The sequence below is a fragment of the Dermacentor variabilis genome, chromosome 7 (genome assembly GCF_050947875.1).
Source record: "Dermacentor variabilis isolate Ectoservices chromosome 7, ASM5094787v1, whole genome shotgun sequence".
Lineage (NCBI taxonomy): Eukaryota > Metazoa > Arthropoda > Arachnida > Ixodida > Ixodidae > Dermacentor > Dermacentor variabilis.
The window spans coordinates 25463571-25535659 of NC_134574.1; the positions used below are offsets into that span (position 1 = coordinate 25463571).

At 48.2% G+C, this 72089-nt stretch overlaps 1 protein-coding gene across 1 annotated transcript; it reads left to right on the forward strand.

Annotated features, from left to right (window-relative positions):
- The first annotated feature begins 5578 nt into the window (after nt 1-5578).
- LOC142588986 (uncharacterized) lies at nt 5579-59456 on the forward strand. The gene is made up of 3 exons (XM_075700779.1): nt 5579-5745; nt 42629-42827; nt 59067-59456. Exons 1-3 carry the CDS (start codon nt 5595-5597, stop codon nt 59230-59232), a joined length of 516 nt encoding a protein of 171 aa, XP_075556894.1. The 5' UTR covers nt 5579-5594; the 3' UTR covers nt 59233-59456.
- Nucleotides 59457-72089: the final 12633 nt, after the last annotated feature.

Sequence of the window (72089 nt, forward strand, 5' to 3'; positions counted from 1 at the left end):
AAGTATAGACCAAGACGTCACGACACCAGAGTCAAATCCAAGCAACTGCTATAACTGGAGCCACGCAAATATGTTGCACTGCCATCGTTCATGATGCTCAGTTCCTGGTCGGAAGCAAATTCCACAAGTTTTTGGTGCTTCTCCAAATTACGGAGCTTCCCCAAAGCAAATGTCGAGCATTGAAGTCATAAGTTATAATCCAGGGTCCAAGAGTCGCCGCCAAGATGTCTCGCTGTCGGTCGCCGTCGAGCTGAATCGATAGAGCGATGTAGCCACCGATAAGGGTTAAGACCAATATCTTAACGTGGAGGCACACGTATTGGTTTCTATCATGAATTTACACCGAATGGGGCCGGTAATTCTGTGCGGCTGTAAACATTTACTTTGCTGTACTCCCCGCACGCCGATGACCTAAAGTCTTTGTACCCTGGGAGCCTCATTGGTTCTGACACTTTTGGTTCACATGTACGAAATCGGTTGGTAAAAACATATTGACGAAAACACGAGAACCGTGATTCAAGCCATCTGGTATTTCCATTGGAAGATTGTTGCACTTCGCATTTCATCACTGAGTTAAGACAGCGGACGTGTTATTCTGCCTACGGAAGATTCATTTGAGGCTTCTATACCGCATATTGCCTAGTGGCGCAACAATTGTGTGGGATTTGGAAAGTATAGATACACACACGCAATGACACGTACCCAGTGGCCCAAGTTGTTTACGTGGCAAGAAGCACCTCGCAAAGCGAAGTGCCAAGGAAAGTTTTCGTTAAAGGAAGGTGCTGGGAGGTAATATCTGAGCTAAGCGAAAATCTATTCAAACTATCCACGGCAGTCCGTAAAATAATGCAATGGCTTTTATCGGTTGTTCCAGAACTCAAAAACTATAGTAAACAAGTTTATGAGCTGGGTTCCATCGAACTTCATATAAGCACCAATGAGAAAAACGCACGTGCTGAATAGACTACTTTTCTTGTAAAGATACCCCTCGAAACGGTGCCTCTGTCATAAACTGAGACTACCTCCTATGATCGAGGATGTACAGGTAAAAGAAACTGCATGCAATGAAATGTTAAAGATGGTGCACCAGGCATGGTACCCTCATGCTCGTCGAACTCCTAGCAAAGCACAAGCTGGCCACGAAGCGCAAATCACTTGCATAACGAAGTAAAAGCAGCGCATAGGAACGACCGTTGCAACCATCGATGTGAAATACATTATTGGAAATTTATTGAAATAGAAAAAGATTTCCTACACGTAGGAGATATTTAAGCAGTTAAATCACTACTAACGGGGCGTGAAAAATGTTGCAGTGATGCGTGGTGGCAGCACAATCGAACCAGACCCCATATCCATGTGTATGAGTTACCTCCCGTTGTACTTTTTGCATAACCTAAGTACTGTCTTGAAACGTACTAATGCACATAGCTCGTTCTATCACTTTTACACTCTCTGTCAAGTGCTACCCGTAAAACCACTGTGAACTTTTGGAGGCCTTATGTCCTACATAGTATCTTTTTGCGCAATACAAAGAGCGACACACACACACACACACACACAATCTTTAATTAAATGACGAGGTTCTACGCGCCAAAACCGCTGATTATGAGGAACGCCGTATTGGCGGACTCCAGAAATTTCGACTACCTGGGGTTTCTTAGCGTGAACCTAAATCTAAGTACACTGGTGTTTTCGCACTTAGCCCTCATCGAAATTCGGCCGCCGTGACCGTGATTCGATCCCGCGACCTCATGCTCAGCAGCCCAACACCATAGCCACTGAGCAACCACGGCGGGTGCACACACAATGTTTACTAATATGTTAGAGAAGTTAGCGTAGCAGATCGCCTGACATATTAAATGACGCCTCTATGTTCAACCAGTTGTAAACTTATACGGGCTAGAATGTGCAGCGCTTCTGCGACAATGAACTGTTAATCGCAGCTCGTTTGCGAATAGCGCTTTCACAAATCGCCACTGCGTGATAATCTTTCCTTGGGGGTATTCGCGCTCCCCGTGCTGCTTGCAGCATCACACAAGGTGCCCGCCCGTGGTCTTCTGTGCTCAACGCTGGACGGAGCAGAGACGAGCGCTGAACCATGCACTGGGCCGTGTCCTCCTTTCTGCTGTGCGCCACGCTCACGTCACCGGCGCTCCTGGCAACCGCTGCTGCGGCCAAGGACGCTGCCCCTTCGGCCCAGCTTACGGTTCAGGACACGCTGAACGAGGTACGTCCTCACAAGCATCCCGTTAGCGGCGCATTCTTGCCACAAAAGAAAGTGTATTCGTCGTACAAATTGCCACCCAAATCTACGTATTCATCTTCGTCAGCCCCCTGCAGGACAAAGGCCACTTCCAACGATTTCTAATTACTCTATTTTTCCGTGAGAGAACCTCCACATTACCACTTAGTCGATCAATTGATCAATCTTCATTTTTCATCTATACAGAAATACAGACAGAGGAGTGCGCGAAAAAATAAAAAGAAATGAAAAAGACTGCAATGACAGCTTGGCAAGTTCGCAGCCCTTTAAATATTTCGAAACGGTTAAGAAGAAAATATTTGCAAGTAAATCGCTGTACAAAATTTCAGGCCACCTTCTCAGAGGAATTGAACAAATAATTATTGATTATATATTAAATAATAGCTCTATATTACCTAATCCAATAACATCACCCATCCTGCCGTCCTCAAATCCGTTTTACTTCCCTTTTCTATTACCTATTACCTATTCTATTACCTTATTAGACAACCACTTGTTTACTTCTTGTGCAGAGGGCCCCCAAGCCTAGCGAAAGGGTAAAAAAAGTATTAAAACAGGGCGAGTAAGCTATCAGCATGCACAAAGTTCAGAAAGCTTCGGACACAAGCGTTCACGTTTACCCATGTGCGGCCTGACTTCCGGGTCCGCTGACCGTATCCCCGCCTGTTATCAGTTAGGTCACCGGAGAGCCAGTTGTGTGCTGTACGCGTTTCCCGATAGGCCCAACCGTGCTTCTTGCACTTAATCTTAGCCGTTCAGTAACGCCATGAAGGAGCACACTTTCACATTTTTCTGGGTAACCGCCACTCCTTACATTAAATCATTGACACAACCACTCCAGACAATGTGTATAGAATGGGCGTTTTAATGCAGTGGCATGATAGGCGGATTTCACCACCTTGCAGGTATCCGTTCCTCTCACCAAAAATAGGGACTAACCTCGAAAGCCGTGCAGCCTGAGATCCTTGTTAGACGTGTGCCCTTAACGGTGGGTAAACTTACGGGAGGTTACTCACTGAAACAAAGTTAGCCCCAACCGCATTCCGAAGGACTTAAACGGGCATTCATATTCATGATTCACGGTGGCGATGAACAAGTCGTTAGTTTGAATTTCCACTAGAATTCCAACACAGTGAAGTGGAAAATGGTAAACCAAGCTCCAAAATTAACGTTACGTTTCACACCAGATCGGTACAGCCTGAACAGCAAGGCAATACGGCCCGCAGACACGCCACGTCTGGCAACTTGTCAGGTGTCTCGCCGTGTTTGCTTTCGAAGCGATCGATGCAGCTGGCGCTTCTGCGCAGAACTCCGACGGAGACGCATCGGCACATAATGACGGCCGATTTTCATGCACATAATTCGCCATGCATGTTCGTTAAACCGCGTCACGCGCATAATTCAATTGGTATAGGCAGTTACCGGTATCACTCGCTCATATTGTCGTGATTCAGCTGCGCTTCTTTCTTTTTGTACCGTCCTTCGTATGCGGGGAGAGTGCTGTGTGCGTTGCATCATCCTCGGATGCAGAGACGCACATTCCTAGTATTTCGCCGCAGGGCGGCCAGACAATCCTCCCAAATTATCATAGCCGCCGTAGTCGCGTCAAATCAGTTCACACGTTTTTAGGAGAACTAGGAAGGACTAGCACTGCGAGCTGTTGACGTACCGTCCGCCACCTTGACCATATGGGAAAAGTCGGTCACTCTAAACGAAGGTTACCAAGCTCAGTATGCAGTCAACTGCGGTTAGCGGCCTAACCACCATTTCGCCGCCTGTGCAACTCCGTTAACCGTGTTTAGTATAACCTCCGTTACATTACCTACGCCTAAGGCCGCCCGTGTAGCAAGGCTATAACATAGCGTCTCAAAGCGCCAGCTGCCACGAGAGAAGAATGCGAGAAACTGGCACGTGACACACGCGTCAGACATATCGAAGAGTGACTATCGCTATAGAAATTAAGCGTGCGTCCGATCGTGGTCTAAGAGTTAGAGCATCGGGCTGCTGTGCTGCGAGGGAGAGGTTCGATCCCTCCGAAGGTAATGCATGGCTCATTAGGCTGTTCCAGAATAGCGTTTGCAACCAAAGGTAAACGCATTACGTTAATAAACTCCAGGCAAGAGACTGGCGCCGCCTGCAAACTAACACATACCCACACTTGTCTCGTCTACACGCAATCTACCCAGACAGTTATACGTCCCGAACATGTCCCTGGTGTAGCAACCACACAGCGACACTCGCGCACATAACACACGAATGCACCGACCGTCCGGGCGGCGCAAGTCAAAACACACACACTCACTACGTGGTCTTGGGAGGCGAGACTCTCCGAACTGGACCTGGGAAGCCAACTGGCGACCCTCGACCAGGCCCGGCGAGCCGCGATCGCCAGTGGAGCCCTGTCAGAGGGAACTACCCAGGAATAAACAGCCGCTACGGTTTCTGCAATAATAAAGTTTCTCCTCCTCCTCCTCGTACGTACGTAATGAATTGGTGCGGTCCACACTACACATCCTCCGGACGTTATTGGGCTCCTGTGGTTTGCATGCGCTATGATAATGTACGTTATTTCGCGAATTTAACGTTCGCAATGTTAGCGGACGGTAAGAAATAGCGTTGTCGAACATGGGGGCGGTGGGGCGGGCACTCATGAGTCCCGCCTCAGCGTGAATTCTCGTGATGGCTGCGCTTTGACTCGAGTTGATCACCAATAACTGTTGAAATCAGCTTTCCCTTTCTCTAAACTCACCTGAAACGTTCGTTATTAGCCCACAGCACGTCCAATTTTTCAGCTCAGCAGGCCTGATTCTTGGGCTAGTTGGTACGGTTTTCCGGCGGCCGTAGGCCTAACGAGACGCGTCGGCATAGCAACAACAGGATGGTTGCTAATGCATTATCTTGGCTTGGATACGTTTGGCACGAGGCACCCGCGTCCGATGCCGATAGCGACGTCCGAATCTGTACGCTGACGCCGGATTTTCTGCGACAAGGCACCCTTAACACTCCCGCGTTAATAAGAAAAGCGAAGCACTGCAGAAATGAAAACACGTTCAAAAGCCAGGCAAGCAGGTGCAAGCGTACAATAAAGGCATCCAGACCGGCACTGTTTTTTGTGCAACAGTACGAAATTACAACAAATTCCCGAAAAAGCGACCGATTGCATCCGCCTTTAAACTTTTTCACGAAGGTACCTCGTTTTTCGGAGAACCTCAAACAAAATTCGTAAAATTGAGTAGTAAGCCCAATATTGTAAACTTTACGGAGGATTCGTGAGAGTTTAAGGCAGCGCCTTGCACTGCAGGTCCGCCAGGTGCTGCCGGTGTTCGCGCGCATGCTTCGGCCGGCGTTCCAGTCTGCGCTGGACCTGCTGAGCCAGCATGTCAGCTACAACGTGTTGGGAGCCCTGGCCGTGCTGCTCACCAGCGCGGCTACGTTCGTCTTCTGGTTCCCGGGTACGCTCGGCTACGTCGGATTCACGCCGGGTAAGTCACCGCCGCTTTTGTAGCCTCTGGGCTTCGAGTTCAACGGCAGTGTTTTTGTGGGCTATCTGTTGCGCCAACACGAGGCAGCATCTCTTGAATGCCGAATTTCTGCAACATCCGGTACATCTATACAGTTGAGACGTGCACGGAGTCCACGTTTCATAATGCGCTTATTTTTAATGAGTGCACGTTTCCTAACGACGTTGTCTCGTACCTCACTGGTAGTGACCAACGTACGGAAAGTGGCACTGGCTACTCGCTTCGTAAGATCTCCGGAGCTTATCATTTCTCGATGAAACGCCTACTGGCGACTACACACTTTCTATGTGAAAGCAAGTACAGTGAGGAGTGCATTCGGTTAGACAATGGAATGACATTGCGGATTGATATTGTCAGGGATTGCGCTTACACTATGGTGCCACAGTTTATCAGTGTGCTACTCCGAGTGCCTTGAAGATACTGGATGTTGTTGACCATATATGGATTCGCCTGGCCACAGGGGCCTTCAGATCAAGTGCTATGCAAAGTATCTACGTGGAATAAAATGAGAGGTCACTGCACCTGCAAAGAACATACTCCAGCTTTACATATTTAGTGAATATACGCTATAACTGTGAACTTCCTTGTTATACAACCGTAAACTATTTGAGGAAAGTTGCACTTTTCTTTATATTCGACCAACACAGAGAGTCTTTCCCCTTGCATGTGAGGAATCTCAGTGAAGACATGAGTGTTCCACAAATAATACGTGGCCTAATGACTCCAACGAAGCTGTCACCGCCAGAGATGCACATTAGGGTGCACTTCCTTAACTTTTGTCCGGTAGTCCTGCTCGCAATTTCACGCCGACGCATAAAAGTCGCATGTCGGAGTATCTTACGCAGCAGTCGTTTCATTTTTGTCAGAATCTCATGTTCTACTTATGCAAACTAGTATACCTTTGTGACAGAGGCGTTTACAATATTGCCAGCAGTGGAACTGATCAAGGAATTCACTGCCTCTTTAGGCGTCGTAAAAGCTTGAGCGTCTATAAAATAGAAAAATAAACTCTAATTTTTTCACTTTGTTCATTCCTGTACGCCATTTATACATCTCATCGACATGTAATAATGTGCCGAGTGCCTGGCTACAACGGTATCGACCTTAATGTGCTCGCCGATGAAATCACCACTTCGATGGCAACCAAACGTAGCAATTCTCGTATAGCTGTACCTGCTACAGATTTGCAGCGTTTCTTGTGCAAGAAATTGGAGCGCTATTGACAACGTATGCGGGACAGTGAAACCTTTAATAGGCTGCATATTATCAACCCCAACATAGGAAAAATACATAAGCGCGACAAGCGGACGTCATCTTCTGGTGACTCAGAAGACGTCACATGTAACAGCACACACATTTACTCATTGGCTGGTGGTAGACCGCCAGCCTGCGATATATGGCAGGAGGTGCTGACCATCGTCTACGCGTGGCTAGAATGCCGTGAAGCAGGGCCCTAAATAATAACGTATTTTTATGCTAAATGACAACATATTCCTCTCCATCCGGCAATATTCTTTGGCACAGGCTTGTTGTTGACAGGGAAAAAGTTTAAGCTTCTTACATGATGTTGGCTCATTTCGTGTTATCAGCCCAAAACATTTCCAGCACATCCTTTCACCAGAGGCTGTTGCTTTGACACTATCGTTCTTACAGGGCGTGGTTCCGTGCCCTGGCGTTCAAGGGCTCTGTTAAAAAGTCGTGCTTCACGCGAACTGTTGCCATTGACACGTTTTAGTACACTACCCCTTTGTAACCTAAATCCGATCTTTATAGCACACCTCACGCGTCACTGACATAGTTTTAATACATATATAATACACACACTTTACAGCGACCGTTACGCGCCCCCGTTGATAAATGGCGATGCCGTTGTGCTACTGAGCTCAAGGTCGCAGGTTCGATGCCAGCTGCGCCGGCCGCATCCCAGTAGAGTCGGAATCCAGAAACGGTCGTGCACCGTTGCAACGCGTGCACGTTAAATAAACGCAGCTGGTCAGAATTAAGCACGGCGTGCGTCATAATCAAATCGTGAAATTTTGAAACGTAAAACCACAGAATTTTATTTTTAGCGACGCCTGCAGCTAGACCATTTTACAGCTATGTTACATCCACCCTACGTAATTCATTGGTTCATCGATATTTCATCACCACTCGCCTGGTGTTCCTTGGCCACATCTGACCCTTGGGCCGCAAAACGCCGCATCACCGCGAAGATAACGTGAATTCACGTAAAGATGCAGAAATGTATTACATGCTAGTACTCATGCATTGTATAAATAGCAAAACTACAGTGCGGCCAAAAAGCAAAAATTAATAAGAAAGCAAGTAAATATTTAAGTTAAACTCATTTTCATTTCAAAGTTAGGTACTGAAAATATGTGTAGGCCACACTATGCACTATAATCGTAATGCACATCCTAGTATACGGCTGTTATCTGCCATATTTCAGAAATATTTGAACTTGATCATGGTGAAGACGTCTTGTAAGCTTACCGAAATTTTCCCACAACGTCAAGTCGGTGGTAGACATGTTTTGTGCAATTATAAGCCTATTTTCTAATATGGTATTCACGTAAACTGTTCGAGCACATCATTGATAAGCACATCGTCATTCATTCACATCATTCACATGTTATTTTTGCTTTTAAGGGGTACCGAAGGAATTGGTCTTGGATTACTGACTGTCCTTTTAATTATATGAACGATCTCCCGCATACTATCACGTTTAATATCCACCTAGATGCACGTGATTGTGCTCTCATTTAGCATAATTACTTGTACAACAGATCATTATTGTCTCAATTGCCTTCACTCACATTCTGTACATATTGTGACAAAGGTGAATAGAAATTTTTTCGGAGGACAGTTTTAGTGTCATTCAGCACCAAACTAACCCCATTATGTTTTGATTATTTCTATAATGACGTTCATATAAGAGTATCATCATGATCAGCAGCAGCAGCAGCGTGGCTACGCCTACTGCAGTGCAAAGAATGTATCAGAATTCAAATACTTAGATGTCGTCTTTACGACTAAGTTATCGCGGGAGAAGCAAATCAACCCAATTTGTGGTAAAACTATAAAAGTTGGGTATCGTCGTCAGTTACCTATTGCATCTGAAGATGCTACATTGCTACTATACAGATCGTTAGTCCGCCCGATACTCTCATAGGCTTTGGTGGTCCGGAACGCTTATAAGGATCTCGAAACTGATACTTTAGCAGGCATAGGTGCTGGAAGTTGTCGTGTTCATCAACACTTGAGATGGATTGCAACAAATGTTTGGGGATATTAAACGAGAGCGTGTTAGACTAGGATTCTAGATTAATACGCAGAAGAGAAAGGTAATGTTCAAGAGCCTGGCAAGGGAACAAGATATCATGATCGCCAGTACGTGCTCTAGAGTCTGAGCAGAAGTAGGTTTATCTAGCGCAGTTACTCACAGGGGACCCTGATCATGAGAAGGAAACTTACAAAAGACTCAAAATGGGTTGGAGGTGCATACGACAGGCATTGCGACATGCTGGCTGGGACCTTGAAAAGAAAAGTGTACTATCGTTTCATTCTGCTGTACTAAAGTATCGAATATCCTGGCACGACAAGAAGTGCCTAGGGCAGAAAACCGGTACACGATTAGAGTTAAAAATGGGTGCGAAGGGAAAGGAATCGCAATCGAAGACGTCAGAAAACAAGGTGGGGTGATGAAATCAGGAAATTTGTTGGCGCAAGTTGGAATCAGCTAGCGTAAGGCAGATGTATGAGGGGAGATCGCTGGAAGAGGCCACCTTTCTGCAGTGGACTTCAAAGTATGATGATGATTATGATTATGATGATGCATACAAAAAAGCAACTTCTTTATTTTTCCCATAGGAATGACGGCCACTAAACTCGGCACTCCAATCTGTAAACGTACAATAGATTTGTTGTCGCGGGTGTGTCGACTCCTTCAACTTGGTGAAAAGGTAGACAAGACCAGACGGGCTTCCGTCAAACATTGAACTTCACTCCTTAAACTTGCTTATCACTGACGGGAAATATGTAACTTTAGCAAACAATTCTCTACTTGTAGACACCGGGACGTTACCACCACCTCTCTTCTATTCTCGCACAAATATCTTTAAATATAGTTTTTTTCTCCTTCTGACGACACTTGTAACTTCTTACCCACTTCCAGTCATTCCTAGCAGTCGCCTAAATTGATTTTTTATAAATATTCATTGTTCACAGATCGTTTCCTGCCTGCTTTCTGGGTTCCTTTTGTTTGCGGTTGGCATTTATAAGCGCTGTATTATTCGATGCCTTGCTTTCATAATGTAAAATAGGTATTTTCTTTCGTGTATTTCCTTGTTTTTCATGCGTGTCAACTTTTTTCACTGTTTACTTCTTTCACCACTCTTGCTATAGGCCAATAGGACTGTAGTAAGTCAAAATCAATAAATAAAACGTGCGCTTATGCTCAAGCGACAACAGAGCATGGAAATGACAAAATTGCGTAGTTTACGAATATACATCGCACATACGTTGCATTTTTTTCTAAGAGAGAACAAACAGTTCATAATATACTTAAGCTCATAAGCCTGCATTATCTTCTTTGTTTTTCAACTTTGATCAACCCGGGACAAAGGTACCAAGAAATGGTCATTTTGTAATCGCACCCGTATGCCAGTTCCTTTAACGAGTGTTGCAGGTACCACGATTGCGCCCTGTTGACGCGCGCGAACTTAGCTTCCAAATCATTGGAAGGGCCATGTGCCGAGACAGTATAGGCAGTTGTGCACAATTACACAGTGCTGCCTTGAGAGCGAAGGCACCCTTTCCGTGTTGTGCGTAGCGGGCGTCGTGTGGCCGGCAGTGACACTGAGTAGCACGTTCCGGCCGCTGCCCTACGTGCGTCTGGCCGTCAACGTGAGCCTGCTGACGTCAGCCCCAGTCGCCACGGCAACTCCCGCCGAATCCTCGCCCATCCTCGTGGCCGCCACACGTCGACACGGTCAGATGCGCACTTCTTGTGTATCCAATATCGCGTCCATGTTTGGTAACAACGCTGCACGAAAAAACGAAGACGAAGGCCTGTGCCTTCGTCTACATTTACCGCAGGCGCTGATTACCGACTGGAAAAGTCACTGAGGAAACGAGTTCTTCCATGTACACCAAACGTCTTTCTAACATAAACTAAACGAGTTCCTAATATACACTTCGATCGTTCAACTGTGCGTGCAGTTCAAGTGCACACGCAGTTGAAGTGAATATTAGGAACTTGTTAATGTATATTGATAAACTTGTGTCTTCAATAAGTTCTCTAGTTGATAGTCAAGGTTTCTGTTGGGTCTAGCCTTCGTCTTTGTTTTCAATGCGCTGCAATTTTAGGCATGAACCAACTTGCAGTTTTCTGTCTCCATCAGTATCGCATCGTTCCGGCACGACATGATAGTGTAGAGTTCCCGCAGTTCCCGCTAGCTTGTGACATGTGATGCGCAAGAACATACACATTGGATGACATTACACGTTGCATGGGATGACAATAAACACAACTAAACGCAACGAATTTAACTGCGTGACATTTAATTGCCTACTTCCATAAAGCTTCGCTTCGCTAAGTTTCGAGCATGTCCGCTAACTTTTTTTTAACTGTGTGAGATTGTGCCGCTTCAAGGACGCAAGCCAAATTCACCATTGACGAAAAGCCTAGGTCCAACTGTAATCTGTGGCCGTATTATCACAAAACTCACTTAGCATATATTGGTGCGCTTGCTGGTGGGGCAACCTTTTGGGCTGCGGCGCAGGACAGACGGGGGGCCGAGAACATAAGAATACACACCGTTGTTGTTGCTAGACATCCGAGACTGTATTCTGCGTTGATTAACATGCAATGCACTCTCATTAATCGAACATCACGGAACTAAGGAAATAAGTTTCGTTTATCAAATGTTTCTTTTGCGGGGAGATTGAGCTCGCCCATAAACACGATACCCTATTGAAACGGGCAGATGTTTTGCTGCCAACAGTCGATATCAGGTGTAGCAGATCTGATAACAATTAAACCTTTCTCTTACATAGTTCTTACTCGCGCGCAGCCGAAGGCTAGAGCTAGCAGCACAAAACATAATTACGGAAAAAAGTCATTTCTCAAAAACAAATTGCCGTTTTAGTGAAGCAACCACTGTCGAAGTCATCGAGAACTTTAGTGTTCGTCTAAAGCGCAAGCCCATTGCGGAGCCGTTTACGTTCTCCCATGGGTACAGGCTACGCAAGCTCGCAGCTTGCCGACATCGCCAACGCAAGGAAACTGCAGCATTACCCACGACCATGGTAGAGTCACATTGACTATTGCACCCACAAAAGCCCGCAAAAGCCCCCATGGCGAGAATTGGAGAACTAGTAAGAAAACCCGTAATTGAATGGCTCAAACTGAGGCGCGTGTAGCACTGCCACTGAGATTGACTGCTCGGATTGGTTTTCGGTAAGATTCGTGGTTCCGTTTATCCGGCGAGTGAAAACAAAAGTGGTTCCATTTTTAACGAACGTTTCTTTGCATTGTCTTTATGCAAAGCCAACTAACGGTGAGTCTGTTGCACTGTTTAAACGCCAATACCGCTTATTTCCGCTTATCGAGACTCCCCTATAAATGTAGATAGAAAATACGTGCTTAATATTTTATTTTAATTCTCGAGTTTGACGTGCCATAAACCCCCGATTTGATTAGAGGCACGCCGTAGTGCGGGGCTGCATGGTCGTTGCACCCCTGTGGTTCATTAGCATGAACCGAATGCAGAGTGCACGGCGTTCTTGCATTCCGCCCCCCATCGAAATGAAGTTACCGCGGCCGAGATCGAACCCGCGATTTCGAGCTCAGCAATGCAACACCATAGCCACTGGGCGGCCGCGGTAGCAGTAATCCACCAACATGTCGAACTGCATGGAAGAAGAGACAGTGCAAAAGAGAGTGGCCGGTATCTCGACACACTCGGGAACACGCAACGAAGCATACGCACTAATCGCTTGGGGAAAACGAAGCTCATTGTCCGATAAGACCACCACGTTGAGCTCAAACATACGAGGGCATTTCGTTTTCTTTATTTTTTTGTGAGGGCGAGAAATGCACCGTAGGTGTGGAAGGAGAGCTGGAGAGCAGGTCCTGGCTGATCAAAAGAAGATGAAAACACGCACCAAGTGGGGCTAACAATGTAACAACTGAGTTTCCAGTCACTCTATCTTTCTTTCCTGTCTGTTATTGCTGTACTTCGACATGCTGCATGTATTTTATAGTTTGCCAATTAACGCATTCATATTATCTGTTAGAGCACATGGCGTGGGTTTTTACCTTATAGTATACCGCTAGATCAAGTAGGAAGTTACAAAATGTACGTTTATTTAAAGCGGGCTTTCAATTCCTCTTCTCTATTGTTCTACAACACCACAGAGAGAGAAAGAGAAACGTTTATTGTTCGACACATTGTCCTGAGTGGGGCCCGGTATCAACCTGAGGTGGGAAGGTGCAGGAACCCTCTATCTTCGACTGCCATCTTGGCCCTGGCATTGAGTTATCGTTGGTCTTCCAGGTCCCCGAGGGTGAGGCTGGCCTCCCACGTTTCAAATAGGTGGTCTACCGTTTGCTTGTTGTACTCGTTTCGCATCCGTTCCCGGTTCCATTTCGCTTCCTTCCTGCCACGGGCATTCCAGGAGCAAGTGCGCCAAGGTGTTGGGTACGTTGCAGAGTGGGCAGAGGCAGCCGAGCAGCTTCGGGTAGAGGCGGCGCATTATCGTTCCGGGAGTGTACGTGATACTTTGTAGTCGTCTCAGGATCAAGCTTTCTTCTCTGCCGAGTTTTGAGTGGGGTGGAGGGTACACCCGGCGCTCGAGCCTGTAATGTTGTCATATGGCCGAATAGTTGGTGGGTACGGCCTCCCCCTCTCCCGCTGCGGGTCGGAGAGCGCGTGGTGGGAGGGTAGCCCGGCTGACGTGCTCGCGGGTAACAGCGTGGGCCGCTTCGTCCCCCCCTATTCACTCGTGTCCGGGTACCCACGGTTACGCAGGTGTACGGGAGCGGAGCGCTTCGTCGTTTTAGCATCTTGAGTGCGTCGGCCGAGATGCGGCCCCTCGAGAAATTTCTACAGGTGGCCTGAGAGTCGGTGAATATAACCACTGCATCTGTGCATGTGATGGTGGCGAGAGGAATTGCCGCTTCTTCAGCCATTTCCGGGTTGCGTGCCTTGCTGTTTATCAATGCTAACTCGGGACGACGCTGAGAGCGTACGCGTTTTGATACGCATACTTGGCCGCGTCGGTGTAGCGGGCGTCCGCGTATTGCTTGAACCTTCGTTTCATGGCGTTGGTTCCAGCCTGTCTTCTACACTTTGCTGAGAAAAAGACGCCAGAACGCTGGAGGCGATAAGATGCGCGACGGAACGGCTTCATTGAAATCACCTGAAACACCAGAAATATCAACAGCGTTGGTGCCATTTTCGGCACAAAGCAACGCGAAGTGCGCGGGCGCCTCAGGACGCCTTTTGGGGAGAGTTAAATGTTATCTCGAGGCTCTACGGCTTCTTCTCCGAAGACTCCGTGTGAAAGGAGTCGCTAACTCTAACCGCTGGAGCCTCGCCGGCGGCTGGACAGGTCGACGCCTGAAGCGTCATGGACGAAGAGGCAACCATGGAACCGCACGGTCAAAATGGTGAGGAAGAATTCATTACTATACCAACCGTGATACGCCACGCCAAGCCGAAGACCGTCATTCTGCGGCTGGGGACTAAAATCAACTTAACAGAAGCCATGCCCTACCTTGTGATCGCTGCCATCACGGCAGCAGCTGGACTTACGAGAGCCGAATCTCGAGACGTCACTACCCACGTTAGACATCTGAAGAACCTTGTAGTTGCGGAAAGCCGGCGGGAATCTGCGACGCAGAAGCTCGCCGCACTCAAGGCATTGCAGTTCAGAGGGGAACAACACGAAACAACAGCATACGTCGCGCATGATCCGGACAACGCAAGGGTTGTATTTAAAGGGCTTCCACTTGACGTCCCGGAGGACGAACTGAAAACAGCCTTAACGGACGCTTGAAGATCGGGAACTTCTAGCAGCGAGAAGACTGGGCAGATAAACAGCTATACTCATTACTGTCAAGGGACCAGAGCTACCCAAGAGAGCCCTACTTGGGAGATCAGTCACCAAAATACAGCCATTCCGTCCCAAGGCGGTCCAGTGTAGAACATGCTCCACCATTGGGAAGAGCGCAATTTTGTGTGGTGTGAGAAATGCGGGCTTCAATTCCCACCAGACCAAAGACCGGACAGAACACTGCCCGAGTGCGAAACGAAGCGTGCGAACTGCCACAGGCCTCATGGGGCCAGAGATCCCGACTGTCCAAAGAAAAAAAAAGCAGACCGCATGGCCAGATTGGCGGCCGAAAAACGCAAGCAACATATGTCTAGGAAAGAAAACACCAGCAATCGACGCCCGAAAGCATGCCGCAGTAAGCCACCACCGAAAAACGACACCAACTACACAACGCCGAAGACACAGAATCGCTTCGACTGCCTAAGAGAATCAACACCTGTGAACGTGCTGAGGCGCTCCGAAAACTACGGCAGCCTACCTGACCTCAGTAGGCGACAACCAAACAAGGGCACTACACCACCAACGAACAACGCCAATAACAAGACAAACAAGAAACGTCAACAGGGCGGTGCAGAAGGGAAAGGAGCATGGAGGCCGCCGGCAGAGGTAAGTCCGCCAGCTCCCACTCCTCAGGGTCGTACTGACGGCAAAAACAAAACTAACCCTCCTTATAACCCCACTCAGTGGCATGCCCAACATGAAACACGGTCAGGAAAGCTGCATACAGGAACACGGCAAAACCCAATCCACCAAACAACCAAGGACAACACGCTTGCCTACATTCTCAAAGAAATACCAGAAATTCGAAAAGAACAAGTATATTTGAGAAAAGAAGATGTAGAACGTGATAGAATAACAGCGGAAATGCAAAAACAACTCGTTTCTATTACACAACTTGCCGCGCCAACGCGAAGCGTGGAAACTTTGCAACGAACCTTTAGAAAACGACTTCCCCCATGGGAGGAAGCGCTCCCCTATAAACAAGGCCACTCTAGCAGTTATGCAGATTAATGACAGCAAACGTAACTCACGACACGAAACGGCAGTTACCATATGGCAATAGGATTGTAGAGGAATGCGCCGTAAAAACAACTATCTAATACAATACAAGCCGGACAAAATACTTCTTCAGGAGACCAATGCACCAATCTCCATACCGGGTTGCACAGCCTACCGCAATCCAAGTATTACACACCTCCCCCGAAGGCGAACCGATGGTGATCAGATTAGCTATCCTACAATGACGGCGACACTGGTGGTGAACCAACACACGGCCTTACACGAGGACCTCAGTCATATTGTTACGGAAGGGTGAAAGAAGAGAGAGAGGCATAAGATCGGCGAGACGCAGGCTGCTGCGTGTTGTTACTAGCCATCCATTTTAACCCCATTGACACTCCTTTTACATTGTAAATACAGTCTTATACTCCAAACATCCCCGTAACACATTGGTGGAGGTGCTGGGTACAACGGCTGGAAGCGGAGCTCCGCAGTGGACGTCGCATCACCGTCCTCACCATGAATGACGGTGAGCACTCGGGATCAACGTCGTTGCCACCTCCAACGTCATCACCGCCTGCTACGTCGTGTCCCCTTCGGTTGTGGTTGTGCAACGCAAGGATCTCGGAACATTCTGCGGGGCTGATGGCGTCGACGTTGAAGAGTGGGTGGCTATGTACGAGCGTGTGAGTGGAATGAACAGATGGGACCCTACGCTTATGCTAGCTAACCTGTTGTTCTACCTAAGAGGCACGGCAAAGGTGTGGTTCTAAAACCATGAAGACGAGCTGAACAGCTGGGACCAATGCAAAGAGAAGTTAACAGAGTTGTTTGGCAAACCAGCCGGCCGTAAAATTGCCGCAAAGCAGGAACTGGCCCCTTGTACCCAATCCCCCACCAAGTCATATGTTTCGTATATCCAGGACGTGCTGACGCTTTGTCGTAAAGCCGATCACGACATGACAGAACCTGAGAACGTAGGGGATGTGCTCAAGGGGATTGCTGACGACGCCTTTAATCTGATCACGTGCAAAAGCTGCTCTACAGTTGATGCTATCATCAAAGAGTGCCGACAATTCGAGCAGGCCAATAGCCGACGCGTCCTGCACCCATTCATTAGACCTCCCAACACTGCCGCAACGTCTGCGTGTTATCAGCCCGCACAGAAGCATGCATCGCCATCAGAAGACCTGGTGCATATCGTTCCCCGTGAACTGGACGCGATGGCGTTCACGTAGCCCTGATGCTGCCCTTTTTTCAGTACCCCTCGTGCAAGCCATCGTTCGACAGAAAACTTTGGCCTGCATTCTGTCTGTGCTGTCACCAACGCCAGAGCCAACGAACGCCCTTCTACTATTTTCGCTCCAACCCGACGCTCCTCTTCCCTTTATCGCAATCCGACTGAGTGGAGAACCGCGGACGACCAGCCGGTATGTTTCACCTGTCGCCGCATTGGTCATGCCGCCAGATACTGTCGCAACTCGTCGCACTTAACACCTCGCACGCCGACGAACCTGAGCCGTTTTAATGGAAATGCCCTCAATGTTTCGTCCACCGCCGAGTCCAAGGGGGCCTACAACGCTGCTAGATAAAGCTCTTGCTTGGGCTTGTTGGTTTATGCTTGAATGTGTAAAGAGCAAGGCGCTATAAACCAGGACAGAAGAAGCCATGTTCTTCTTCTGTCCTGGTCTATTGCGCCTTGCTCTTTACACATTCAATTGTGCTAGCAACATGTGGTACAGTCGCTCACCATCGCCGCACGGACACCCGTCTCGCTCACCGCAAACACGTCGCCCATCTTCCCGTTCGCCGCAGCCACGTCGCCTTTCGTCCCCTGTGGCTTTTGGCCGCACCCTTTCGGAAAACTAAGAAATGCAGCCCTCGGAGGTGGTGCCACATTGCCCACTAGTGCAGCAGATCCACTGTCTGTGCCCTAAAGAGAAGTGTAATTGACGTTAAAATAGACGGCTTACCTGTCCAAGCACTCGTCGACACTGGAGCCCACGTATCTGTGATGAGTGCTAGCCCACGTAGACGTTTAAAAAAGGTCATCACTCCAGCAGCTGCCCGAGTGCTCCGTGTGGCTGACGGCGGCGTGCTTCTTGTACTTGGAATGTGTACTGCGCGCATAAGTATAGCCGGCCGCCCTACTTCTGTTCTCTTAGCTGTGATCGGCAACTGCCCTCACGACATTATCCTTGGGTTGGACTTTTCATCCCATCATTCCGCTCTCATCGACTGCGCAACTGGCGCACTTCAGTTGGAACTGCCTCAAGTCGCCATGCTCCAAGCACTGCTCCACCGCACTTATATTCGCTTCAAGCTGTGCGTCTGTCACGTGAGGCAGTCACTTACGTCGCTTTGACCGCACAGCCACAGATTCCCGACGGTGAATATCTCCTTCGCCCCATCATCCATGTGCTTTTGAACCGGAACGTTGCTGTTCCGCATACGCTGGTGACGATCACTATTAACAACGTCGTTCTTCCGCTTCTGAATTTTATTCTGTGCCCTGAAGTGCTTCCAGCCGGCATGTTCTTGGCCAGCTTTTCTAATACTTCGGAATTTGACTGAATGCCGAGAGCGGTTTCTGAGCACCAATTGCAGCTCACAGCTCTGGTTCCCTAACGGATGACTTGGCGAAGATAATTCCACCTGATCTCACCTCTGCACAGGCCACGGACATGCGTCTCCTCCTCGAATCGTACCTTGGCATCTTTCATTTCGGCGACAAGCCTTTGGGACAAACATCTGTTGTTCACCACCATATTAACACTGGAGACACGAATCCTATTCGTCGGCGTCCCTATCGTGTATCGCATGCTGAAGCTCGAGTCATCCAATCAGAAGTGGACAAAATGCTCCGCAAATGGGTCATCGAACCATCAGCCAGCCCACGGGCTTCGTCTGTCGTCCTTGTGAAAAAAAGATGGTACCTGGCGTTCTTGCGTCGATTTTGCCATTTGAACAAGATCACCCGAAAAGGCGTCTACCCACTACCACGCATCGATGACGCCTTGGACTGCTTGCATAAAGCTAAATACTTCTCGTCCGTCGATCTTCTATCCGGCTACTGGCAGATTTCAGCTGGTGAAATGGACCGCGAGAAGACGGCCTTCATCACGCCGGATGGCTTATATCAGTTCAAAGTGATGCCCTTTGGCATATGCAATGCTCCTGCAACATTTGAACTTATGATGGACTTTCTTCGGCGAGGCTGCAAATGGATCACCTGTCTCTGCTATCTTGACGACGCTATTGTTTTTTCTCCTACGTACGGCAGCCGCCTTACGCGACTCCTTGCTATTTTTGCGGTCTTCCGAAAAGCGGGCCTCCGACTGAACTCCACGATGTGTCAATTTGGGCGCCGTCAGATTACCGTGTTGGGACACTTCGTTGACGCATCCGGCGTCCAACCAGATCCGGAAAAAGTTCGCACCGTACGCAGTTCCCCTGTGCCACGTTCTGCTTTGACGTGCGCTGCTTCGTCGGCCTGTGTTCTTACTTTCGCCGTTTCGTCAAAAACTTCGCCGACGTTGCTCGGGCTTTGACAGATGTTCTAAAGAAGAGCGCGCCATTCTCGTAGGGCCTCGAACAAGCTCACGCATTCGCCTCTCTCATCTGGTTTCTGACCACACCTCCCATACTTGCCCCCTTTGATCCATCTGCACCGACCGAAGTCGCAGCTGTTAGACGCTCAAGGTGAGTGTCGAACGTAGGCGTCAGCGGTGGAGGTCAGCGATCCCCGTCCTCGCAACCGAACTCCGGAGTGGTCGGTATATCGAGCTTGTCACCATGCCTCCCGGTGACGAGCCCGCCTCTGCAACTGCTTCGGCTGGTCCGACTACTCCAATCGTCACGGTTGCCCAACATCGCGACCCCGGTGTGTTCTCTGGCCTGGAGGGACGGGACGTTGACGAATGGATCAAGCTATATGAACATGCCAGCGCTACTAACAGGTGGGACCCAACCATTATGCTCGCCAATGTCATCTTTTAGCTTGGCGGCACCCCACGCGTGTGGTACCAGACGCATGACGACGAGATAAGCAGCTGGGACACTTTCAAAGAAAAGCTACGGGAACTGTTCAGTGACCCCATTGGCCACAAGGTTGCCGCGAGGAAAGCTCTTGCGTCTCGTGTTCAGACATCTACAGAGTCCTACGTTTCATACATCTTCGACGTCTGTGCTCTATGCCGCAAAGCTGACGATGCTATCTATGTCTGAATCAGATAAAGTGTCACAGGTTCTAAAAGGCATCGCCGACGACGCTTTCAATTCGCTTGTTTTCGGCAACGTCTCGACAATCCACATCATCATTAAGGAATGCCGTCGCCTTGAACAAGCCAAGAGCCGCCGTATCACACACCACATCACGCGGCTACCCAGCACCTCCACCAGAATGTTACGTGTAGAAAGACACGGACCAAGGAGGCAATTTGCAGGCTATTTACACTGGAATGGAGCCAGAGCACCAGGCCGACATTCACTCGCGCCAAGGGCACAGACCCACTTCGTCGTCGTTCTCGCGGCTGCTCGTCCCTTGAGCATCGCTCGATGATATCGTAATATTATTGTTGCAGGAAGAAAGCAGGCCCACGAGTGTAAAATAACGTATATTTACAACTGGCGTATATGGCGTTCAGGCAAATGCCAGACTTCGTCTTCGTCTTGTCCAATCCAACTTTTTCGTTCCCTTCACCGTAACATCACCCTCCCGGCGGAGTAGCTCCGTCCCGGTGCAAATTGTAGAGCCTTACTTAATGGGGGGACATAGGGCTTAAGCCTGGCGACGTGAACAACATCGCTGGTTACGTTGCGATGCACTGAAGGCTGACCGACTGGGACGATCTCGTATGTCACGTCGGACAGTTGGCGTAAGATCTAGTACGGACCAGAATACCGGGAAAGTAGTTTTTCAGACAAGCCGACGTGACGTGAAGGCGTCCAGAGAAGGACAAGGGAACCAGGTGAAAAATGGTAGTCTCGGTGCCGAAGGTCCTAGCGTCGCTTTTGAGAAGCTTGCGAGACTGTGAGGCGATGACGGGCGACATCTCGGGCCTGGGCGGCTAAGTCAATAGCATCGCGAGCGTCACCAGTGCTGGGTGATTGTACTGCTGAAGGTGGCAACGTGTCAAATGGCAAGGTGGGGTCGCGGTGATACAAAAGGTAAAATGGTGAAAATCCGGCAGTGTCGTGACGGGACGAGTTGTATGCGAAAGTGATGTATGGTAAGGCGACGTCCCAGTCACGGTGATCGTCGGAAACGTACATGGCCAGCATTTCAGTGAGTGTGCGGTTGAGTCACTTGGTGAGGCCGTTCGTTTGAGGGTGGTACGCGTTAGCAATCTGGTGTTCTGCTGCGCAGGAGCTAGCAGGTCATCGACGACCTTCGATAAAAAGTAGCGGCCGCAATCCGTCAGCAACTGGCGAGGGGCGCCGTGGTGCAGGATGACGTCGTATAGTAAGAAGTCTGCGGCATCTGCAGCGCAGCTGGTTGGTAGCGCTCGCGCGATGGCATATCTCGGGGCATAATCGGTTGCGACAGCAATCGATTTGTTGCCTTTGATGTAAATTCAAAAGGGGACCAGGAGGCCTAGGCCAATACGGAAGAAGGGCTCTGTGGGGATATCGATTGGTTGAAGCAAACCAGCAGGAGGCGTAGCAGGCGTCTTCCGGCGCTGACACAGGTCGCAAGAAGCGACATAACGGCGAACAGAGCGATAAATGCCGGGCCAGAAGAAGCGGCGCCGCAGCCGGTCGTATGTACGAGTGATCCCCAGGTGTCCAGCAGTAGGAGCGTCGTGAAGGTTCTGGAGCACGGCTAGTCGAAGATGCTTGAGAACGACTAGGAGGAGCTCCGGGCCGTCAGGACGAACGCTACGGCGGTATAAAGTTCCATCGCGCAAGGTGAACATGCGGAGGAACGGGTCATTGGACGAGGAGCTTAGGCGTTCCATAAGTGTTCGAATAACAGAATCTTTGCGCTGCTTGTCGCCAATATAGAGGAAGTCAGAGATGCATAGAACACTGATGTCCTAGTCTGCATCGGTATCGTCCGGTTGATCCACGAGATTGCGGGACAAGCAGTCAGCGTCTTTATGCAGGTGCCGTGACTTATACATAATAGAACATGTATATTCCTGTAGACGCAATGCCCAACGTGCAAGTCGTCCAGTTGGGTCCTTCAAAGAGGAGAGCCAGCAGAGGGCGTCATGATCGGTTACGACGCAGAAGCTCCGACCGAAAAGGTACGGCCGGAATTTCGCGACCGACCACACGAGCGCGAGACATTCTCTCTCAGTAATGGAGTAATTTCGCTCGGGCGTGGAAAGAAGGCAGCTAGCGTAAGCGATGACACGGTCTTGGCCCTGTTGACGGTGAGCGAGGACAGCGCCGATGCCATGACCACTCGCGCCAGTTCGTACTTCAGTAGGCGCAGAAGGGTCAAAATGTGACAGAATTGGGGAAGTTGTAAGCCGCTCAATCAGGGTAGAAAAGGCTTTCTCCTCCAGAGGTCTCCAAGAGAAAGAGACGTCTTTCTTAAGGTCAGTGAGAGGGTGAGCGATGTCGGCAAAATTTTTCACAAATTGCCGGAAATAAGAGCATAAGCCCAGAAAACTACGGACATCGTTTGTTGAACAAGGTACAGGAAAATTTCGCACGGCGTGAACTTTCTGCGGATCACGTTGGATTCCGGCGGCGTTTACAAGATGGCCGAGTGTGTTAATTTCACGGCGACCGAAATGGCACTTGGAGGAGTTTAGCTGAAGGCAAGCCCTGCGAAACACGAAGAGTATGGTTGTGAGGCGCCGCAGGTGGCTCTCAAATGTCGGCGAAAACACAATCACATTGTCGAGGTAACAGAGGCACGTAGACCACTTCAAGCCACGCAAGAGAGAGTCCATCATGCGCTCGAATGTAGCTGGCGCATTGCATAATCCAAACGGCATGACTTTAAATTGGTACAGACCGTCCGGTGTGATGAAGGCTGTTTTCTCGCGGTCCGTCTCATCGACGCTAATCTGCCAATAGCTGGAGCGGAGGTCAATTGATGAAAAGTATTGGGATCCGTGAAGGCAGTCAAGAGCATCATCAATGCGCGGCAGGGGATAAACATCCTTCTGTGTTATCCTGTTGAGGTGACAGTAGTCAACGCAGAAGCGCCACGAGTTCTCTTTTTTCTTTACTGAGACAACCGGTGAAGCCCTCGGGCTACTGGAAGGTTCAATGATGTCCTTGTCCATCATCCTGTCAACTTCTTTCTGTATGATGGCCCTTTCTGTGGCGGAGACACGATATGGGCCGCCTATGAATGGGGCTGGCGTCACCGGTGTTGATGCGATGAGTGACACCAGATGTCTGGCCAAATGGACGGTCGTCCAAATCAAAGATGTCCCGAAAAGATGACAGGAGGTGACGAAGAGCGGTTGTTTGCTCGGAAGGAAGGTCAGGGGCGATCATCTTAGAAACATCGTCCGCAGGCGTCGAGTACGGAGGAGTGGGTGACAAAGGTCCGTCGGTACTGACGAAGGATTCAGAGGTCAAAGAAGAAATCTCAAATTCTTTCAAAGGAGTGATATACGCTATGCGATACCGTGTGGCAGCACATGCGACGAAAATCCAAAATTGAGGATGGGCACGCGAGCGCAGTTCTCGCGGATCCGGATTAAATAGGTGCTCGGTAGGGCAATATTGCGCGACAAAACCACGTCAGTAAGCGGCGACACGACGTACTCGCCATCAGGTACGGGACAGGACGTCAGGAGGACATTTGTAGCCGCTTGTGGAGACAGCCTTGCAAATTCAGCAGAACATAAGCGGTGTGAAACACAAGTTGTTGCGTCGGCAGGAAGCGGCAGATCCAACTGTACAACACCTGAGGAGCAGTCAATTTGGGCAGAGCGTTTTGAAAGGAAGTCGAGGCCGAAAATGAGGTCATGTGGACAGTGTTCAAGGACGATAAATAGAACAACGGCATAATGGCCCCCAGTGGTCACGCGTGCTGTGCACATTCCAAGGACAGGTGAAGTACTCCCATCGGCGACTCGCACAGTGCACGGTACAACGGGTGTCAGAACCTTTTTGAGCCTTGGGCAGAGAGCAGCGCTCATAACTGAAAGCTGCGCTCCTGTGTCAGCGAGAGATGTAGCAGGAACGCCATCAACTTCAATGTCCAGTAGGTTTACACATGTACGCAGGGTCAACAGAGGATTTGTGGGCCAGGTGGGAGTTGCAGCTTCACCTCCGGGAGCTGCACCGCCTAGTTTCCCCAAGTGAAGCGACCCGTTGCAGAAGGGGACGAAGAGCGGTAAACGAGAGGCGAACGGGACCTACGACCTTGCGGAGACGGGGAGCGGCTGGATCTTGGTGGAGCACTGTCGGCGTTGATGTTCCTAGTCGCGTATATGCCAAGAAAGTACGATTGTCTGGTACTTGGCGGTAGTGACTCGGAGACGACCACCGAGGAGGCGACGACCAATGGTTGCGGCAATGACGGGCGACGTGTCCAATACCGGAACAATTAAAACAGATAGGTTTATCATCCGCTGTGCGCCAGTCAGCTGGGTTGCGACGAGGCGGCGGAAAGCTTTGCGTCTGGGAGCGAGCAGCCGGAGAAATCTGGTAGGTGTTTGTATGGCGGACCGAGCAGAGAGATGGAATGCCCAAACTTGCTATTTCCTCCCGAACGACCGCTTGTATAACGGAGAAAGCGGGCACGCTTTCCCGACAGTCAGAACGTACTGGAGCCGCAGCCATGGCCTCAAGCTCACGGCGAACGATGCGCGTGATTTCTTCCAGTCCTGTGGACTGAACGAAGCGCGGCGGGTCTTCGCAAGAAGATGTCGCGGCGGTATTGGGCAATTGGTTGAAAGTCTGAGCGACGCGGCGGCCCTTCGCTTGTTCGAAGCGCTGGCACTCCTTTATAATTGCATCCACAGTGGCACAATCTTGGCACATCAGGAGATTGAAGGCATCGTCTGCAATACCTTTCAATATGTGACCAATCTTGTCTGCCTCGGTCATGTTGTCATCAGCCTTGCGACAGAGGGCCAGCACATCCTGTATGTAGACGGCATAGGATTCTGTGGACGTTTGAGCGCGACACGCAAGTTCTTTTTTCGCCGCCAGCTGACGACCGACAGGTCTGCCAAACAGGTCTCGCATTTTTTTTCTTTGCAGACATCCCAGCTCGTTAGGTCAGCTTCGTGTGTGTCGTACTATTGCCTCGCAGTTCCTCTTAGGTAAAATAGCACGTTTGCTAGCATCATTGTTGGATCCCACCTGTTGTTGTCGCACACTCGTTCGTACATCGTAAGCCAGTACTCGACGTCGGCGTTCTCCGTGCCACAAAATATTCCTGGGTCCCGCGGATGAGCGAGGATGACCGTTGGCACGGGCTGCAGAGGCGTTGTCGCTTGTGTCGGTTGATTTGCCATTGTGGCGGCAGGTAGATGACGTCCGCTGCGAAGTTCCGTGATTGTACCCCGCACCTTCCACCAAAATGTTGCATGAAGACATCAGGCCTACGAGTGCAAAATAACGTATATTCACAACTGGCGTATATGGCGTTCAGGCAACTGCCAGACTTCGTCTTCGTCTAGTCCAATCCAACTTCTTCGTTCTCTTCACGGTAACAATATGAACAACGGGGAAGAGGAAAGCGTATTGGTTAAATGCCACTTCTTCAAACGATACGACGTAACCGTTATTAACACTTACCGTACTCCTAATGGAGGCGCTTATCGCAAAATATGGACTAGCTTGCTCAAAAAGCATAGCAAGAAGGACTTGCTGTTGGTAGGCGACTTCAACAGCCACTATGAGGCGTGGGACTACTATCAAGTACACCAAATGGAAGGCTGCTCCTACAAAACGAAAGTGATGCCCACCTAACGCTTCTAAATGACATAGAAACTGCCACTCGTATTGTAAATTCAGTGGAAAGTGTAAATTCAGTGGAAAGAGACACAAACCCAGACTTTACTTGGAGCCGGACAGCTAAGGAAGTGGAGTGGAAAAACGCCGGGGAAACGTTGGGTAGTGATCACAGCGTCATAGAAATAGTCATTCCCACACCACAGAAGCAATGCGCGACTAAAAGAAATCGCACTAGAGACACAAATATCACACAGTGGGATGTTTTCATGAGTCTTCTCCAAGGAGAGTGCACTGATAACCTGGAAGAATGGGCGAAAACACTATGCACCGCGTACAAGGGCACAACCAAGACTGTACAAAAAACTGAAGACCACCCGCAAACACCTACTTAACCTATGGGACAATAGGCACAAGCTACTCAGAAAATGGCAAAAGAACAAGCTGAACAAGCGCCTAAAAGCCCTTATAGATAGCATCACCAAGCAGGCGCAAGAATACGCCGACAAACTCTCAACCGACAACTGGATGTAGATGTGCGAGCAAGTTGGAAACAACATGCACACAAGCCGAGCCTGGTCGCTTTTTCGGGTGCTTCTTAGGCAACCCAGGAGAAAGAACCACCTGGAAGCAATCCAAATGAGGGTGGAAATCGGAGCGTATGATCTCGAAGAACAAATAGCCAATCATTTCTTACCCTCGGTAACCTTACAGAAAGATCAGCGACAGCTACCATCCATACAAGATTGCGGTCAGGTACCTCCAGACCAGCCATTTACAATTGGGGAGCTTAAAGCAGCCACCAATGCAAGCAAAAGATACACGGTGCCTGGACCAGGTGGCGTCACAAACAAGATGCTACGCAATATGCCAAACACACAACTCGAACAGCTCCTGGCTACCATCAAACAAGCTTGGTAAAGCGGCGATCTGCCGGAGACCTGGAAAATGGCTACCGTGATCCCAATACCAAAGCTCAATAAGACCCGAAGCGCCATTAGCCGCCTGCGACCCATTTCTTTGACACCATGTCCGGGACATATTATGGAACGAATGGCCCTTACATGACTCCTATGGCAGCAGGAACCTTGCACTTCTGTCGATCGTCGAGTCATTGGTTTTAGAAAGCACATGTGCACACAGGATGCAATGCTTGTCATACAAGAAATATATAGAGCACAGAGCAGCAGCCAACTCAATGCCATAGTGGGGGTTGGATATCAAAGCAGCACTTGAGAACGTTACCCACCAACCGGCACTCGAAGGACTGCAAACCATGCAACCAGATCAAAAACTTTACAACTACGTAAAAGGGTTTCTTACAAACCGCACAGTCACCGTGAAGGTAAATAAATAAGAGTCCGAAAAAAGGTACCTGACAACAGGTGTACCCCAAGGGTCGATTCTTTCACCCCCACTATTCTCGCTAGCATTAAGCAAGCTGCCAACTCTCTTTAGGCGTGTAGAAGACCTTCACTTTACAATTTATGCGGACAATGTCACGCTCTGGGCCAGCAGAGGATCTCCAGCTGAAAGTCAAGAGACATTACAAACAGCTATTAATTTCACGGCGCTATACCTTTAAGAAAGGGGCCTTGCCTTCTCCAGTGCCAAGTGCGAACACATAGTGGTAACCAACCAAAGCGAACAACAGACAGAAGACGAACGAAAGCTGATAACACTACAAGTAAACCAAGATATTGTCCCGAGAAAGACGCCCATCAGGGTCCTGGGCTTTTTGCTGCAGGACAATGATAATGCGGATGTTTGGGTGCGGCAAACAATTCAGCAGCTCCATGAAGTCAAGAGGCTACTTACAAGAACAACACAAAGGGTGAGAGGTATCAAAGAACACCAACTCAGAAGCCTTACCATGGCCTTGGGTATACCTCGAATAATGGACCAATATGCATACATACATATCACCAAAACACACAAAGAGGCAAACTTGAAACCATGCTCCGGCAGATAACGAGAGTTATATTAAGCACCTTTGCATATTCGCGATCCAACCGAGTCGATGAGACGACAGTGCTGCCTAAACTGGACGAGCTCAAACAACTGCACCAAGAGGCGAAATTTAATCGCCTGAAGCTATCTAGACAGGGACGGGCATTTATGCGTGATCTAGGCTAAGATATACCCAATGCCCAGACAGGGAACAACAATATCCCCCGTGGGACACGCTAGACCGTATTCATCATCATCATCATCATCATCATCATCATCAGCCTGGTTATGCCCACTGCAGGGCAAAGGCCTCTCCCATACTTCTCCAACTACACCGGTCATGTGCTAATTGTGGCCATGTTGTCCCTGCAAACTTCTTAATCTCATCCGCCCACCTAACTTTCCGCCGCCCTCTGCTACGCTTTCCTTCCCTTGGAATCCATTCCGTAACTCTTAATGACCATCGGTTATCTTCCCTCCTCATTACGTGTCCTGCCCATGTCCATTTATTTTTCTTGATTTCAACTAAGATATCATTAACTCGGGTTTGTTCCCTCACCCAATCTGCTCTTTTCTTATCCCTTAACGTTACACCTATCATTCTTCTTTCCATAGCTCGTTGCGTCGTCCTCAATTTAAGTAAATTGAGGACGACGCAACGTCCTCAATTTACTTGAATTTACTTAAATTAAATTTACGCGTCGTCCTCAATTTTCTAAATATTTCTTTTTCCAAGGACCATCACTGATTGGAATAACCTCACGGATGATGTTGTCAGACAGACATCATTACATTCATTTCAAGAGCATCTGAATTGATTGTTGTTAATTAACCTTGTCGCTGTATTCTCTTGTTGAATTTCCATGTGCAACGTTGTTTTCTTTGTGTCTGTAATTCTGTATCTTAACGCAATGTTTCCCACCTGCTATGATCTTGTGTACAAGATCGCAGTATTCATAAATAAAAAAAGTAGAACCCTTTTCGTAAGCCTCCAGGTTTCTACCCCGTACGTGAGTACTGGTAAGACACAGCTGTTATAAACTTTTCTCTTGAGGGATAATGGCAACCTGCTGTTCATGATCTGAGAATGCCTGCCAAACGCACCCCAGCCAATTCTTATTCTTCTGATTATTTCAGTCTCATGATCCAGATCCGCAGTCAATACCTATCCTAAGTAGATGTATTCCCTTACCACTTCCAGTGCCTGTTGTACCTATTGTAAACTGCTGTTCCCTTCCGAGACTGTTAAACATTACTTTAGTTTTCTGCAGATTAATTTTTAGACCCACCCTTCGGCTTTGCCTCTCCAGGTCATTGAGCATGCATTGCAGTTGGTCCCCTGAGTTACTAAGCAAGGCAATATCATCAGCGAATCGCAAGTTACTAAGGTATTCTCCATTAACTCTTTTCCTTAGTTCTTCCCAATCCAGGTCTCTGCATACCTCCTGTAACCACGCTATGAATAGCATTGAAGAGATCGTGTCTCCTTGCCCGATGCGCTTCTTTATTGAGATTTTGTTGCTTTCTTTATGGAGGACTACGGTGGCTGTGGAGCCGCTATAGATGTCTTTCAGTATTTTTACATACGGCTCGTCTACACCCTGATTCCGCAGTGCCTCCATGACTGCTGAGGTTTCTACTGAATCAAACGCTTTCTCGTAATCAATGAAAGCTATATATAAAGGTTGGTTATATCCCGCACGTTTTTCTATCACCTGATTGATAGTGTGAATATGGTCTATTGTTGAGTAACCTTTACGGAATCCTGCCTGGTCCTTTGGTTGGCGGAAGTCTAAGGTGTTCCTGATTCTATTTGCAATTACCTTAGTAAATACTTTGTAGGCAACGGACAGTAAACTGATCGGTCTATAATTTTTCAAGTCTTTGGCGTCCCCTTTCTTATGGATTAGGATTATGTTAGCGTTTTTCCAAGATTCTGGTACGCTCGAAATCATGAGGCATTGCGTATACAGGGTGGCCAGTTTTTCTAGAACATTCTGCCTACCATCCTTCAACAAATCTGCTGTTACCTGATCCTCCCCAGCTGCCTTCCCCCTTTGCATAGCTCCCAAGGCTTTCTTTACTTCTTCCAGTGTTACCTGTGGGATTTCGAATTCCTCTAGACTATTCTCTCTTCTATTATCGTCGTGGGTGCCACTGGTACTGTATAAATCTCTATAGAACTCCTCAGCCACTTGAACTATATCATCCATATTAGTAATGATATTGCCTGCTTTGTCTCTTAACGCATACATCTGATTCTTGCCAATTCCTAGTTTCTTCTTCACTGCTTTTAGGCTTCCTCCGTTCCTGAGAGCATGTTGAATTCTATCCATATTATGCTTCCTTATGTCAGCTGTCTTACGCTTGTTGATTAACTTCGAGAGTTCTGCCAGTTCTGTTCTAGCTGTACGGTTAGTGGCTTTCATACATTGGCGTTTCTTGGTCAGATCTTTCGTGTCCTGCGATAGCTTACTAGTATTCTGTCTAACGGGGTTACCACCGACTTCTATTGCACACTCCTTAATGATGCCCACAAGATTGTCGTTCATTGCTTCAATACTAAGGTCCTCTTCCTGAGTCAAAGCCGAATACTTTTTCTGTAGCTTGATCTGGAATTCCTCTATTTTCCATCTTACCGCTAACTCATTGATCGGCTTCTTATGTACCAGTTTCTTCCGTTCCCTCCTCAAGTCTAGGCTAATTCGAGTTCTTACCATCCTATGGTCACTGCAGCGTACCTTGCTGAGGACGTCCACATCTTGTATGATGCCAGGGTTAGCGCAGAGTATGAAGTCTATTTCATTTCTAGTTTCGCCGTTCGGGCTCCTCCACGTCCACTTTCGGCTATCTCGCTTGCGGAAGAAGGTATTCATTATCCGCATATTATTCTGTTCCGCAAACTCTACTAATAACTCTCCCCTGCTATTCCTAGTGCCTATGCCATATTCCCCCACTGCCTTTTCTCCAGCCTGCTTCTTGCCTACTTTGGCATTGAAGTCGCCCATCAGTATACTGTATTTGACTTTACCCATCCCAGATTCCACGTCTTCATAGAAGCTTTCGACTTCCTGGCCATCAGGACTGGATGTAGGGGCGTAGACCTGTACAACCTTCATTTTGTACCTCTTATTAAGTTTCACAACTGGACCTGCCACCCTCTCGTTAATGCTATAGAATTCCTGTATGTTACCACTTATGTTCTTATTAATCAGGAATCCGACTCCTAGTTCTCGTCTCTCCGCTAAGCCCCGGTAGCACAGGACGTGCCCACTTTTTAGCACGGCCTGTGCTACCGGGGCTTAGCGGAGAGACTTAGCGGAGAGGCTTAGCGGGGCTTAGAGGTATTATGGGGGGCAGGCACAAAAACAGACAGACGACAAAGTCGAGCACTACACCTCAAAGACGACACCGAGCTCTGGATCTTATACATGGATGCCTCTCCAAATAATCAAGGCTTCTGCACAGGGGTGGCAACCGACTCTACACTTATATCATGGGGCCTACACTGCAATATTACATCACAACATCAAGCGGAACTTACAGCTGTCGTGGAGGCTGCGACCATGCCAAATCCACACGACCAAAGCCTGCTCATGCGAATAAATAGCCAGGCTGCATGCAGGGCAATCGCACTCAGAAACGTTTCCACGGCACTACACTCAGCATTAACAACGCACCTCAGCGCACACCCCAACGTTAGAGAGCAGATTCATTGGATTCCGAGTCACACAGGGATCAGGGGGAACGACGTGGCGCCATGCCACATCCCGCGCAAATCTCCCGGGGCCTCCTCTGTGGTGGCCGGACCCACGGAGTCAGGATGAGCAACATGTCTTGGCGAGTCGGAAAGGCGCGAAAAACTTGACGATTTTACGAAACAACTCCATGAAGTGTGCACAAGCAGACACACACATGAAGCGAAGAGAGGTGCTACTATGGAGGCATGCACAGACGCTCTCTCTCTCTTGTCCCCACACTTCCAACATTACATACAAGGTTTGCAGGTAAACCTGCTTGCATCGCATGTGGCGGCTTCCGGGAGAATGCTCACATTCTGTGGGTTTGTCCGGAGAGCCGTCCCTATTTAGGCTAGCCTTGCCAAACTATCCCCCACCCGTAGACCCGCGACACTTAAGGAGTGGCTGGCGGACTCCTCCTCCGACTACGTACGTGCCATGATCGAGCTCATCACGACCCTCGGCTTGGCAGACAACTAGAATAGTAGAACAAAGCGAGCGAACCCGGACTGAGATTCTTTAATAGAGTTTATTCTCTCGCTGTATCTCTCTCTCTCTCTCCACTTTGCCGTGGACACGTGCGATGCAAATGGACTCTCGAATGTGTGGTGGGATTCGCTCTTTCTTGTCCGTGTCTGCGACGTACGACTCGCTGTAGTTCAGGTGGCGGAGTTCTACAACACCCAAAAAAATGAAAAATTTTATTTCAGCTCTAGATATAGCGATGCCTCGAAGGGAATGCACATGCATGTACAAAAGAGTTTTCGTCGAAACCGTGTTAGGTACCTTCTCCAAACGAATGCAAACATCAGTCGCGTTATCAAAACAACTATGCTTTTAAAAATGCTAAATGACGAGTACTTAGTTTAGAGATCTATGCTGAGCCAGTATAAAACCACAGTTTTGACAGTATAAATAACAGCTTTTGCGAATGAAGGTTAATTTATATGGCATAAATGGCATAGCATAAGGGCATGAGAGATCACACCAACGATATATAAAAGCTGGTAGTAAGTTCAAATTACGAAATGCTCTCACATACAACTCGAAGTTTTAGGAGTGCCTCAGGGAAGCGTATGACACACTGCTCTTCATTTCTATCTAGATGAACGATAGTATTAACGTTGCAGTACCAGGAAACAAAATATATAATGTATGACAAACACACTATAAATCCTTGGTTATATCTACAAATGCTGTAGAGTTTGTTTATTGCCAAATTATACGTTCGAAGAGATTTGTGTTGTCACCTAAAAACGTTGTAAATGACACTGATCTAACTTATTGTGCGGCTTTATATAAATAATGAATTATCCCCGTATTCAGAAATGTATCTTCAATCGAAGCCCTTGCTTGACTTGACATATATGACGTCTGGTGCATACGTACCCAAGGCGCTCATTGTGTTTCCTTTGGTGGGTTCACGACAGGCACCATTTAAATTAGGTAAAGCGCGGGCTGCAAGTTAAGTCTGAATACGGGGTTTATTTTTGGCTTGGAAATTCTGAGTGAGCTCTTGCAAAGGAGAATGTCGCTATGTGTATCAAGTAAGGGAGTGTAATAATAATTTATAGCCTGAACGTGACACTAATGTACATACATGTACCTGCGGCATCGAGCACGCCACAATCTGCACTCGAGAAGAAGCAGTCGAACGCAAGGCGCGTGGCTGTGCGCCGGCCATTTCTTCCTACGAGAGCTAGTCACACGTTCGGCTTGCGCACTTGTCCTCTCCCTCCGAGTTCATGGAACGCCGGATCTGCCCGCTTCTGCTTCGAGGGATGGACGCGAGCAGTCGAAGATACTATTAGAAACCGCGGTGCTCGCTGTGCATGTTCGCGGCGTCTTTTCTTTGCATGTGTAGCAATGGCGCGTTCCCTGTGGCACAGCAGGCGTCGCAGCTCCGAGATCAATGCAGCGACCGCGTTCTAGCACTTTCCATTTGTGCTTCGACGCCGTGGCGGTCGCTATGAATCTTTGCGGGGTCCATGCGCTTGCGCATAACCCGTGTTCACGAACTGAAACGTCACTGTAACTTTTATTGCAATGGCAATTATATGGTGAAAAAAAATTTTTTTAAGCTATATTATTACGAGGGGTTTATCGGCCTCCGAATGCTCCTCAGGAATACTTAGATTCCTTATATGATTATTTGCTGCAAAATACAAATTCGCGTTCCAACATCCTTATAAAAGGAGATTTTAACCTTCCCGGAATTAACTGGTGCAGCCTTTCTTATGACGGCAAAGATTCCAAAAATGCTGAATCATTACTACTAACTGCATTTACGTTTTCGTTAACCCAGTTGGTTTTGGATGCTACAAGAATTTCCAGCTCTGCTGTACTTGACATTGCGTTTGCAAGTAGCTAGCTTCCAGACTACTGAGTCAGTGTCAAGGACGCTATATCTGATCATCAGTTACTTGTTCTTGAGTGTCCTATTTCGGGCTTGCGATCGTATGTTAAACCTTCTGACACATTTGTAAGAGACTATATGCATGCTGATGATGACGGAATTATCAGTTGTATGGAATCTTTATTACCTTCCTTTAATGAGACAAATGACATTGGTGTGCTGTGGTCAAAGTTTAAAGACATAGTCATGCACTGTGAAAGCACCTACGTGCCTTTAAAGCTAAAACGCATCAACAGGGAGTACCCGTGGATGGATCGTAATCTGGTACATCTGAAACGCAAAATAAAACGCTCTCGAAAACGTTGTGACAGGAAACATTTTGTAAGTCTAGTGCGCGCTTTCAAAGATAAAGTGGGCGCTGCAAGAGATCAGTTCTTTTCTTCTACATTGACTTCTTTCATGTCGGAGCAACCAACGAAATTCTGGCAATACATATCTAATGATAAAAGCGGCATCACAGAGATCAGAACATCTGGCATAAGCATTGACGATCCTTTGACTATTGCTAATGAATTTAACGCGTTTTTTTCAATCGGTGTTTACTATCAACGCATCGCACGCTCACTTGCAACCTTACACGCTTCGTAATCCGATGCCAGAAGTAGATTTAAGCAAAAGCGGCATTCTTAGACTTTTGCGTAATCTAGGCATAAAAAAGTAATCAGGTCCGGACAAAATATCTAATGTCTTCCTCAACAGATACGCAATCTGGGTAGCAGAGTACTTATATGTAATATACAAAACATCGTTAGAATCCTGTGTGATACCGGATGACTGGCGCATTGCAAGGATAGTTCCGATTCACAAATCTGGATGCCCTTTAGAACTAAATAATTACAGACCAGTTTCCTTAACATTCACAACTTGTAAGCTGCTAGAACACATTTTATTTAAAGCGATTATAACACCTTTAGAGAATAATCATTTACTTCATGCAAATCAACATGGATTTAGGACTGGTTTATCTACAATAAAACAGTTAGCTGAGATAACGGATGCTTTTATGAACGAACTGAATATGAGGGGTCAAATTGATGCAGTGTTTTTGGACTTTTCCAAAGCGTTCGATGTAGTTCCGCATGCCGATTTAGTAACTAAACTGCTCTCGATGGGCATAGAACGCAATATCATCCGTTGGATGGAATCTTATTTGTCCTCAAGAAAACAATACGTTGCTGTTAAAGAGTGCGTTTCTGGTACATTGGACGTGCACTCAGGGGTGCCACAGGGGTCAGTTCTCGGTCCTTTGTTGTTCTTAGTTTATATCAAAGACATCATCTTATGTGTTCAATCGCCTGTGAAGATCCGGTTGTTTGCTGACGATTGTGTTGCTTATACTAATGTAAATCATCACTCCGACCAAGTAAGACTTAACGAGGCGTTGCACTCAATTAGCGTATGGTGTGAAACATGGGGATTGAAGCTAAATACATTGAAGACGGCAGCTATTACATTTACCAACAAGAAAGAACCCTTAGATTTTGCTTATATTATTAATAATTCTTATATACATAAAACCAAGCGAGTGAAGTATTTAGGTGTCACACTCACAAGCAATTTAAGTTGGTAACCCCATATAGAAAACGTTTGCAGCAACGCGCTAAAAAAGCTGGCATCTTTGAAACAGAAATTGCGCCGTAGCTCATCGACCGTTAAGTTAACAGCATACAAAGCTCTTGTCAGACCAAAATTAGAATATGCGGATTTGATCTGGAGCCCTCATCAAAAATACTTAATCAAGAAAATAGAGTGCAAAATTTAGCTTTGCGGTTTATATACTCCACATACTCGCGTTTCTCTAGTGTGTCCGTTCTTCACGACAGGGTAAAATTGAAAAAAAACTAGCTCATCGCAGAATTGTATCTCGCATCAAATTTTTATATCACCTGTACCATGGTCACTACAAAATACCGCGTGAATGTTATTTACCTGAGCCCCCCATGCGGTCTGCTCGTACAAACCACAACAAAACAAATAAGAAACCATTTAGTAATCTTAACATCCATGAACATTCCCTTTCTCCCCATGCAATTTCGCTATGTAATAAATTACCTGCAGAAGTAGTTAACACTAATACAACAGAATCGTTCGTTCAGCTTTCAAATAACCTTTTCTTTGACCCCTAAATTTGTCGCAATGATAGCAGTTGTTTTTGCGTTATGCTTTTTCATTGTTATTTTGTTTATGTATTGCACTGTTGTATGTTCATGTTTATTCCTGTTACGTATAGTGTTACAATGATGTATGTACAAGTTTTTGCTGTGTTCTTAATTGCTCATTGACAGTTGTAATTTACGTTGCTGTATGTACCCACTCCTGCTTGGGCCCGGATAGGGCCTGCAGTATTTGTAAATAAATAAAATAATAAATACGGACACTCGACGCCCATTTCTGCCATCACCGTTGCCGTCGGCGTCGCTGTCGCCATGTGCGCCACCGTGAGGTTCCGTACGAGTGAAAGCGTGTGAGGGTGAACCAGCGAACGTGGTTCAATATCGCGTGCGCGAGCGAGGAACGCGGTCCGGATCCGTGCTGTGAAGATTGGGGGGTTAATCCCATCGCTCGTAATCAGTTGCCAAGATTGGAGTCAGGCATGAATTAGATGGTAGCTGGCCCATGCCGTCGTCCAACTTATCCACGCTGAGGACGTTGTTGAAGGGAAGGACTGCTTCTCATCGAGAACGAGGAATATGGTTTTATTTACAGTATCTACATCAGGACGTTGCAGTTCATCAGTCTAGCATGACTGCGAGAGAAAGTACCCTGAGCAGCCGCACAACAGCGGTTTATAAACACCCGGTCCCCCCTCGATCCCAAGGTGAGGAAAACGGCCGACCAGGCACCGTAGATGAGCCGCCTCTTTGCGCGTGGGATTACACACACACACACTTCCGCACAGGTTCACGGTCCTCAACTGAGGTCAGACAGTCTTCGCAGAACTCGGGGCTGACGTCAGAAATGGTGCGTGGGAAGGGGCCTCGAACTACGCTCCCTCGAGGACTTCCTTGTTCACAGCAGACCAGATCGGCGGTGGCGGGTTCCGTCACAAAGCCTGGTTCGTCGAACTCATCTCGGCAATTCCGCGACGCAGAGGTGGACGTGGCGCATTGTCCAAGAAAAGTTGACGCCGCTGTCGCAACTGGCTGGCAAAACTTGCACCTCAGCGGGCCGTTCTTAATAGTGCCCTCTCCTGTCGCGCGCAAGGCGGGGGGTCAGGTGAGGGAGCAGGGGCGTTCTTCTCCGAAGGCTGCTAGGGTGCCTCGATGTCCTCATCGCCCGCCTTTCCGGAGAGAGTGGAGACAACCGCGGCGTCTACTACGGCGTTGGCTACGCAAATCGCGTACGCCGTAGTAGAGGCCTTTGGCGGACGCCGTAGGGACGCGTTGCCGGCGCTCGCGCGTCTTGAAATTGGTCTGCGACGTGGCTGAAGTGCGCACCTACGCGGGTCTCATCTTCAAGCTGATCTGCGATGTTTGCAGAGTGCGCGCAGTGCCGGTAGTTTCGTATGCTCTGTGCTTTCGGTGTTTCGTTCGCGTTAAAGCGGCAGGTGCATGAAGGTGAATTCGCTTGCTGCTGCCGCGATTGCTCGCTCCAGAATTTTGACAGCGAGTTTCTGCGCTCATCGAGCGAGATGTGTTCAGTTTTACCTGTGCGTGCTTGACACCATGCTGGTCACTTCACTTAAAACACTTTAGCAGGCTAGTTGGGTTGAATCAATAATTGAATGTGTAAGCGTGACTGAACGAGGACGTCGAAAGAAGCAGACACAAAGACAGCGCTGTCTCAGTGTGTCTGTTTGTTTCTACGTCCTCGTTGAGTCACGCTTACATATTATATCATTGTTAATTTAGTTAGTAAGTGAATGTTTACAAGGTTATACGTCCGATAAAGCTACTATATTTACTTCGTACAGCCATCTACTAATTTGCTATCGCAATCGGTGTTTCGCCTTTCGGGCGGAACTGCGAATTTTTCGTTTACCATATTCCTGCGGCTGCATGTCATGCCGAAGAGTTCCACCAACTTCGCAAACGCGGATCAAGAGCCTCAGTAGAACAGCTGCATCCACAACACCTGTGCACCCACTTTTCTTTCCGGCTGTCTGAAGTTACTTCCTTAGGATGAAGAGCCTTCCTGCGTCTTCAATCGCATTTTTCTAGTAAACTGTTTCACCTGAGGTTCCCGTGACATTCCTTGTTCAACCCATTTTGGTCACTTCCAGCATAGTGGAGAAGCTTATCTAGGCAGGGACAGCCACGCGACGATATGACGGCACTCTTTAATGACGCGTCATATACTTCTACGGGGGCATGTGTCATATTTTACCTGCTATTCCTTCATTTATTCTTCGGCTGACCTCGTTTCGTCATACAACCTAACCTTCATTGCCTCTTTAACAGGAGCTGAATGTTGCGGAAAGAAGTAATCTGAGTATTAATGACACTTTTAGCTAAACCACCGGTACTTTTGCGTTTAGAGTACGCACGTAGGTGGCATTCCACGGTCTATGTGTGTAATATCATATATACATAGATTATTTCACCTCTGCTGCACCTAATAATGCCACAGTACACCATTTTACGTTTTGGCGTGACCGTTTTTAGGGGATCGCCGCTGTTATCAAGTTATCGCTGTGCGCAATGCGCGCCTACTGTATCCCAAATCATTTCAACGCAGTCGCTCGTTTAATTACATAGTGCGCGCAACGCAGAGTTCGTGTTGTACGTTCTCAAATATGTGTAAGCACAATGTATTACTCCTGAATGTACAGCAATACATCAATAAACAAGAGAAGGACTTGATCCGTGAGATCATATTCCACGACCACCGACTACATAAGCCACAGTCGTTGTAATTCATGCGTTGCTTGCCTTTCTGGACAGAAGTTCTCCCAACAAAGCTATCGATTGTTAGTTACCTCACGGCTTTTACAGTGCGTCTTGCCGTTCGGCTCACTACAATTTGATATGTGGCAAGTACGCGTCGCCTGCGTTGATATGTACGTTAGAACTTGAACATGCGCATTTAAAACACGGCTTTGTTCAGTTGGCGTGGTTTTGCTTCAGTACAGCGATGTTCGTCGTGCAGTAAAGCCTTTTGGCTTAGCTGTTACGAGAAAGTCCTGATAAGTACTCAGCCGAACACGGAAAACATTGAGCTATGAACCTGTAACTGCCACACTATTCAGCATACTCGGCCAGGAAGTCAATGTACTTTTGCCTTGCATCTTCCCTGCACCTTTTTAAGTCCCTGCAAGCTAAGTTCTTCCGGCTGATGGTGCAACCACTTGTTTGTAGGATTAGTTGCCACCAGAACTCTCCCAAATGATAGTATGTTTCGGTGTTTCTTGAGATTGTGGAGCAATGTAGTCAGAAGAACACAGGTCAGTACCGCGAATTGGGCATCATTTGAAAGCCTAGGTAAGTCAGTTTTCCATTGTTTCACCTTTAGTGCGCGACAAGGCAGTATCATGCAACAGCTTTGTCATGCTACACATTTGAAGCGCTTTCATTGACGTGTTGCTCTGATATTCTTTCTCAAATTTGTCAGGAAAGCACAGTAATACTCTGCAATAATGGTTGAACCTTGTTGAAGCTAGTCCAACAGCGGAATTTTTTTCCTATCTAAAAGAATAGACTATTGCCATTTACTTCCGCACCAACCATTGCACATGGAACTTTGACCTGAGGGAACCAATGTGCAGCCATTCCTTAGCCAGAACAAGGAGCAGGGAAACAGGGGGGCGCGATGTTTTGTTAATCATAAAACTATAAAGCCAACAGGCAACAAAGCCTAGGAAAGCTTAGAGGTAATTAACGGTGGCTGAAATTTAAATGTAGAAAATAATAAAGAAAAGGGACAATGAAAGTAGACGAAGAGATAACTTGTCGCCGAGGGAAGCCGAACCCACAACCTACGAATCACCCGTGTCTTGCACTACCGATTCTGCTACGGCGATGGCCATCAATCCTCCCACTATCTTGTATATATATGTGCACTAGATCTAGCCCTAGGAGTGTTAGCCAGCGCCACTCAGGGCCATGGCGGTAGGATGTGGCATATCACTTTTTGTCCGATAGCGTCGTTTAACACTTACTTAGAAGAAGAGGCATCTCACTAAAAATCTCTCGCACGTTACCTAATGGCACCAAGGCTGCCAGATTCCAGACCTTCGCTATGAATGAACGAGGAGACTGGACATAGAGGGACTCGACTTTTTCTTAAACACAACCCTATAGCGCCAGCAGATGATGACAATGATGATTTTGCCTCGAGATCATAGAAATCCATGTTTCATCTTGCATTACCAGTTTGTCCAGGAAATTTGACTGATATTTAGCAAAATTTTGCAGAACTTCCACTGATGTCTGCGCACGTTTCCTCTTTTGTTCAGCTGTCGAAAATATTTAGATCCACTTTGCTGCACGCTTTCTTATTTCCTAGTTTCCGTGAGAATTGGCACCTGTAATTATTCTTGCTTTGTAGCTCGAAGGGACACAGACGAAGACTACAAGAAGACAGGACGAGTGCTGCAAACCAAGAATATGTTATCCTACCAACTCACCCAACTGTCTTTCCTTTTGCAGTATTGGCACCTGCTCGCTCACGTCACCTTCCAAGGTGTGCAACAGTAATTTTGGCTGATACTCGGCCGTCCTCCATTATGTCCTTGGTGCTTTCACACTTGCAGGCACACTTCAGAGATAGAAACAGGACTTTCGTTGTGTTTGTTGGTTTTAACAGCCATATGGCGACTTATGAAATTGCGCACTCAACGTTTAGCGGTAGCATACGAAGTGTCAGTGTTGCACCATGTTTACGACATTTCAACAATTGCTTCGAATGTTTGCCTCGGAGGAACAGCAGCTTGAGTATAGTCATATGCTCTTCCACAGTGAGCTGTTCCTGAAGGTGCTGTCGTATTCACTTTAAACTTAGAAAATAAATATGAGCTTCAAACATACGTAGCTCATCTTTGCACCACTTAAGATAGAGAAATCTGCTTATCTGCTCTGCGATTCAGAGCTGCCCAAGTTGAATTTATTTCTAGATAAAGCTCAATACATATTAGCACCTCCTCATATCTTCTCTTTGCACAGAACGCCTGCAGCATGCTTCCAGAGGTCTCCTCTCCGTAAAAGGTTTGCTACTTCAGGTGCCTACCATTTGCCTTCGTCGAAGTAGGGGAATCAGAAAGACACATTGTCGAGAGAAGCGGAACATGGTCATCCACTTCAAAGCATTGGTTGGAATATAATAGCAGAGATAGAGTGCGCAGCCCGATCAGCCACTCCACAAGAGCATGAGCCGAGAAACTTAGAGTCCTTAAGGGGTAGTTCGCGGCTCGGTGCCACTATCATAAACAATTACAGCCGCAACGAAGCCATTGAAATGTCCTTGCGCCCTGCAGGGGCCGGCATACGTAAGGCCTACCAGTGTACTAAGAACATGGGCCAAATAATGCTTCTTCAGACTCTGTAACGCTGGATTGTGTATTTGTGGTAGAGAGAGAAAGAAATTTATGTACAGAAGGGCCGAGAAGTCGGCCTGAGCTATACCTTGATCTCGCCTGCTAATTCATAGGCTCGTCAGGAACGCCAGATGGCCGCCAGGCGATGCGTCCATCTGACCTCTCTGCTCCCCACTCTGAAGAATAAAGTTGCCTCTCTCTCTCTCTCTCTCTCTCTCTCTCTCTCTCTCTCTCTGGCCTGTTACTCTACACTGTGGCAGGGGGGACGGGGAAGACAGAAACAGTTAGCTACAGTCAAGAATCTGGCTCAGTGACCTAAGCAGTGGGGGAGGGTGGGGAGCTTCTCTTAAGAGTTATAAACAAAACAACTAAATAATAAAGAAAAAGAAAACAATTACACAGAAATTCTGACAATTGTCTACTAATGTGTAATCATTCTTTGGCTGGGCTGTTACTTAGCTTTCGCTGTTGTTTCTCAAGTTTCGGTTGTCCCATCCCCAAATTTTCGTTGCCCGAACCCCAAATTTCAAGTTCGTCCAGCCCTAAATTTCATGTCGGCCCAGCTCGAAATTTCAAGTTGGCCTACGCCCAAATTTAAGTTGGCCCACCCCTAGTATAGGCTTCCCCATGCATTCTTATCGATTCGTATGTATCCCTGTAGTGAAATGTCACGCTTATCACATCACGGAGACGATTTTGCTAGCAAAATTGCCGTGGTACTCGCCAAAGAATGCTTAAGCATTAAAACGCTTTCACAACCTAACAGTCAAACCGGCCTCACGTACGATCTCCCACAGTGTCTGTAGCGCACAAGGTCATCGAAATGAGGGGTGGGCCATGCCTCCAGTTAGACAATTCCATGCCTCATGTGCTGACTACCGCAAGACCAGGACAGACCGACAGTACGTGGTGCACGTGCAGTGCTGTCAGACGGGCACTGGTATCTACGTAGTGCATGTCCGTTGGTTGGTTGATTTCACTCTATGTATTGTTTGTACCTTTTATTGCCTAGGAATAGAGTACGCTAGAATGATAATTAATTTTACACACTGGCGAAGACGTAAATGTCGTTAGGCTCTGTCACTTGCTCAGTTTCCTTGCCACGAAAGAAAAAAATTGATGGCGATGGTGATGAGAACATGTGCATATACAAGTCCACCGCGTAGCGCCATCTACGAAGTTGCAACGGTTTGACAATGTGCATGCGCAGCTAAATGTGTTCCCATGGAACTGCAGTGTGTGTTTGTGTGCTGGTTCCTATTACTACAGGCTGGGGTGTCAACCGCAGCGAGGACAGCGTCTCGGCGCGCTTTGACGCCGTGCTGAAGCGTTACAACGTGGACCCCGACGCCTGCCTCAAGGTGGCCATGTGCTCCGTGGGACGCCTCGGCGCTGACGGCGGCGACGGAATGCAGAGCAAGCAGCGCCGCCAAGCCGGCCCTGTCGAGGTACTCGACTCCATGCTAAGGTAACGTCACCTTCACAAGGCCGCGCCTTCGCCTACGGACACATTAAAGCTTCACGCACACACATAAACAACGCAACGATTCTGCACTAGACGCTGGGTCAAGTGTCACTTAGAGCCATTACGGAGTTGTAGTTTCTCCGTAAACGTGTCGCCCATCACGCAATACGGGGTTGCCGTAGACGTGGACGTCTGCATGTGGTCACCTAACATGCAGGGTTGCTTTTATTTTTATTGCAATACCAATTGTACGGACACTCGAGGCACATTTAAACCACCGTCGCCGTGCTGTGGCAGTACCGGTGCGCACGCGCAGCTCGGGCGCGAAAGGTTAGAAGGCCTCCCTAAGATGCGCACTGCGTTTGGCTGCAAAAGCGGCAACACCAACTGCGTTTGCCGGCTCCGCCCTTGCCGGGGCAACGTTCTGTCTTCCGCTGCCGGCATTAGGGTTGCGCGCATACAGGCATCATTTCTGATGAGCAGCTGCGTGTATACCACACCGTGGGGCATACACTGGCCTCAGGGAAGCAGACAACAAACGTCAAGCTAAATCTCTCTAATGCTTTGATTGGGCGCCGGCTAACGCCGACGGTGTTCCAATCGTCTCAACCACCAAGGTTCCAAGCCGGCAACGCTGCTGCCGCCGGCATTCCTCGTGGCGCCATCGTTGCGACACATCCGTCAGGGCACTGTTCCGCAGCAGGAGTTCACAGGCGTACTGCGCAGTGCCATGTCGTTTGCACGTATTGTAGGAAAGCCGTACGAGAAGCTGGAGCTCAACGCTAAACCATGCTATCGTGTTCACTGATTCTCCTTCGGGCACAACTGCCCCTTCTTCGACAAGTACGCCCACGTAACACAAAAACCTGCCTAACGCGTTGTGGTCGGACGCAGCGTCACAAGCTGTCGTTGCCAGTGTTGTTGCTGCAATTCACGTCTCCAGTAACTAGGTGTTTCGCGAAGGTAACTAGGCTTACGGACTGAAAATCGTGGGGGACGTAAATACTTAGGGGAGAGCATAGCGCAACTAGATTGAAGCCAAACATATCAGTCCAATATGCGATCGTCACATCAGAGCGCGCAGTAGGTTCTTTCCCCTCCAGCTCTGCAGGCAGGCAGAGGAGCCGAAATGCGCATCGAATGAAACTTACCGGAAGCAATTCCCGGCCAATAAATATGCTGTGTCTTAGAGGTCACGTCTTGAGACGATCGTGCAAGCGAAGAAGCGGAGGGGATGGCATCACGAAGAGCTTGCTTGCCAAGGCTGGCTGCGTGACGCAATGCTCTCTCATTTTATTTGTTACCTCCGTGCCATGCTCTTAAGACACGGCTAACCACTGCTTCGATATTGCTTCGACGACCGAAATAGCACGTTCGAGTCATAATCTGTGCCCGTGGAGGATTGGACATCAAGAAGATGGACCACCTCAGAGTGTCCCAGGCCCTCACTACCGCCGCTAGACTTACGGAGGCGGATACGGCAGAAGATATTGTATGTCCGAACATGGTGCCAAACATATTGGTGGCAAGCACACCATCAATGCGCAATGACATAGCCTACGCCGATGTGAGAGCGATGCGTATTAGACAAGCAAGTTACGAAGTTAGTGCATATGTGGCAGCCCCCGAAAATTCATGCAAAGGAGTTATTCGCGACATTGATCTAACCATCCAGCTAGAGGAGCTCAAACGCCTCATCATTCAACCCAATCATCCAAGCACCCTCGAGGTCAAAAGAATCAAGAACACTAGCACGGTAGTCATCCTGTTTTTTGGACTCAAGCTCTCGGACTACGTAAACTGTGGTCCCACATTGGTCAAATTCTCACTCTGTCGAAAACAAAATGACGTTTTCCATGCATGTGGAAAGCTTGGTCACAGAGTTGACGTTTGCCCAACCCCTGAAAATGCAATCTGCCGCGGCTGTGGTGCGAGCAACCCGGACGATAAGCACGAATGTACACCGAAATGCACCCTCTGCAGAGGCCCTCGTCCCAGGGCCGACAAAACCTGCCAGCAAAGGTTTCAAATTCCGTTTGTAGTTACACAACGGAGAAGAGAACGGCGCAACCGCGAACAATCCAGCCAACCAACTGGGTCGCCAACCCCTCTCAAGCCGGCCCTCAGCAGCTCGCACAGATCCAGGAGCCGATCCCGACACCCCAGCGGCGAGGATGGTGACTACCAGGACCGTGCCCCTTCTAGGGTCGCTCGACGGAACGCTCGTCTTCCAGGGGCCTCACGGCCAACGCTACCTAGAAAAAAATGTAAGGCCACCGCTTCACCTCCTCTCCTTGTCAACACGTCACGAGAGTCGGATGGTAGCGGTGGATGGGGGAGCGTGGCATTTTACAACGCGGCGCGCGTTCTCAAAACAAATTTTCTCCGTGACTGCAACGCTAGAGCGGCAAAGCGGGGAGCTTTTTCTTGGTGGCTATGGTGGGACATGCTGCACCGTAAACGCGATTCTTCGATTGTGCGTGGTTCATCGTACACGGAAGCGCAACGATGCCTGGCTGTTGTTGCGCACCAAAGTGCAAGGCCAATTATGACGGAGGAAGAAATGTCCGAGTGCACAAATTCTCATCTGACCAAGCCACTCGGGAAGCATGGACGAGAGCTGTTCCTCGGAAGGACTTCTGGCCAACGAAGTACACAGTGGTAAGCATTTCTTCTCTCTGTTGTTATTCTGGGTTTCCAGACGAATAGGTTTCGTCAGTATAGTGCGCAATGCATCCGTGCACGCGTGCACAATATATGGGTCTCTGCACCTGTCGGCGCGCTTGTAAATTCAACATTTTCTTCGAGCTTCATACCTGTAACGGCTTTTTTTATTTCAGTTGTGTGAAAAGCATTTCTTGCCATCAGATTACTTGAAGACGACATCTTACACGGACGTCAAGACAGAAAAAGTGGTCGAAGTTGCCATGAAAAACATTCGTCTGACGAAAACAGCAGTTCCAAGCTTGTTTCCCAATTGCCCTGCCTATTGATCGCGTCCGCAAGCGTGCGTTCGAGAAGCACCGGGTGCGAAAAGAGCTGGCTTGGAAGCCGCATCTTTGAAAAAAGCAATAATGCTTTCTCAGCAAACCCAAGCAGAAGAGGACGCCAGAAAAGTGGTTGGTAGCTTTGCGGACTTGCTGAAGGCCTTGCCAAGCTTTCAGAGTTCGGGCTTCTGGACAGTTCTGAACAAGGGCTCCAAGGTTTTCTTTTTGGACTTGTCACTTCGATCTGCTCCTGCAGTCCGTAGTTCGGTGATCGTGTCCACATACCTCTGCGTCGAAGTATTTTTTGGTGAAACGGGTGTGAGGAAGTGTGGTGATGCGTTAGTTCCTGAAAAGCTGTGCGACTTGAGATATTTGAAAAGTGTGTTACACGTGATCGAACAAACACATAAGGATATCAGCACTCAGCGTTCTGAAAATACCCGTCATCTACTGACATTGATTTCGACATGGCTAGAAGTAAGTGGAAAACATTTCGCATGCGAATTGCAAGAATGTCATTTGGAAGTGCTTAAATTCTTGAAGAGTCAAGTTGATACTTGTTTTGAATAATGCTGGCCGATATCCCCCTGATTTATTGGTTTTTGCTAGCCTTTTGTTCACCTCATGCATACAGATTCCTGATAAGTTCGAGTTCGATGAAGCTTAAGATGCCACATCCTCATACGATCAGAAGACTGTGTTCATCGTACGATGTAAGCCCTGAAACGGTGCAGCAAGAATCTAGCTTTCTTTCCTATGCAAAGCGTATTGTAAGCACATATAAAGAGCATGAAAAGACTGTAATGATTGATGAGGTTCACCTTCGATCATATTTTTATTACAAGGCTGTCTATGTTAGTGGTGCTGCGGTAAATTCATCGACTGCAGCAAAAACTGCCCACGTATTTATGATACAGAGCCTGCTTTCTTGAAACAAGGATGTTGTACACATTGTTCCTGTGGCACAAATCGATGCTAAGGAGCTGCACGACTTCCTTCGGAAGATTGTTCTTGATCTAGAGGCATCTGGTTTTAGAATAATCGCAGTGATCTCGGACAACAACTCCATAAACAGAAAAGCCATGTCCTACTTCGCTAAGATGGCAAGTGTCAGCATTGGTTACCAGCATCCTGCTGACCCATCACGACCCCTGTTTTTCGTGGTAGACCCAGTTCACATACTAAACTGTATAGGAAATAACTGGCTGAATCAAAGAAACATTGGCAAATGCATGTAATTTCCTGAAACAAAGAATGATGAGGCTGAACCAAAGATATATACTTACAGCATCTTTCAAGGTATTATGCCAGTTGCACGAAGCTGAAAAGCATGAACTCTTGAAGCTAGCGGCAACACTAACTTTGAAGGCACTGACCCCCTCGAACATGGAGCGGCAGAACGTTAAACTGGCCTTAAAGATGTTTAACTCATCTACTGTTGCTGCTCTCACTGTCGCAACGTTCTAGCATGCAAAGGAAACATCTCAATATGTCGACACCATTTTGACTTGGTGGAACATTGTTAACATCAAGACGCCAAGAAAAAGACAGCGGTTGCGAGATCAATTGCAAGGTCCAATAGTTTCATCGTCATGTCCTCAACTAGAATTCTTAGAGAGAATAGTGCAGTGGCTTGATCACTTGGGAACCTCAAACATGACAATGGCCGCCTGACACGTGAAACGCACAGTTTCAGCCACACTACCCACGCCTTGCATGAACTTGCCATAAGCTGTCTCGAAGAGCTTCATTTCGAGTATGTTCTTTTGGGCAAATTTCAAACTGATAGCTTGGAGCATCGCTTTGGAAAGTACCGGCAATTGTTTGGTGCCAATTACCACGTTTCTATAAGGCAGATATATGAATCTGAAAACAAATTGCGTCTGCAGAAGGTTCTGGACCTGCCAGATTTGGACATGCTACGACCGCCGAGCGCGACCGCGTTGGAGACAAGTGTAAATTCAGGAAAGGGCCAGTTTCACGTCACTGTGACCGACTTTGATATTGAGAAAAAAACGTCAAGGCTACCGGCACTAACCTATGTTGCCGGCTATTGTGCCCATGCAGCTCTAAAGAGTTGACATGCGCATCTTGCAGCGAAAGTCTTGTGATGCAAGACGTCGATCCATATTGATCCTGACAATGCATTAATCACGAAGATGACGAGGGGTGGCCTGAAGTTTCCACGAGCAGTTGTAATTAATGCTGTACTCTTTACTGAAATTATATTGGACAAGCTCAGGACACCAGAATACGCCGTACAATTTTTCAGCCTTCCTAGGCAGAAAAATACTCTTGTCGGCCTTGTGTTCGCTACCCTTCATTACTTTGAGGATGTAGATGTGTGTGATTTCTGTCATCTTGCACAGGAGGTAGTGGGGCATGTTATAAGTGCTGCAGCGAATACACTGCTGAACAACTTGTGCCGCACAAAAAATGACAAATTACGCAACGCCAAGAACGATCGAAAATTGCAGACCTTAAAGGCCTCAGATATGTTTCTCATTATTTTTATTCATGAAGCTCCGTTTTGTTGAAGATCTACGTATGTTTGTGTTGACAGAACCCTTGTAAAAGGAAACCTGGGGCGTAGGTAGGATTTATTTGCCTACATTATCAAAATTTAAACCTTGCATTTCGGCCAATTCAAATGCTAGAGTTTTAGTGTATTGTGCTACCTGTTTATGATTGGAACTCTCCATGCTACCGAAATCCATTAATTGCATGTTTTCCTTCAGGACTGAGAGTAGGCCTCTCGTTTTTGACTTACTTTTCACCATTATCTCAGCATATTATGAAGACCAAAACGGCCTGCAAACAAGGCGAGTGGAAATAAAAGAAACACAAGAAATGGTACAACAAAGATGGAAGCTTATTCTATTTGACAATTAGTTGTGCGTGACCCTATAATGATAAACTTTTCACGATAAAATGAGCCTCAATATTCGTGTGTCTAGCGAGGAGTGTTTTACGCAATGCAAGAGTGAGAATGATAATTGTATATGTTAGATTTAAAATGTTTGTTTCTGAATGCAGTTCTTATCATTTGCGCATAAAGTATATTATGTGTCTTCAATATGCAGTTTTCCTCTTTCTTTCTTTCCATCTAAGGATAAAGTGACTAAGCAGCATGCAGTTTGCTTGCCTTAGCCCCGACCAAACATCACAAGGACAATAAGGCAGGTCATGTTGCGATATGCGCAAAAAACAATCTCTCCAGTGAAGTAATCTGAGGAAGGCATGAAAGAATGTTGCTTTCTATGATGCTGTTGAGTGCGGTGAACCGGCGGCTCCCCCTTATTTGTTGCGTCAGGTAAACGTGTCTTGCTTTGGAACCGAAGCATATGCATTTATAGGTTGCTGTCACTTTAAGGACAGCACTAATTTTCCGAAGTCATAGTATCCACGACGCACTAAGACACTACGCAAGCGCAACGAACCTAGGCTCGGAGACGCCGACGGCGTCGACTGTCCGGCCCATCCGACTAGCATTACGTCACACCGGCGTGCGGAGGCCTTATATTTCTTTCAGGTTGCTTTGGCAAGGCCCCCAGGACACGCTCCCGCTCCCGTTCTTGGGGCCACTCGCGTTCCAGGGGACCAGGAGTCCAGATCCAGGAGCTTGCTTAAGATATACTTAACATTACTTAACATATACAGTACACCCAAAGACCTCAGGCAAAGATTCGCGGCAATTCTCAACAGGGCTACTAGCAAGGCCAGTACACTCCGACTCCTGGTTGCCGGAGACTTCAACGCTCCGCAAGGAGCATAGGGGTACCAACAAGCCAACCCCAAGGGCGTTGACCTATGGCAAACTACAGTCAATAAAACCCTCACGCTTATAGTAGATCCGGCTTTCCCAAAAAGGATAGGCAACTCCTGCTCTAGGGATACCACGCTTGACCTCTTTTTCATGCGGAATGTCGAGTCGACCTCTCGGTCCAACCTCCAAGTACACCTGGGCAGCGATCCTAATATCTTGGCCACCTCCCTCAACGTGAGAAGCGGGGACCTCAAAGAGTGCACTATTCCAGATTGGGAGTACTTTCGCAAGATTTCGGAAGAGCGGGCACAAACACATGACTCAGTACTTAGCGTAGAAGCAGTGGGCTGACCAGTTAAAACAGGATATCATTGCAGCGACAAAGAAAGTCCAGACGGAACTGGAGGTGGACAGGATGGATAGCCACCTCGCTCATCTTCTAGAAGCTAAAACGTCACTGTTGAACAGATGGAAAGGGCAGAAACTCAACCGAAGCTCCGAATAAAGATTGCGGAGCTCAACAAAACTTAAAGGGACGCTGAAGAGTCTGTCGAATTCAATAAGACGCTCATATACGGATGCGGGAACCTTATAAACCATGCAGGTAAAATTTGGGGGGGATTTTTCACTGAGGAGCGACGCACTCGTCGGCTAAAATTGCGCTGTAGCTCCGCCCCCCGTCGAGCGCCGCACGCTGCTGCTGACGCTGACCGTGCGAACTGAGACCGGAAACCGCGGCGTAGTGACGTCAGCACTGGTGTTCCGTTCCTTCGCAGTCTCCGCGACCGTGCCTGACCGGGCTTATTTATTCGTGCGTGCCGTCCTAATCTGCTGAGCTCGACCCTACATTCCTTTGTTTGTGTGTATATAGGAGTGGTAGTTGACGTGCGCAGCATCAATTGAACTTGTAGGCCGACCATGCCGGCGTTCTGTGCAGCCTACGCTTGCGCGAACACCAGCGGCCGCGACGATGTTCCGATAACTAAGGTTTCTTTAGCGCACGAAAATGGACGAAAGACAGTGGCAAGACGCGGACGCAGCGCTAACTTTCAACAAACGTTTTATTTCATGAAGCGGTACACATATATATATACATAACACACACCACCGTACGCATGCGCATATGTACTGATTTCCAGTCAAATGAGACAGTAACGAGACATGTGCAATGGAAAGTTAAGATGATATCAAAGATGAAAGAACAACCATGCATAGCCAAAAAAAATTTGTTGTAATTGCAAGATTAAAATGTAATCTCCATCAGGCCACCCTCTGTGTCACGTTTAAAAAATCGAATTCTTTTCTATTGAATCTATTGAAGATCTATTGAAGGCGCGCTAAGACAAGCGCTCCCTAAACTAGCGATCTTCGCCGCTTAAATAATCTCACGAGTTGTTTGCGCTGGGCTTCTTCCTATCACCGTGCACTGTTTATAAATGGGACTGCACCCATGCTTTCTGCAGTGAAAAGCCAGATGCCCCACTCCTCCAGTTCGCACATAATTTGCGTGTTCACGCAACCTGTCATTTACGCACATTCCCGTTTGGCCGATGTATATTTTGCCGCACGACAGGGGCAGTTCATACACGATATTGGTCTCACAATGAACGTAGCGTTCCTTGTAATTTGTCCTGCAACTGGGCTTCTCAGAACCACAGTAGCTGGCCTTGCACAAGTTGGACAGCTTGATTGGCGCTGAAAAGATGACGCTTGCACTTGCGTTATTGCCAGTCTTCTTCAGTCTGTGCGAGATATCGTGGATGTACGGTATGATTACGCGTTTCTGCTTGTTTTTGAGGTACACCAAGAATGTTTTTGAGGTACACCAGGTGTGCTGGGCATATGAACCAAAGGCGAACAAACCGCTACTGCCATTTTCATCAGACCACTCTAAGTTAGTGACGAGGGGGACTGCAAAGTCAACCCTAATGAACGCTCTTCGCCGCTCATGTCCTCAAAAGTGTTTGCACAGTTTTATGGCGCAAGTGGATCGCCTGAAACAGGCCGGTTTCCCGCAGCATATCATCACAGCTGTGGCCGAAGGTCTCCTTAATGCCGCAAAACGTGGGCGACAGGATGAGTAGTCCACTTAACCGGGAAATGCGAGAGTGAAGCAGAAACGCGCAATCATACCGTACATCCACGATATCTCGCACAGACTGAAGAAGATTGGCAATAACGCAAATGTAAGCGTCATCTTTTCAGCGCCAATCAAGCTGTCCAACTTGTGCAAGGCCAGCTACTGTGGTTCTGAGAAGCCCAGTTGCAGGACAAATTACAAGGAACGCTACGTTCATTGTGAGACCAATATCGTGTATGAACTGCCCCTGTCGTGCGGCAAAATATACATCGGCCAAACGGGAAGGTGCGTAAATGACAGGTTGCGTGAGCACGCAAATCATGTGCGAACTGGAGGAGGGGGGCATCTGGCTTTTCACTGCAGAAAGCATGGGTGCAGTCCCATTTATAAACAGTGCACGGTGATAGGAAGAAGCCCAGCGCAAACAACTCGTGAGATTATTTAAGCGGCGAAGATCGCTAGTTTAGGGAGCGCTTGCGTTAACGCGCCTTCAATAGATCTTTCAATAAAAGAATTCGATTTTTTAAACGTGACAGAGAGGGTGGCCTGATGGAGATTACATTTTAATCTTGTAATTACAAAAAAAATTTTTGGCTATGCATGGTCGTTCTGTCATCTTTGATATCATCTTAACTTTCCATTACACATGTCTGGTTGCTGTCTTATTTGACTAGAAATCAGTACATATGCGCATGCGTACGGTGGTGTGTGTTGCCTATATATATGTGTACCGCTTCATGAAATAAAACATTTGTTGGAAGTTAGCGCAATGTCCGCATCTTGCCACTGTCTTTCGTCCCTTTTCGTGCGCTAAAAAACCTCAGTTATGGAATACCAACCCGCCCTAACATACGCTCTTTAACGATGTTCCGATGTTCCATGATTTCCTGCAAGACAAGAAGCTTTCAGCTAAGTGGGAGGCTGCTGTGAAGCGAAACAACTTCAAGCGCTCAAGAACAACAGTGTTGGGCTCTAACCACTTCCGTGACGAAAACTACCGGAGTTTATCAATAATGCGTGCTTTGGGTTCTCCTTTATGTTAGCACGCAGAACGGAAGGTGCATGTTTATCTCCCACCCTTGACGCAAGTTTCATCGCCAAGCGCCGCGAATTTTTTAGTCGCACGTGTGTTGTGAAACAGCCTGCATGCAGCTACCATAACGCAGTGCAAGCGTAAAGTTTGCATGTGTTCGAAAGCCTGCTCACGCCAGGACGCTGCGCTCCTCCTTCTCTCGCACACATAAGAAACCGACCATCTCACGTAGCCGACGGAATTCGCCGGTTACGAGTAGCGTGCGGATGGCGCGCTGATGAAGGTTCTATACTACACGTGCTACAACAGCCGGTAAACTTTTCCCGCATTTAAACCGTCTGTGTAGATTGCCGACAGCTTTGGGACAGCGCACAAATGCCGAAGATACCATCACCGCTTACGTTCTACGATAAGGCATGCAGGAACATAACACTGCAGTTGTTTTCCCGGAAACTTACTCACTGGAACGCTGAATGCAGCTTAGCAAAAAACATACTCGCCAAAGAACACTTCCAACACAAGGAGATGCTAACACTTCGCCTTCGTTCACGTGGAAAGCAGTGCTTGCACCAGCATTTTTTGCTTCTTGGAGAGGCCGGCTCTTCGCAATCGGCTCGTACATGTAGGGAGTAAAGTATAAAACCCTCACAAGTGATCTTGCAATGCGGCAGCGAAAGCGCGACAAGCGAGGCGATGGCTGTCGCGTATACTCGTCGCCTGCAAGCAGAACTCCACGCGCGCGACGGCTTTGAGCGACGACTTCCCGGTATGAGGGCAGCAATGTACGCGCCGAAACTAGCGTGACGCGTGCTTTATCAATTTAATTTGATGTATTTTACTGAAAAATGAGCATAAAATATTTCTGAAGGTCTTGCACTAGGTCCTTATTCTTGCACGTGTAAAATTCAATAGTTTGCTCGTGCCGTGCGACAAACAATAGTATTTGAGTTATGTACGTCCAGTTCCGGCTTTTCACTATTGGCTAGTCGCTCATAGTACTTCCGGGCGACAATCGACGACTTCTAGATTTCTAGAAACGAGCGATCGAGTGACAACACCGAGCGATCCGTTGAAGCGACGGCCCGTTTTGTCGCTCGAAGGCGTCACCCGTCACTGTCGTCCGCAAAATCGCTCTCGTGGAGTTTGGACTTCACGCCGAACTCCTCAGAGAAACGCAAGCTCTCGAAATTTTCCATGACCGTCTCAGCAAAACAGCACCAAAGTACCTCGCACCGTGCTTCGTTAGCGGCAGCAGTCGGTCCGGACGAACACCATTGTTGACGTCACGAGGCGCCCGACCGATCACAGGTGCAAACGAGGCGCGCGAGCTGGGCGTGTCTGCTGCTGCACTTTTCGTCGAAATAAAATATGTTTGCGCTTTCTTTCGCTCAATTTCGATGCGATATTCGAATTCAGAGGGTTGAAAACCACGACGTACTGCTCTCCACTCATTTTTTCTGGCAAAGCTTTCAGCTTCCCTTTAAGAAGATCACGGCCAAACGCTGAGCAGACAAGAGACGGATGAGGTCTGCAATCCCATGGATGGCCAGGTGAGAGTTGGAGCTAAATGGAACCCACTCAAGGCATCTGCTCAATGATGCCAATACCTAGTCCAACCAACGACAAGTGATAGCGAAAGTTCTACACGGGGCATCACAATCAGAGACAGTAAAGACCGTACTTGAAAGACTCGCTCGCAAGTATCTGCCACTGGGCAACTCGACTGACTAAGACTATCCTCCCTACAAAGGCTCATCTTGCCCCGAGCTAGATAACACCTTCAAAACATGCGAAGTAAGGGAGGCCCTCCAGAATCTAAATGGGAGGTCGGCCCCTTGTCCTGATGGCATCCCCAACCGGGCCCTCAGAAACCTGGACGACGGCTCCATAGAAAGGTTGAGAGAGATCAATGGAATATGGGTACGAGAAGTTGTCCCGGTGTCCTGGAAAATGGCCTCGGTCATCCTCAATTCAAAGCCTCGAAGACCCCCGAGTCTCTCGAACCTCTGACCCATTACTCTTACGTCCTGCGTGGGGAAAGTGGCGATACATGTCATACACAATCGCATTTCCAAGCATATCCAGAAACAAGGATTGTTTCAGTACAACATGATCAGTTTTCATCCGGCCCTGTCAACGCAGGACGTGATGAAGCTCATCAAGTGTCAAATTATTGACAACAGTGCAATAGATATAACAGACATCTTAAGCCTAGACCTGGAGAAGGCCTTTGACAATGTGTCTCATACTCACATTCTGAACTCCAATTTGGTGCTCAATTTTGGAGGCGCCTTCCACAGATACCTAAGCTCGTTCCTCAGGGATCGCAAGGCCATGGTCAAAATCGGTGACCTCAAGTCCGACAATTTCAGTTGGGGCCCCATAGGCATGCCACAAGGAGCGGTAGTCTCACCACTGCTTTTTAACATTACCATGAAGAAACTATCGCAAGGACTCTCCAACGTAGAAGGGATGAATCATGCGCTCTACGCTGATGACATCACAATCTGGTGCACCGGAGGAAGCGAAGCAGATGTTGATTTAGGATTACAGGAGGCTGTAGATCAGAGATGAACCTGGAAAATACGGGGCTTAGATGCTCCCCGAGCAAGTCTGAGTTCCTCTACAGGCCTGTCAGGAGAGGGCCCAACCCTAGAGGCTGGAAACCGTTGTCTGAAATAAACATCAAACTCTACACTAAAAGCGGCTGTACCATCCCCAGAGTAGACACCATTCCAGTCCTGGGCATGTTCATCGAATCCAATGGCAGTAACAGTACGATGCTCGACAAGCTCACAGCCAAAACTCAGAACATGATCAGACTCATCAACAGAGTCTCGAGGGCGTGGAGGCCTTCAAGAAGACAACCTCCGTTCGTTCCTGCCTCCCGTTCCACGTCGTTCCACGCCTTCCTCATGAGTGATATAGTTTATGTGGCATCTATGCACAATTGGTATAACTCCGAGAAGAAAAGAATAACACGCTAACAAGAAGAAGTATCAAAAAAGTACTAGGCATTCTGTTACGGGCGGTCACGGACCTCCTTATGCAACTAGAAGTGCGCAACACATTGGACGAGATAATCGAGGCCCAGGAGTCAGCCCAACTGGCCCGTCTATCGTGTACCTCGGCTGGAAAGAAGATCCTGGCGGTTCTTGCGATCAACCCTATCCTCATGGAAGACCGGAAATATGAAATCTCAGAATATCAAAGGAACAGCATACAAATCTCGCCGTTTCCCCGTAATATTCATCCTCAACACAACGTAGGCAGACGCAGGGCAAGAGCCCTGCCCTCCTTAAGCGTACCAAAGACGATCCCTACTCGGCATGTTTTGTCGATGCAGCCCAATATGGGCAGCCGTCTAACTTCGCTGTTACCCTCGTTGATCACAACGGACAGATAGTGAATGCGGCTTCCCTGAAGTACTCAACACCAACCAGAGTGGAGCACGTCGCAGTTGCTATAGCACTCCTACATAACAGCAGATCACAAATCTTCACTGATTCGAGATCGGCGGTCAGGGTTCCATCGCTGAGGAACCCTGACCCTTCAGGTTCCATCGCTGAGGAGGCTCACAAGATTCTCAAGAACAAGATAATCTCTCCGCGCACCATCGCGTGGTTTCCGGCGTATCTCCACCCCCAGCTTGACTCCTTTTCCAATTTCAATGACATCGCCCACTCACAAGCGCGAGTACTAACCTACCGCGTGGGAGCAGGGTCGAGCTCAGACTCCGGGGTTAACGAGTTCCAGGACACTCTCACTACTTTCAGCGAAATCACTACGCGCTATCACCTGGGTAGGAGGACTTATCTTCTGCCTCGTAGCAAACTGCCTAAACCTCGGGCGTCCCCTATACGCATGCTTCAGACTAAGTCCTATCCAAACCTGGCCCTTTTCCATACGATCACTTCAGAAGATTTTAGCTCTACTTGCCCCGACTGTGGGGCTGTTAGCAATGTCGCACACATGCTGTGATGATGCCCTTCGTTACAGGGACCCAATCGCATCACGGAAGGTTGGAGCTCTGCCATCCAGAGCTCAGAACTTTCACGGCAAACTTGGGCTTTCCAGAGAGCCCATGATGTGGCGGTTAGGCTCGGCCTACAAGTGCCCACGTGGGAGCGGCTCGCAGCTCTGCCCTAGGGCAAATCTTTTCAGGACCTTGTAAATAAAGTTCTTTGTCTGTCTGTCCGTACCTTAAGCCCTTAAGTGTGTACAGAATTCTGTATGAGTCTACGTCCTAACTGAAGAAGTAGTCACGTTTGTTCGCCGTAGTAGAATAAACCCGTCTAGCCATCCTTCTCAGTATCGTTCTCGTTTTTTCCGCTGTCGTCACACGCTCACTATCGTTGCACAGAAAATTTTGCTCCTCTCAAAAACGTGATGTTCCATCTAGTAACACTTTGCAATATCTAAAAAGATCATAGGTAGCGAGCAGCCTGCCAAATGCTTATCAGTTCCATAGATTCCCAAGAGGGATCGGCACTTTCTTTTTTTTTATTTTAATAATGCAATGTGTCGCTGTGGTAGTGCAAACGTCTTGGTTGCGTGTAACGGAGAGCGAGGGAAGTGACTTGAAGCACAGTGAGAACTCGCTCAAACCACCACGCAACCCGAACCTGACGCACCAGAGTCTAACAAAACGCCTCTCAATGCGTAAAACACCCCTCGTGACGAAAGCAGGTCCTGGCTCTGGCTACTACCAGTGGCGCTCAGACACTCGTTGTCTATGGCTTTGCAAGCACGAGCACTCTAGCTTGCACAATGCAACTTTCTGCAGAACATGTCGCGCTACCCTCAGCATCAGAATGCCCGCAACTAGCGCAAGCTAAAAACAGTGGTTGTGACTAGCGTGTACTACTAGTGCGATTCAAGTGTTTTTCATTGTTTTTATTTCAAGATTGGAAATGTAGAAGAATTAAGTCTGTGGTCCATGGACAAAAAGCCTCGTAAGCAATCTTAAAAACATCCATTGACCATCACATGTGATAGCTAGTAATGCAGCTATGTAAAAACCGTCTGTGTACAATAATATCACGTTGTGATTTTTACTTGACGAATATTGAAAAAAACGTACACGTTATGTGACTAAAATAACTTATTGCATGAAACATCGCAAAAAAATTACCAACAAAGCAGAAAAGTAAAAAAAATTAAGTGTTACACGCTTGTAAAACGTTAAGGCCGAAAGCATGAGCGCACACTTGGCACACTTTTTGTCACGTTTACGATACCTTTATGAACAACTGTGGCAACTGTCCATCAGAGCGCACGACAGGACTCACCAAAATCGCCGCCCCTATTGGTAATGGGCCAGTGCCGTCAGCGCCTACGCGGTGGGAAAGGCAGCATGTGAACGCTGGCACGATGAGCGGCATCGGAGACAGCGGTGGAAGAATACGACGAATGCGCGAGCGATGGTAGGAGCAGCCAGTGCAGTGGCAGCAGCAGTGGCAGGAGCAAGATCTGCAGTCAGGCACGCACTAGGCACGCCCTTAGTAAACAAGTATCGTGGAGCGGCCATGGCTTCAGGGAAGCGCGCTCGCCTGGCACCCCAGAGGCCCATGTGCCAAACTTTCTTTTCAAAGCCATTAATTTACTTTGTTTACAGGAACCTCCCTGAGAAATGTGACGTCTATCTGAGCATTTGTTCGCATGATTTTTTACTCTTGGCGGTGTCGACAATTTTCGTCAGTTTGGACAAGGCAACCGCCAACATATAGACGCTATGGTGTTGGGCTGCTGAGCACGAGGTTGCGGGATCGAATCCCGGCCACGGCGGCCGCATTTCGATGGGGGCGAAATGCGGAAACACCCGTGTACTTACATTTAGGTGCATGTTGAAGAACCCCAGGTGCTCAAAATTTCCGAAGTCCTCCACTACGGCGTGCCTTATAATCAGAAAGTGGTTTTGGCACCTAAAACCCCATAATTTAATTTAATTAAAATTAACACATACACACCTAAGGCTTTCACTTTATAAACGTTGTTGTGGTATACTACCACTATGTCTGTTTCTTAGTGAGCGAATACGCTAGTTGAAAGCCCTACATCCGATCACCGCATTTGCATCGACAACATGGCACGTCCCAGCTCTTGCGAAACTGACTGTCACGTGTATTTTAGTAATGTTTCAGGCATGGTTACTCTGAAATGAATTGCGTTTCCCTTTCTGTGTTCCATTTTGTAGCGCATAATGAGCGCTGTTGGTTCGTAAATGTCGAAAACAGCAACTGAATTAAGAATTCTGCGAAGAGTGGCGATTCATGTGTGATACGCAGCAACTATCGGTCACCATCACTGAAAGTATTCGTACAACGAGGGCATTGGACGGGGAAGTTGCTGATTGCTTTCACTCGATGTCCCGCAGCCTGACGTTCATGGACGAGGTTTTGCTAAGCCGCAGCCTACGGAGCGCGCGCCAGGTGGGGGAGGCAGGCGGCGACTGCGACGCCTTCAACCGCGGCGGCCGCTGTCCTTTCAACGCGGCTGCCTGGAGGGTCCTGCTGTCCACCATCAACCGGACGCTCGCTTAACGCGACACCATCATCGCCTTGCCTTACGTCGTCGCTCACAGCCCCGTAGTGGAGACACGCCCTATCCTGCGGCCTTTTGGCACATACTGCCGAACTGCCATGTGCCCTTCCAGGAAAGACAGTAGCTGACTGTGCCTTGAAGTGTAGAAACAGCTGATATAGTAAAGCACCATTCGCTTACTTTAACATCTCACACGGGAAAAACAAAAATTGCGTGAGTAAAGTTTTGCACACAAGTCAACAAGCTTCCTCGTGCCTTTCCTTCGTCTAATATGCGCACATTGGATGGTCGGACGAACGGCGTTTTCAAGCAATAAACTGGAGAGGATAACAGGTAAAGAGGAGGAGAGCATAAGAAAGGTAAGGGAAGCGCAGGTGCAGGAGACGAGATAGATGGGCACGTGAGTCGTTGGCGTAGGCAACAGCAGTCACGGGCAGCGTGACATTATCGAGATAACGTACGGTTAAGACACGCATAACTGCATCGAAATTTCTTTAATGTTGTGACCGATTCTATGCCAGCAAAGTCTCGTCGAATCAAATTGCGTGTACACGGTTCGCTGTCAATCGCGGCATGGCACAATGATAGTGTCACGTGGTAGTGACGGTGAAGAACGAACACAGTAGCAGTACTGTGAAAGAGAAAACTAGCTTTTATTGGGCGAACCTGTGCCCACAAAACAGGCTACACTTAAAGCACAACGATAGCGGCGAACACAGTCGGCGATCGTCGAAAATCTGATCAGCGGGTCAAGCGCGTCGGCTTTTATAGAACAGTCATCGAATGTTCCAGATTAACCGTTGGGACCCGCATGCCTTCTACAAAGTTCTACACCATTCGTGCCAAGCGATGAAATCAGATAACACAAGGTTCGGCGACAACAGACAGCGGATAGAAGCATCGATAACTTTCCAGAAACTTCGGATACATGCACGCTCGTCCCGCGCTGTGCGATAACATTTGTTAGGCGGCAAAACGTGTCGCCCGATAAAGACAAGTACACGTGTCAATACCCCCCTCTTAAAAAGCATCACCCGATGCTGCAAACAAACGAAGGTAATAAACAAAAGCACTCGTAGCAAAGAAAAGAACAAAAATGACGAAGTTCGTCAGCGTCCGTAAAAGGGTTTAAGGCGCACCACGTGGACCACTTCAGATCGTGCGCGGCGCCGCTGTGAATGCGAAATGCCGTCTGGCACGACCTCATAGTCCAGAGCGCCAATACGTCGGATGACCTTGTAGGGTCCGAAATAGCGTCGGAGTAGTTTCTCACTGAGTCCTCGTCGGCGTATCGGGGTCCAAACCCAAACACGGTCGCCGGGCTGGTACTCAACAAAGCGTCGTCGGAGGTTGTAGTGTCGGCTGTCGGTCCTCTGTTGGTTCTTGATCCGTAGGCGGGCGAGCTGTCGGGCTTCTTCGGCGCGCTGGAGATAGCTAGCGACGTCAACATTCTCTTCGTCAGTGACGTGGGGCAGCATGGCGTCGAGGGTCGTCGTCGGGTTCCTGCCGTAGACCAGCTTGAACGGCGTGATCCGTGTTGTTTCTTGCACCGCCGTGTTATAAGCGAATGTTACGTACGGCAGGACGGCATCCCAGGTCTTGTGTTCGACGTCGACGTACATCGCTAGCATGTCGGCGAGAGTCTTATTCAGCCGCTCCGTAAGACCATTCATCTGCGGGTGGTAGGCCGTGGTCCTCCTGTGCCTGTCTGACTGTATTTCAGAATGGCTTGGGTGAGCTCCGCTGTAAAGGCCGTTCCTCTGTCGGTGATGAGGACTTCTGGGGCGCCATGTCGAAGCAGGATGTTTTCGACAAAGAATTTCGCCACTTCGGCTGCGCTACCTTTCGGCAGTGCTTTAGTTTCAGCGAAGCGGGTGAGGTAGTTTGTCGCCACGACGATCCACTTATTTCTGGTTGTTGACGTCGGAAAGGGTCCCAGCAAGTCCATCCCGATCTGCTGGAATGGTCGGCAAGGAGGCTCGATTGGCTGTAGTAATCCGGCTGGCCTTGTCGGCGGTGTCTTGCCTCGCTGACAGTCTCGGCATGTTCTGACATAACGGGCGACGTCGGCGGTCAGGCGCGGCCAATAATACTTTTCTTGTATCCTCGATAGTGTCCGGGAAAAACCGAGGTGTCCAGCGGTCGGATCGTCATGTAGGGCGTGCAATACTTCTGGACGAAGTCCTCACGGGACAACAAGAAGGTAGTTGGCGCGGACTGGTGAAAAGTTCTTCTTCACGAGGAGATTGTTTTGAAGCGTGAAGGAAGATAATCCGCGCTTAAATGCCCTGGGCGCAACGTCGGTGTGCCCTTCCAAATATTCCACCAGGCTTTTTAGCTCCGGGTCTGCCCGTTGCTGTTCAGCGAAGTCTTCCGCGCTTATCATGCCAAGGAAGGCGTCGTCATCTTCGTGATCTTGCGGCGGCGGGTCAATGGGGGCGCGTGATAGGCAATCGGCATCGGAGTGTTTTCGTCCGGACTTGTAGGTTACAGTGATGTCGTATTCTTGTAGTCTGAGGCTCCACCGTGCCACTCGTCCTGAAGGATCCTTTATACTCGCTAGCCAACACAACGCGTGATGGTCACTGACGACTTTGAATGGCCTGCCATAAAGATAAGGGCGAAATTTAGCTGTAGCCCAAACGATGGCGAGGCATTCCTTTTCGGTCGTAGAATAGTTGCCTTCCGCTTTTGACAGCGACCGGCTAGCGTAAGATATCACCTGTTCGACTCCGTTTTTCCTCTGGACTAGAACGGCACCGAGGCCTAGGCTACTGGCGTCAGTATGAATTTCTGTATCGGCGTACTCGTCGAAGTGCGCAAGTACCGGCGGCGACTGCATGCGTCGTTTGAGTTTGAGTTTGAGCAGCCTCAGCCGCAAGCGATGGGCATGCGGTAAAGGTAAAGAAATAGGCAACCGAGTACAAGGTAATTGAAAGTGTAAATAGACAACCAGGAGTCATCAGAAACAAAGTAAGAGACACAGAGACCCCAATCAGACGCAAAGAATAGAAACAAAACAAGGTCACGGTGATTTGAAAGAATGGGAAGAAACAAATTAGAATGTTAAATCTGTACAATAACACAAAGCCTTGCTATTTGAGGCTCCACCTGGTCGCCTAAGAAAGAAAAACTATACCGGAGCAAATATTTGCAACAAGTTCATGCATGTTGCAGCAAAAATCCGGAGACCGTTTAGCGCATCCTAATCGAATGCGAAGAGATTCGCTCGGCGAGACCGGGAGGTCGCGGCGCCTGACACCGACGCCGGATTTTCTGTGACACGGGGCCCTTAAAGGGAAGCTGAAACACTTGTCGAAAAAAATGAGTTCCCTGCGGCATTCTACAGTTTTGAGTCCATTGAACACGAATATCTAGTTTAAAAAGGGCGAAAAGAAACGCAAGCGGCTGTTTTTTGCAAGAAAACGCGCACCAGAGCCTCAGGGCATCGCGTGAACGCCGCTGTGGCCCGTGATTGGTCGGGACCGCTGTGACGTCATTCACGGGGATCACTGGTCGGCGCCGCCGTTTCAGAGCGTAGCACCAGTAGACAGTTTTAGCAGAGCGTTTGCTTGCGCTCCGATCCGCACACGTTTCACGCGCACCGGTAGCTGCATAGAATACATCGATTTCGCTTATCTAACAAGCGCGTCTCCCAGAGACGTCACTGACGTGCTCTAAGCTTGGCGGTAAAAGGATTACGAAAGCAACTACACGCTCCCTGACGCACCGCTAAATCAGGTTCCTAGCGGAACGTGGTCAGCGTCCCATGTTCCGCTGCCGCTATGTGTGCTGTGCGCACGCGCGTCAGAGTTCCCGGTAGCGTTTTGCTGAGCGGCTGCGTGCCAATTGTTGTGATAGGCCGGTCTGAGCGGAGTGGACCGTAAACGCTCTAAAACTCTCTAGTAGCACGCTGTTCTGGTCTGGCTTCACAGATGAGTTGTAAGCATTATGGAACGCTTGTCGCTGTCTCGGACAGCTTGTATTTACGCCTTACATGTTCGAACCGACAGCCAATACAGAAACTGACGGCGGCAGCAACGATGTTGAGTGTGCCAACAGCGAGAACGATGTGTGCACCTTCTCGCGCTCTGGAAATATTGGCTGGTACGTGTTTTTTTTCATGTAGCTGCACGTTGCAATGACAGGAGAAAAAACGCCCTAAAGTGTCACTGAGAACTTGCTGCTGGAAGAATGCCGAAGCACTAATTTCTCATTAGATTGTAAACACGGGTGCAATTCCGCGATGTCAAGCACCTTGCCGCTGCTTGTATAAAGTTCGGTGGTTTCTTTTTTTTTTTGCGTGTTGATACGCGATCGCGAACATAAGTACCGCGTTTCAAAGCGCGCACATACAGTGCTTTCGTCTTTGAAGTTGCTTATCATACACACCAGATCGAGATGGCCAGGGGGATTATATGTGCAATATTCAGACTATAGTTCGACGACTTTGCGATTGTGGCTCGTTCAAGAATCGGTATGCGTGCTGCATGCTAGTGTTGGCATACAGATATTGGGAAGTATTAGCGCAACCGTGTGGTGAACGCGGTAACTTTACGGTAACTGCAACCGTTCGTCGAATGTCGCTAGACAAGCCTAGCAACGCTAGCAACAACGCGTTTCCGCATTAGTCGTAAGGCTATCCGGCTACGCTAAAACTGTGTTACCAGACGTTCATGGCTGCAAATATTCGCATTTCTCGAGTGCATCAATGTGGGCACCGGAATTGGAATACCGATTGCCCGCATCGTTGTCATGTCAAGCTCCGATGATAATCACTGTCGCGGAAATTGTCCGAGCACAGCACAGTTGGTTTCGTCGGCACGGAATTATCTCTCCTCACCGCACGGACCCACTGCGCTGCAAGCTTCTTGTCCTTCGGGAACATGTGAAACACCACATCGTCTCGGCCGCTTGTGTTCGCACAGCCGAATGCTTCACAGAACAAGGGAATGCTGGGCGCCCTTGGCTGTAAGCATTCACGCAGCACAGGAAGGAAGCACAGTTCGCGAAACTAGCAAAAGAAAGCAAACGTCAGCGGCGGCAGATCCCTCGTAGCGTCGTTTAGTAAAGAGCAGGGTGGAAAGAAACACGCCAGCACATGCCAGCACGCCGGTCCGCCGGCACGCTCCCCGAGAATGACGTCAATCTCGCCGGTTCTCTCCTCCGGCTGCCTCCTCACCCGGCACTCCGGGAAGCAACGGGGGCGTGTCCGCGGAGGCGTGTGGGATTTAAAAAGCGATTTCCGCCCCTTATATTAACAAATCGAAGAAAAAATTTGAGAACCGTTAATAGGTCTCGTCTTCCCAACCCCAGCAATTCATGGAATTTGAAAACCGTTTCAGCTTACCTTTAACGATAGAACGAAAATGGTTTACAGTACACCTGAATAAAGCAAGCAGGCTAGGTGACCATTTGTCACCACCCCGTTTGAAAGGGGATACCAATAAATTATCATAGTGTGCATAGATGGTCGGCAGTGCGCACTAAGATTTACACGGTGGCGTTTCTCTGTGAGCGATTCGGGCTGATTGTTCGGCAATGAAACGCTCTGACTACCTTCAACTGATAACATATTGCCCTCCAAAAGCACATGTTCACATGAAATGCACCGAGCATTTCTACTATACGTGATAAGAGCGCTAAATGAACTTTCCGCTCTGGTACATCCATGGTGCTTTTTGTTGGTGTTCAGAATGCGCTCAGCCTATTCTTCTGGCGCTGCAGCTGTGCAATTGAAATTTCTTATATTCTTGCGCTGGTTATAACAATGACTGTATTCCTGTAAAATTAAGGTAAAGTAGCTGTTATTGTGACTCTTCTTCACTGCTTGTACGCATACATAACAACGTTTTACTTGATTTTCGATCGCCTATTAAATACAATGTAGTTACTAAATTGGTTTAAATAAACATGGTACTCCACTATGAGTGACCGCGAACTGGCGGGATCGCTGTGTTGCTTCACACAGTTTTCTTCTTTTTTTTTTGCGCTAACATGAAACACTGACTTCTGGCTTAATTATATTTTGCATGATTACAGGCATGATAATGCGGCGAATAATTTCAAATCATTTCAGGAGCGAACCTTATTACGTTGGTTTCCTTATTTGTAAAAATTATGCCCGCTTTGGGGGGGGGGGGTACCGTCAGCGTATCAATTTCATGGTAAAGAGCCCGTTAAATTCATCACCATCATCATCATCATCAGCCTATTTTAGGTTCACTGCAGGAGGAAGGCCTCTCCCTGCGATCTCCAATTACCCTTCTCCTGCGCCAACCTATTCCAACTAGCGACTGCGAATTTCTTCATTTCATCACCCTACCTAGTCTTCTGCCGCCCTCGTCTGCGTTTCCATTCTCTGGGCCCCCATTCGGTAACCCTCACGGTGCACCGGTTATCTAACTTGCGCATTACATGACCTGCCCAGCTCTACTTCTTTTCCCTTAAAGGGAAGCTGAAAGGTTTCCCAGAAAAAATGAGTGACAATGTGTACATATTGGTTTTCAACCCTCCGAATTCGAATATCGTATCGAAATTGAGCGAAAGAAAGCGCAAATATATTTTATTTCGTCGAAAAGTGCAGCAGCGGACACGCCCAGCTCGCGCGTCTCGTTTCCGCCTGTGATTGGTCGGGCGCCTCATGACGTCAACTCTAGTGACCGACCGCTGCCGCTACACATGAAGCGCGGTGCCAGGTAGTTTGGTGCTGTAATGCAAAATTAAGAGGTAATGAAAAATTTAGAGAGACTGCGTTTTTCTGAGGAGTTCGGCGTTACTCCCTACATGTACGAGCCGATTGCGAAGAGCCGGCCTCTCGAAGAAGCAAACGGTGCTGGTGCGAGCAGTGCTTTCGACGCGAACGAAAGCGAAGTCTTGGGATCTCCTCGTGTTGGAAATGCTCTTTGGTGGGTATGTTTTTTGCAAAGCGATCTAGTGATTTCGCCGATCTAGTGAGCTCGTTTCCGGTCAAACAACTGTAGTGTTGTGTTCCTGCATGCCGTAAGCGGGGATGCGATCGTCGGCATTTGTGCACTGTCCAAAGCTGTCGGCAATCTACAAAGACGGTTTAAACGCGTGAAAAGCTTCCCGGTTCATGCAGTACGTGTAGTGACCATCTGTGCGCCATCCGCACACTACTCGTAACCGAAGTCGTAAAGGCGGCGAATTCCGTCGGCTACGTGAGACGGTCGGTTTCTCGCTGTGCGCGAGAGAAGGGTGGGGGGGAGAGGCGTAGCGTCCTGGCGTGCGCCGGCTTTCTAGCACATGCAAACTGGCCTTGACAAAAGCTGAAAGCTGGCCTTGACAGCGGTGACGAGCTCCTTGTGTACGCGAACACTGACGGCACTGCGCCGGGCCTTAGACGAGCCGACTTGACTGGCACACCCAACGCACGTTTTAATGATAAATTCTCGTGATAATCGTCGTCACGGACGTGGTTGGAGCACAGCACTGTTGTTCTTGAGGGCTTGAAATTCTTTCGCTCCACAGCAGAAAAGCTTCTTCTCTTGTGGGAAGACAACATCGTCGCGGCAGCTGGTGCTCGTGCAACCGTAGGCTGCACAGAAAGCCGGCATGATCGGCCCACCACTTCAGTTGATGCTGCGCACGTTGACTACCACTCTACATACACGCAGACGCACCAACAAAGGAATGCAGGGTCGATCGAAGCAGATTACGATGGCACGCACGCAGAAACAAGCACGGTCAGGCACGGTCGCGCAGGCTGCTAAGGAACAAAACACTAGAGTTGACGTCATAACACCGCAGTTTCCGGTCTCCGCTCGCATCGTCAGCGTCAGCAGCAGCGCGCGGCATTCGACGGGGGGCGGAGCTACAGCGCAATTTTAACCGACGATTACGTCGCTCCTAATTGAAAAAAAAACCCAAAATTTTACCTACATGGATTATAAGGTTCCCGCATCCGTATGTGAGCGTCTTATTGAATTCGACAGACTCTTCAGCTTCCCTTTAATGTCAATTAAATATCGGCTATCCCTGTTTGCTCTCTGATCCACACCGCTCTTTTCGTGTTTCTTAACGTTATGCCTAGCATTATTCGTTCCATTGCTTTTTGCGCAGTCCTGAACTTGTTCTTGAGCTCCTTTGTCAACCTTCAAGTTTCTGCCCCATATGTCACCACCGGTAGAATGCATTGATTGTACTACTTTCTTTCTAATGATAATGGTAAGCTTCAATTCAGGATCTCACAATGTCTGCCGAATGCGCTCCAACCCATTTTTATTCTTTTGTAAATTTCCTTCCCATGATCAGAGTCCCCTGTGAGTAACTGATCTAGCTAAACGTACTCCTTCACAGACTCTAGGGGCTGACTTGCGATCTTGAACTCTTGTTACCTTGCCCGGCTATTGATCACTATCTTTGTCTTCCGCATATAAATCTTCAACCCCACTTTTAGACTCTCTCTGTTAAGATAATCAATCCTTTGTTGTAACTCGTCTGCAGTGTTGTTGAAAATCTCGGCAAACCGAAGGTTGCCGAGATTTTCGCCGTCGATATTTACTCCTAAGCCTTCCCAGTTGAATAGCTCTAATACTTTTTCCAAGCACGCATTGAACAGCATTGGAGAGATTGTGTCTCCCTGTCTGACCCCTTCCTTTAATCTTCTTGCTCTTCTTGTGTAGAATTAACGTGGCTGTGTAATCTCCGCAGATATTTTCCAAGGTATTTACGTAAGCGCTCTGTACTCCTCGATTACGTAATGCCTCTTTCACTGCTGGTATCTCTACTGAATCAAATGCCTTTTTCATAATCTAGGAAAACTATATAGACAGGCTTATTGTACTCTGTGGATTTCTCGATTACCTGATTAATGATATGGATGTGATTCATTGTACAGTATTCCTTCCTGAAGCCAGCCTGTTCCCTTGGTTGACTAAAGTCCAGTGTTTCCCTTATTCGATTATAGATTATCTTGTTGAATATTTTATATAATAATAGCAGTAAGTTAATGAGCCTATAATTTTTCAATTCTTTACCGTCTCCCTTTTTGGGAATTAGTACATTGTTTGCATTCTTCCAGTTTTCTGGGACCCTTGCTATATATATAATATATGTTATAGAATAGTTCTAGCGATTGAAATATTAGTGGTGATTATTTTGTAATGACCTGTTTCCGCTTTTCTTTTGTAGAAGATACAGTGCCAAAACGCGAAACTTCACTTGCGGGACAAAATTATTTGTGTGTTGTGTGATAATAGCAAGGCGACCTGAGTCCAGCTAAGGGATGGTCGTGACTAAGCGCAGACACAACCACAGTCATGCAGCAGATCAAATGCACCCTGCGACATCGGATGAGCGCTGAAGATTTCTTTCCTACTGCTGAGCGATCTTGCGCTCAGAGCGCACGTATCACAGCGAACGCCTTTATTTGTTTAAAGCGAGACCTAAAGCGTGTGTGTCGTGTGTGCGTGCGTGCGTACGTGCGTGCGTGTGCGTGTGTGCGTTCGTGTGCGTGTGTGTGTGTGTGTGTGTGTGTGTGTGCGTGCGTATGCGTGCGTGTGTGTGTGTGCGTGCGTGCGTGTGCGTGTGTGTGTTTGCGTGCGTGCGTGTGTGTGTGTGTGTGTGCGTGCGTATGCGTGTGTGTGTGCGTGTGTATGCCCGCGTGTGTGCGTGTGCGTGCGTGTGTGTGTGTGTGTGTGCGTAAGCGTGCGTATGTGTGTTCGTGTGTGTGCGTGTGTGTTTGTGCGTGCGTGTGTGTGTGTGTGCGTGTGTGCGTGCGTGTGTGTGTGCGCGTGTGTGCGTGTGTGCGCGTGCGTGCGTGTACGTGTGTGTGTGTGTGTGTGTGTGTGTGTGTGTGTGTGTGTGTGTGTGTGTGTGTGTGTGTGTGTGTGTGTGTGTGTGTGTGTGTGTGTGTGTGTGTAATGCTTGAATGACAATGCGACAATGAAGTTTGAATGATTTTGACGAACAGAAAGGCGCGACAATCACACATTGCGCACTTTACACATATGCAGTCACTGATTTCATTGCAATGCAAAGACTACAGAACAAAGTCAAAATGAGTCTTTACGTCGTCTAAAAATCCATATAGCCATTTACGACTGTGCTACAAGCACGGATTAAAGAGACCTTAAATAATATGAGCGCCGTACGCGCACGTGCAAATAGCGGCTAGCAGACGACCCAACGCGCTATCCACACTATCGTGGTTCAGCCAGTGTCCGCTAGGGGGCGACTCTACTCGATCTCGTGTAGGGTGCTTCGATGCCAGCGCCGCCGTTCATGGTGGAGACAACCTCAACGGCGCCGCCATATTGAAGCACACAGGATCGGGCGTGCGTCTAATAGCGTCCTCGATCACCTTGCCCCAGGGTTGCCCCGAAACCAGAATGGTGCGCCTTGCACTGCCGTGGTGGCGAACTGCGGAGGGTCAAAATCGAGGACAAAACTGCACCCATCGCAGGGTGCTTGCATGCAGCGTTACTCTGCCCCTGGCGCGCAAGACGTGCGCGAACACGCGCGCGCGCACATTTTGTTGTTTGCAGGTGCTGAGCATCTGCAGCAAGCGCTCGAACCTTGTCAAACTGCGTGCTCCGACATACCTGGTTGCAAGCAAACACCAATGGATCTTATAATTAATCCTGACGAGCCATTCCTGACGACCCTTTCAACAAACCTGTCCACTTTCGGCCGCTCTTCACCACATTGTTTTTGGAAGAGGTCGATAAGCATGCCGTCTTCGCTGTCAGACGAACTTGAAAAAAACTCATCGATTGCGGCAATTAGCAGCGCTTCCTTTCTCATTGCCGACATCTCCAATGGCCAACTCCGTCAACTCCGTTGCAACCGCAGCTATCGGGCCAGAGCATCCATGGTTGTGCAGTCGGCAGTGCGCGCGCGCGTCCCGCAGTGCTTGTTGGGATTGCACCCCGGCGCACCGCCGATTTTCTCGGTGCGAGACGGGGCAATGGAAAACCGCTCCAACAGGGTGCGCTTCCGGTGATCGAGGATGGTCGGTGCGCACCGGTGCGGTTGATCGAGGATGAAAGTGCGCATCAAGGCGCCCCGGTGCGCACCGGTGCGGGTGATCGAGGACGCTATAATTGTACAAAAATCCCTCACGTGACCTGATCCTAGGTGCCTAGGGACAGCATTGTTTAGGGATTTTTGAGAAGGCGCGATGCTGGCGCCGAGCGACGCCGTGGCGTGTTCGTCCTCGGCCTGATCGTTCTCTGGACCGCGCATTGTTCAACATTGCTCATTTGATTGTACAGTACGTGCGTTGCTTGTGTGTTGGTTGTAGGTTCTGTGTTACTTGGCGGAAAGACGTGAGTAGTGGTGGTGCGGCAGTGCGGCTTTGGCCTCGGTGAACTCTGGCAGTACAGAATCTGCGTTGTGTGACCCGTGCTTTCTAGAGAACCCGGCGGTGGTGACGATTGAAATATCCAAGTGGCCTAGCGCCTCGGCAGCGAACTTCAGCGAACCACGATGTGGCGTCGCCGTGTCCGACTTTGCTTAACGGACATCGAGGGATGTGCTGCTCGTTGCAAGTCATGTAAATGCAACTGCGTCGACCGCCCACTGTTCAGCGCTGAATGTGTGTTTGGTGCGCTGTGCTTGAAACGAGTGGTGCAGCCTGGCAGCGGGGGTAGCGGAGGAGCAGAGAGGCTTAGGGTTTGCTCGTTCACAGACATGTGCTCCCGTCTTGGTCTCATTAGCGGCTGTCGCGGGACTGCGGTGTGCTAGCTCCTTGCCTAGTATAAAGTTTACGACGCTAACACACAGCATGTTCACGTTTTTCCGCGCTATATGTCATTTGCATGACGGCCGAGTTGAAAACGAGACATATAGTGTTCTTTGCGTTTGTGTGTTGTAAATTACTTTCTATTGTGGAAGTTCTGGGAGTCTTATTACGCAAGGAGTGCGAACGTAAACATAAACACATATGTGTCTCTGAAATTTTGAATTACCCATAATACCTTTTACGACTGATAAGTGGCCTACACGGCCTGTGTGAATCAGCTACCGTATGTTGCGACGCTCTTCCGTGTGGTAGACTGATGCATGGTGCGCATTTATTTCTGTACTGTTGTAAAAACCATTTGTTTATTCACTCAATACAAATGTACGGCTTCTTCGCCGTAGTACATTTTAGGTACGCGGTGAAGCATACTAAGAAGTGGGAGGGGGCCGCTATCAGCCAGCATAGTATGTCCACTTAGGCGACCTGAGAGGCGGAGGGTTCGCGAGTGTATGATTAAAGAACTCTTGCCCCTTTTCACTTTGAGTATGCTTCACCGCAGTACATTGCTTAGGCTTCACCGCGAAATATTAGTGTATTGCAAGAAAGATGATCCTAAAAAGCCAAATTATGCAAAGTTTCTTTTGTAGCTTGCTGCACCGCAATACATGGGTGTAAATAAGCATTGTGCAGTAAAGCATACTAAGAGTGGAAAGGGCACATAGGTTTGCTCATTATGTTCAATTGTGATATAATTTGCAAGTGCATCTGTGCTCGTGGTGAGCTTCATTGACAATTCTTTGTACATTACAAATTCATATTGCAGGGAAGCTTACTAAAGCACATTCGCCATTATGGTATGTGTTATTCACCTTCAATGCAGGAGCGCAATGCGGATGCTTGCCCCTGCTTTTGTCTGGACTGCGCATGCTCTTTGAGAATTGATTCATTGTTCATAAGTGCACTGGTACTTTACTCTAAACTGGAGGGCTCAAGTTAATATGGAAGCACAATTTTTATTAAAGGGACAAGATGTTGCCGAGATGGTTGCAGCACAGCTTTTCTTTTTCTTCCGGGCACCTTTTATACTTGAAGCTTCCATTGCAGTGTTTCGAACCTCTTTGAACCAGCACATAGTGTATATAAAAATTG

Coding starts and splice junctions, on each gene's coding strand:
- LOC142588986 (XM_075700779.1), top strand. CDS start 5,595: ATGCTTCGGCCGGCGTTCCAGTCTGCGCTGGACCTGCTGAGCCAGCAT. Junction 5,746..42,628: donor CTACGTCGGATTCACGCCGG/GTAAGTCACCGC, acceptor CTATTACTACAG/GCTGGGGTGTCAACCGCAGC. Junction 42,828..59,066: donor GTACTCGACTCCATGCTAAG/GTAACGTCACCT, acceptor GATGTCCCGCAG/CCTGACGTTCATGGACGAGG.